This window comes from Pyrus communis, chromosome 13 (genome assembly GCF_041283825.1).
Source record: "Pyrus communis isolate YQ-2024b chromosome 13, ASM4128382v1, whole genome shotgun sequence".
Taxonomy (NCBI): domain Eukaryota; kingdom Viridiplantae; phylum Streptophyta; class Magnoliopsida; order Rosales; family Rosaceae; genus Pyrus; species Pyrus communis.
Genome location: NC_142577.1, coordinates 18,312,054 through 18,382,662, shown reverse-complemented (window position 1 = coordinate 18,382,662; position 70,609 = coordinate 18,312,054). Strand labels below are relative to the sequence as shown.

Below are 70,609 nucleotides of genomic sequence, written 5' to 3'. Positions count from 1 at the left end.
GCCGAACTCTAAGTGGTATGGTATCACCCCAACTCACCAAGAGGCTAATGGGATGACCTCTTCCAACAAAGACTCTTAAATTCCTTGTTGACAGAGACTTGGATAGGTAATCAACCAAACCCAAAACAGAGCTAGTGTTATTTATCCAAATTGAAGATGTTGCCGGTTGCCTCTACCAATGCTGTTTATTCTAACTGAAGGTGTGTTGGCGAAGTTCGGATGTCAGTTTTTTTCTCAAAGTTTTGAGAGTATTTCACATAGAATGAGAATTTCGTAGGACATATTTGTGTGGTGCGTTGAAGATCTCTTTGTGTTGGAGGAGCACTTGTATTTATAATGTTAACTTACTTTGATAAACACACTGTGAAGTTGTTACCTTGACCTGTGAGTACCCAATCTGTCATTAAATAATAGGAGTAGGATTATCTCCCCTTCTATGCTCATCCCCTTCTCTCCCCTCCTCTCACACACTCATTTTTGTCTTATTGTCTCTATATAAAAACCAATATAAGATGTTGACATAGCTTAATCGTGACTGTTCAAATAGGAGGAGAAAGAAGAGAAAGGAGATTAGAAGGGGAAAAAATTCTAAATAATATTCCTATGAATATTATTTCAAAGCAAGCAGAGCCTTATCATCCCACTGCCGACTGATGGATGTAGACTTCACGCGCATGTCCTAGAAGTTAAGTACATGCACACATCTTCCGATAAAGAACACACGTTGACTTGACGAATAATAGGGAACCATGTATTGGGACTTTTCATATAATGCTTTGGTGCTCCAGTCCACACGCCTAAACGCTAAGAGCAACTCCAGCGTTGCAAAGGTCCCCTAGGGTAAGTCACTATTGAATAGCCTCCAGTGAACAGTGATGCCTTTAATGAATAGTGTTGATGCACAAAATCGGCGAGAACTTTGGTACAACAGAAAGTGTCAAGTTTATGACCTTCGCTAGATTGCTCTGGTCATTAGTGTGGATAAGTATGTGAATGGATAGAGACAGGGAAGCAAACAACACAAGATGTATCGTGGTTCACCCAAGTTGGGCTACGTCCACACTGGTGTCGATTTCGTTTCACTATGTAAATGTGTGGATTACAATGGACAAGCAAGGGAGCTCTCTGTGTGCTGCCCTCTATGCTTCCCTTTACTATCTGTTCTCCTCCTCTAGTGAGTGCAAGGGAGCCCTTTTATAGAATAAGGGTTTCCTCCCCTCTTACATGAATCATGGGCTAAGTAATGAAGCCCAAATATTGAGGCCCAATATATGGTACAACAGGAGTCCCCCAGGTCTTCAGTCAAGAGAGTCTTTTGGCTAGAGACTTCAAATTCAATCCATGTGCTGGCCGAAGTGACTAGATGTCGTCTAGAACTAGTACTCGACATAAGACGGTGCTTAACGTGAAGCAATACTCAGCTAGAGGTAGCACACGTTGCGAGGCTGCTCGGCTAGAGGCAATACTCGCGGCAAGGCGGTTGCTCGGCTGGAGGCGATGCTCGTTGCAAGGCGGCTCGGCTTGTGGCGGTCTTCATTGCGAGTATGCATTCGACGTCAGTGTGAGCTCATTATGAGTTAACTCTTGACATGACTCGGGTCTGCTTGTCGGGTTCACATATTGGGTCTATGTGTCGGATCCACCGATCGGGTCCACAAGTCGAGTCTTTGAGTCGAGGCCATACGTAGGGTCTTTGAGTTGGGTCCGTGAGTCGGGGTTCAAGCTCAAGGGTGTCCAAGTTTGACGGTGTCTAATCTCGTAAGTGCCTGAATGAATGGGTGTCCAAGCACATAAGTGTCCAAATGAGCGAGTGTCCAAGGAAGTGGGTGTCCAGTCAGACAAGAGATTACTGTTCAGACTAAATCTTTGTCACCGTAAGAATGTGGCTCATCGATCTATAAGTTGGTAGGCTTCTTTAATCAATGACAATGTTGATCAATAGAGCTAGTTGCTCAATAATTCCTGACAATAAATGACAGTATAAGTATGAACGCATAATGAATAAATCAAATTGACAAAGTTTGTCAAGGCAAAATATTGTACTATGTGCCTACTATAAGTAAATAATTTATTCAGTTGTGTGGTAAATCACATATTGCATAAGTGACATAGTTAAAGGCAATCACATGACACTAGGCAGCACTTTAAGGTTGCATAAATAAATGCCTATTTAAACATGTGTGATGCGACTAGGATTAGTGAAATCCGAGTTATGGATTTGGGAAGCATTCTTAGCATAATAATCTTAACATGATGGATGTAGGGATAATACACACACACACACACACACACACACACACACATATATATATATATGCATGCATAACTATACATATATACACGTGCATAACCCTGTATTGTGTACCGTGTCCTAACATTCAAATAATGAAAATATATGGTTTGATCAGAAGATGGCATGTGTTGTAGTATAATCATGTGATAAAATCATTAAATAATGTAAATGGTGTAGTTTGGGTGTAAAGAATAATGAGGGTTCTAGGTGGATGTGATCAATAGTCATGTATGAAAATAATAATAATAAAATATTTAAATAATGAATATAGTGTTCATGAATGATTAAAGCTGGCAAGACTAAGGGCTGGTTTGGTATTGATGTGCTTTGAAAAAAAGCTGCTTCTGCTGTGCTGTGAGAATAAGCAGCTGTAAAATAAAGCAGTAGAGTGTTTGGTAAACTTTTTTGTAAAAGTGCTTTTGAAAACAAAAAAGCAGTATTATAGTGTTTGGTAAACTTTTATGTAAAACAGATGTGAAAAAAAACCTGTTTTTCAAAGCTGGGTTTTGCAGCTTCTTGTTTTTGACTTTTTTTTCACCCAAAACTGTGAAAAAGGGCTGAAGCTAAATGTTTACCAAACACAAAAACAGCTCCCAGCTTTTTTTTATACCAGCTTTTTTCAGAATCACCTCAGTACCAAACCAGGCCTAAGTCGTGTGTCAGACAAGTGGTCTTGTAATAAACATTAAATAATAATATAAAATATTAATAGACAATGATTGGAAAACATAATGATAGGTTTCTCTCAGGCATGGCTGAAAATATCAAAGGGGAATAATAATAAAATTATTATAAGAAAGCTTATCTTCTTCCTAGTTTTCCCGTGGGTTTTTTTCAGAAAGTGGAAAGGTACGACCGACAATTTCAGAGGGATGCCTCCGGCAGGTTTGTAACGGCGGCGTCTCTAGGTTGAGTGGTGATGACAGTTCGAGTCCCCCGATTCCACTCATGGTAGCGGCGTTTCGAGTAGACAAAGGGAACTGCTCGTCGATGACGCCGACATTGAAGTAAATGAGGCCGGAGCTTGGTACAACGACTCTGATCCCCTTCACAGGAAACCAGAGGAAGAGCTCCTAGTTCTCGAACTTGCCTTGGCCTGCTCGACGACGGAGATCGGCCTCGTGCTGTGATCCCGGGTGAGACCATGAAAGAAAAAAGAAAGTGAGTTTCTGTTGTGTTTACATCGCTGCTGCCATGACCAGGAGCTGGAGCGGAAGACATGGGTTTTGCAGTGATTGTGCAGGTGTTTGGTTCTTATGTTTCTGCAGATTCACGGTGGAGTTTGTGAGGGTTTCAAGGTGGTGAGATGAAAAATTGAGAGAAAACCGATATAGATTTTCGTGTCGATTTCCCACAGACGGCGCCAAATGTTGATGCACAAAATCGACAAAGACTTTGGTACAACAGAAAGTGTCAAATTTGTGACCTTCGCTAGATTGCTCTGGTCATTAATGTGGATAAGTATGTGAATGGATAGAGATAAGGAATCAAACAACACAAGATGTATCGTGGTTCACCCAAGCTGGGTTACATCCACACTGATGTCGATTTCGTTTCACTACGTAAATGTGTGGAGTTTGTGAGGGTTTCACGGTGGTGAGATGAAAAATTGAGAGAAAACCGATTTAGATTTTCGTGTCGATTTCCCACAGACGGCGCCAAATGTTGATACACAAAATCGGCAAGGACTTTGGTACAACAGAAAGTGTCAAATTTGTGACCTTCGCTATATTGCTCTGGTCATTAGTGTGGATAAGTATGTGAATGGATAGAGACAAGGAAGCAAACAACACAAGATGTATCGTGGTTCACCCAAGTTAAGTTACGTCCACACTGATGTCAATTTCGTTTCATTATGTAAATGTGTGGATTACAATAGACAAGCAAGGGAGCTCTTTGTGTGCTGCCCTCTGTGCTTTCCTTTGCTATCTGTCCTCCTCTAGTGAGTGCGAGGGAGCCCTTTTATAGAATAAGGGTTTCCTCCCCTCTTACATGAATCATGGGCTAAGTAATGAAGCCTAAATACTGAGGCCCAATACATGGTACAACAAATAGTAACTGCATTTTGCATCTCTACCCCTAACTGAATAGCCATGGCAATAGGGCAATAGGTAATAAAATATTAGTATTTTTTATTTTATAAAATAATAAAAAATAATTTTATTTGTAATTTCAGATAGGATTTTTAATCGGTCTCGTTGTATCACGTGTCATTTAGTTATGCAATTTTTTTAGACGTATGATTTAGTTATGCAATTTTTTTTTTATAGAGGAATTTGAAGGACAGATTAACGAATGGTTATGAAATTCAATAAAGGGAAACAATATAGGAGTTGAGATTGACTTTGTACCCTAAAGATTGAGCTTATATCACTTATCATTTTTGTGACATCCCACATTGCCCAGGGGAGTGATCCTTAAATGTATATTCCCAACTCTACCTAGCACGAGGCCTTTTGGGAGCTCACTGGCTTCGGGTTCTGTTGGAACTCCGAAGTTAAGCAAGTAGCGCGCGAGAGCATTCCCAGGATGGGTGACCCATCGGGAAGTTCTCGTGTGAGTTCCCAAAAACACTACCGTGAGGGCGTGGTCGGGGCCCAAAGCGGACAATATCGTGCTACGGTGGTGGAGCGGGCACGGGAAGTGGTCCTGCCCGGGCTGGGATGTGACAATATTCCTTGGGTGAACTCGTTGGAAAGAAAACATATATAAATATATATATATATATGTATGTATATGTGTGTGTGTGTGTGTGTGTGTGTGTGTGTGTGTCATTAGATTTCCAAGTTCCATCTGTCATACATGCAAGACGGCTACACTTGTGAACAAGCCACCTAACATGCATTGGTTCCAGAGAGTTCCCTCACTTCCACAAACTCTCTTTCTCTCTCTAGCACAGTGACAAACTAGCCACCATCACCACCATTTGCTTTAGTAATTCAACCTCAAAACCTTATTTCTCGAATCTATGGAGCATGTGGAACGCGACTGTGGTCTTGCATGCACCATCGATGCACTGTCAGACATAGTGTCGTCGTTACAGTAGAGCTGAGGCGGCGGCATGTGGGTTTTTCAGTGACAGAGGAGTCGGAGAGAAAGAAGAAGAAGGCGCGTGAGAGGTGGAGTGGTCGAAGGTCGGGGATCGAGTGTGGCGAGGTGGCAGTGGAGACAAAGCTGGGGAATGAAACGCCCGAATTGATTTTTTTTTTTTTAATTTTATAATTTTTTTATTAGTTCTTTTTATTTATATTTATTTTTTTCCAAATTTTTTACATTTTTTATTAATTTTTTACTTTTTGATATTTTTTATTAATTTTATAATGTGAATGATGTCATCATGACATTAGCCTTGCATCACTTGCCCCTCAGGCTCTCGGGCCACCGATTCGAGCTAGGTTTCTCACTTGCGCCCCCCCCCACCCCCCCCCCCCCCGGCGGCCTGCCCAATCACCCTCTAGGCTGGAGCCTGCAGCTCTGGCTATTGGGTTGGTGAAGTCATTGGTCCATTGGGCTAATTGTCCTGGTGGAGTTGCTCTAAGAATCCCAATTCACACTGAACCATACTACTTTTGAATTGAAGATCTAGTTTGCATTTCATTTATCTCGTATAAAAAAATGTCAAAATGATTCATTTTTTAAGCATAATTAGTACGATTAAAAATCATAATATTATTCCTCAACAATAACAAAATTATCTTAACAACTTTCCATTCAACCTTTTTGCTCACTCAACAATTTTGATTACTTGGACCCATGACACAAAATCAGATCCAAACAGCGTTATAACATGAGACCATTACAAGTAGCACCACATATTCGATGTTGAATATTTCTCTACTTCTACTAAGCTTAGAAACATTGCGCTAAGCTTTAGTAGCGTACAGATGGATGCATCCAAATATCACCATCATTTGAGTTCCACCACATCCTTGTGTGAGGTTTGAGTTTGGAATTTGGTGGTAGACGCTATAAAAATTAGGTGGTCGGTAAAGCCATTGAGGATTGATATAGCTATAAGTAACATAGCTTCTTTAATAGTGGGCGTATATTTCAAAGACGAACGTGCATTTCTTTTTCGTTTTTTTTTTTTAAAGATGACAACTGGTGGTAAACTACGGTTATCTACTCATTCCGTAGCCAAATAGGTTATGGGTCACCTTGCCCGTAGCCACAGTCAAGCAGACTCACCAGCTCGAAGCATCGAATCCGAAACCTCTCATATTTTTCTATTTATTAGGAAGCATACTCACCAGATAAACGTGCATTTCCAACTGTTTGAAATTTTCATTCCATATGCCAATCAAATATAAGACATGCCAAAAACAATAAAAAACCAAAATCGAACCAACATGTAACAATGACATGTTAATTTACTATTTATGAGATTTAGAATGAATGAATCACATATTCATTCATTCATATGACCACAGTCAAGCAAACTCAACAGCTCGGAGCATCGAACCCGAAAGCTCCCACATTTTTCTGTTTATTGGGAAGCAAACTCACTAGATAAACATGCATTTCCAGCGGTTTGAAATTTTCATTCCATATGCCAATCAAATATAAGACAAGCCAAAAACAATATAAAACCAAAATCAAACCAACATGTAACAATGACTTGTTAATTTACTATGTATGAGATTTAGAATGAATGATTATGATTCTCAATTTTGCATTTACTCACACTTAAAAAATGCATAAATATGTGAGTCTCATCAATTTTGAGTATGAGATACTTGAAAAATAAAGGTTTTCTACTAACATCAGGATGTTGTTTTATACCTTTACCCAATCTTTCACATCTTTATTCATTCATATGGCTATACCATGTAATGTAAGTTAACATGTCCTCAATACAATTAAGGAGGAAGAATGTGTTGAAAGGTTGTTAAGTTCCGAGATGCCATGTAATGTAAGTTAACATGTCCTCAATACAATTAAGGAGGAAGAATCTGTTGAAAGATTGTAAAGTTCCGATATGTTGGAAACTTGACAATAAAAATACAACGGATAGTGAATGGTTCCATATCAGTATAATTAACACTGAACGAAATTTAGACAAAAGTACTGCAGAGGATCCAAACCCCAACTGCAAAGTACCCAAGATGCCCATGTAAAGTGTGAACCTTTTTATCGGCTCAGCCAGTTAACGCGGCCTGCAATTATCTACAGGAGCCTAACCTGCCAATTTGAAAAGTCCATGACAAAGTCAATTCGATCACGGAGCTTTTACCTCACCGTCGCTCCACTTGTCTCTCCTTCCATACCATCTCATCAGCTTAATCAGTTCTGTCTCTGACACTGTGTGTAAGCACTTTTCAGATATGGTTTCTTCTTCCACCTCTGTCTTTGCATTGCTTGTCATATTTTCCATCCTTGTTCTTCAACCAGTCACTGCTAATCCATTAGGTAATCTACTGCCTCCTATCTCGTCTCCAATCTGGGGTTTGTTTCATTTCGCTTCACTCTATAAATTCTGTCAGTTTTCAGTAATTTTGGGTTTTTCTTTCTGGGTTTCTTTGATTTTTTATGTTTATTGTAAAACGGTGACTTTCTTGTGATGGCAGATGATGTGTGTAAAGAAGTGGAATGTGGAAAAGGAACTTGCAAGCCTTCGAGTAATAGCACTTTCTTTTTTGAATGTGAATGTGATCCTGGGTGGAAGCAGACTTCTTCTAACCACACTGATCACTTCAAATTCCTCCCTTGCGTCATTCCCAATTGCAAGTCCTCTCTCTCTCTCTCTCTCTCTCTCTCTCTCTCTCTCTCTCTCTCTCTTCTAAAATTATTTAAGTGGGTTATGGATTTTGTGTAGTAATATCTTTCAAATTTTGTTGTTGAATTCAAATACTTTGAATAGCTCTTACTTCCTAGAGATGGAGAAAATCTTGATACAGAAAATTATTGTTTTTTTAATAGAATTAGACTGTTAGTTTGGTTGGTGATTATAGTCTTAGAGATGTTTGGTCATAGGATATAGTTTGGTGGTAACTGATTAGCCTTTATTTTATAAAAAGTAATATTAGGTGGTTGAAGGATCCTATCAATTTGGCTTGGAAAATGTTTGTGCTAGTTGATCACTGCTACTTAATGTGAATGTGACGGGAAGGAAATACTTGCTTTTTGTAGATGGCATGGCAGGATAAAGTAGTTTAGAGGTCACCCAGCTAGCTTTTAGTATAGTGGTACTTCTGTTGTCAATGTTGAAAATTGGAATAGATTCCAAGTTCGAATTTCCCTCTCCGTTGATTAAAAAAAAAGTAGCGTAGAGGTCTATAACTGGAAGAAAAAAAATGTTTAGAGATGAATACAGATATCACCTTCCAATGGTAGGGAAAAAAAACAGAGCAAGATACCTAGTTAGAGATTTACACACCAGAACAGAAAAATGACGTCAAAGTGTATGTAGCCATCTAGCCATGACAGGCAGTGCAGGCCGAAAGGCGAAAACTGTTAAATCAAATGCGCATTTAATTTAATTTGGTAGGACTTGTTAATCACATGCTGATCTTTACTTGGAGTACAGTTATGGTGAAATGTTTATGGAGATTAGCTTACAATTTAGGATGTGATTTGGATGTCTTACCTATAAATCAAAGATTGGATCATAATCCTTCCTTTTAATTGGTCGAGATATGTCCTTGCCTTCCGATAATTGTCTCTTTCGTTACCTGGATACTTGCTTATAAAAATCATTGACACGATGAAGCTAATGATATTTTGGTGTTTGTAGGTAATCTGGATTTTTCCTGCACAAAAACTCCAGCCCCTATTTCAGATAATGCGAGCAAAGCCAACGAGTCATCAATCTTTAATCGTACTAACTATTAACTCTCATATTTATATAAGAAATAAACTGTTTAACTCTTACCTATTATACCATCTCCAGCACTAGCACTGCATAATGTTTGAGTTCTTTTCTAGCATGCCTTCACACATTTTGTGATTTTGGTGTTATAGCTTGCTTTTGGTCGTATTGTGGAGGCGGCTCATGCAACAAGACATCAAGATTCACATACAGCTGCGAATGTGCTGACGGTTATTCTAATCTTCTTAATGTCACTACTTTCCCTTGCTTTGAAGAATGTAAGCACTACCTAGAAATTTTTTAATATTGATGATGATGAAGAACCACGCACCAATTTCGTTTCAGAATACGGTATCTGATTAAGTTTCATTTCATGTGTTAAGGTGCAATTGGACTGAACTGTGCAAACCTTGGGATTTCAATGTCGAATAAGTCTACTGCTTCACCACCAGCATTATCTGGCAGTGGTAAGAATCAAGGTGAGACTAGAAACTCAATTTCGACATCAGCACTTATTTTTTGACTGAATGGTGGTAATTGCCTCAAGGTATTTGTATTAGAACTATGATTCAGTGCAATGAATCTCAATTTAGGACATACCAAAACCTTAGAACGACATTCTCTTAAAGAAAGCAACATGTCCGGATCCTGTTTTTCTGCTGATGTATTTACAAACCGGCGTTCTAAAAAGATCATTTTGATTAAAAACATTGACAAACAGCATATTCTTACTTGAATTCGACATTTGTATAGGTTAATCCACTTAAATATCCGTTGAATGCAGACCTCCAAGTTACACTAATTCAATTAAAATAGCTGTTTGATTTCATATTGATGATCACATGTTTAATCCATCTGTTCTGCCTTTTGTCTTGTTTGCAGCCAGCTCGATGGTCCAAGTGAACTCTGCTGCATTTGTGATTCTGATGATGTTTGCTGCTATGATTCATTGGAAATAAAAGGAGTTGTTCCAGCCTATTTTTTGCACATCTTTGAATACGTGGTTGATCACTGCAGTATTTATTTGATATCACGCTCCCACCTTTCGTTAACTCTCACATTTGCACATCTATTTTCCAATGCGATCAGCAAGCTGCCGCATATATTCACGGAGGTGCTCATCGCATTCCTATACTTGTTTTTCACCAATAGAAAGAGTGAAGAGGATTTTTGGTTGATTTGTACATAATAATGCTCTAGTAATCTTGTTCACCATGTTTTTGTTCTCTCCCTACTTTTCTTTCTCTGGGTCTGCTTCTCTCGTCATTCCAGGCATGAAGACTAAGGCCCAAGTAATGGTTGTATCTTTTTGTCGACAGTAAGCCCATCTTCAACATTACAAAAGTACTGACATGACATCATAGGTCAAAAGTGTGTATGTTCAAAAAATCACTTGGGAGTGTTTTTTGAAAGAATCCCTTGTAGATAGCACTTCAGTTGTCCTTCCAAGAAGGATTTGCACGTCTGTTAAAAATTCTGTAGTGCTTCCAACAGAAGTGTTGTTACTGAAAGCACTTTTGAGCGTAAGTGTTTTTTAGAAAGAACTTTAGTTGGGAATTTGAAAATGATATGACCTTTTGCAAATCATTAGATGGAGGCCCAAGATTCGTTGGTCTGTAATATTCACCCCAAACCACAAGCACAAATCCTCGGCACACAATATAATCCCAGGGTAATCCAAGGACTCAATTATTGTAAATCAAGAAGGATAGAAGAAGCACTCTGAGAGGGAAGGATGTGTCCGGTGGACAAGTACCTTAAGTGACAGTTCAAACAAAATCTTAATAAGGATAAGTAAAGGAAATAGTTTTACGTCCATCTACAGAGGAAGGCTCGTCTTGTATCCTAGATGAAGATGTGGTAGAAGGAAGGGCTTAAGATGGATACGGAATGGTAAAGAGTTTATAGACTGCCTCAGTAATGATAAGGAAGTTTGGGAGGTAAAATTTCAAGTATTCCCTCTTCACAATTAGTCATTGACTCGCTGAGAAATGGGATCTAAAACTTAGGTACTTTTTGATGCAACTAGATTTACTTTTCCTTGTTACAAGGCAAACAAGGGGAAAGGAAAGAAAAGTAATGATCCCCTATCCTTTACTTTTTCCCAACCCGTAGTCCATACCAAACCTATAAGACTATAGACTAAAAGAAATTAAGAAGTCCAAGTTGCATAGAGGATCAAAGAATGATTCGTTCGGATGTGCTTTTAAAATGACTGAAAGCGTTTTTAAAATAATTTTTTTTTTTAATTCCAAAAGCACTTAAAGTGCTGGGGCTTCTTACAGGAAGCACTTTAAATGTTTTTCCAGAATTTACTTACATTTTTACTAAGGATTGGTTCCAAAAATATTTTCATCAAAAGCGCTTTCAATCATTTTAAAAGCATATCCAAACGAGCTCGAAGTCTTTTTCCTAAGATTTTCCTTCTTGAAGTTTCGTTCCGTTATCACCTTTTTAGTATAATCCATTTTGATTTATTTTTGTTAATTCTCAAATTTTTTTACGCAACTCGAAAACTACACGTAAGTTACAAGCTTGAAATCCCTATTCTTACAAATCAAAACTTGAAATTAAATCATGAATTTGGCATGAAAACCCCCAATTTTGTACAACCGAAAAGGTATTGCCCGCCTGACAAATTGGACTAATAGTGTTAGCGGAATAATACAAAATGCAACATGTAAATGAAAATTCAGATAAATCATAAGAACCATCGGTGCAATTTAAACATCCTAAACTTTTGTTTTATAGGCATTGGTCATATTTCTTGCTTTACTGCATACTTTATATTAGATATGACCACCACAGCTCAATTCACACTTGCTCAAAGTTGAGCAATCAATCCCTCATCAAATCCCTTGAAAAAGTGAGTAGACTTACAAGCCGATACAAAAACAACATATAAAAAACCTAAAATCTAAGCCATCCCATCCCATTATATCTTTTACAATCTCCAGCCGCATCACCTCAATCCTCAAATGTACAAAAACCTCTCTCAAACGGCGGCGTACGGCCCACCATTTCAGCCACCACCATCATCAAATAGCCCTTTACAGTGTAGGGTTTCGAGCCAGAGCAACCACAAAAATCCTATAATATTAAACACTTCACTTCCATCTGAACTAGCAGTCAGCTTACCTAGCTACTGAGTCGTAGTGACAGTCCTCTCTCTCTCATTTTTATTTTCCTTGGCATGTCGTGTGAATTATTGGTGGTTTTACTTCAACCTTGACATGTTGGCATCCCCCTTGATGGATTTGGATCCTCTCTCCTGAGCTAATGGAGCGGATCCTCTTCATCAATTATCGTGGATCGTTAGATTTTTATCCAACGATTACAAATAGAGAGATCCCTTTAAAGTTATAATAATTATAATCGTTGGATAAAAATCCAACGGTCCACAATGATTGATGAGGAGGATCCTCTTCATTAACTCAAAAAGAGAATCCAAATCCTCCGACCCTTGATATCTTGGCCTCTGCTTTTTCAATATTTCTCGGCTTTTGGTCCTCTTCTCTGCCCTTTCCCGACTCACAAAACTTTCCTTTCTTGTTTTTACATTATTTTCATGGCCTTCATGTATCGGCATTTCTGCTCTTTTCTGGCAAACTCTTTGGTATTCCCCTAAAGTGAGTGTTAGTATTAACCCCTCCCCCTCCCCCTTGTCCTTGTATCAGTGAAAACTGTGAGATTCATATCTTTGGATTCTGCTGTGGGTGGTGGTGACCTTTGGAAATTGGATCTAAAAGACTGGTGGTTTATGTCATGTCCAACAGTCTATTTCTCTGCTGCAAACGTTGTCAATCATGTCTGTCGTCAAATGGGAAATTTTGTAGCTTGCTCTTCCTCTTTTTATTTAAGATTCACAACTAAATTCTCACCCCACAGCAATTGAAAATTAAACGTTTTTATCGTAAATAGTTATTGAAATTGACTTTTAACATCAAAATTATCCTTGAAATTGAAATTAATCAATATAATCTTTGAAAATAGGTATAGCAAATTAATAAGATCATTCCATCATATCTGTTAAAAATTTTGTTAAGTGCTAATGTGGTACATAAATATGTCATATAAGTCTTTTTTTTCTCCCAAATTGTCCTTGAAATTGACTCCCGACATCAAAATTGTCTTTGAAATTGACTTGCGACATCAAAATGGTCATTCAAATTGAAAATCGATCAATATAGTCTCACGAGTAAGTGTCTTAAACCGATGTAGTCATTTTATCACAATTTTGTCAAAAAATTATGTTATGTGCTGATATGATACATAAATAATAGATCACACAAGTCTAATTAAATTTAAAAAATTACAAATAGGTTTAATAATTTAATAGTTAATAAAATATTGTGAGTCCAAAAACCTAGTCCTGAAATCCCATTCCACATTCCTCTACCTTTTTTAGTGTTTGTTCTCTAAAAAAAATATCAATACACTCATCTTTAAACACTTCGACATCCTTCACTGAATTAAACCTAGATCGAGATCACCTGTGGTGACAGCTTGACTCATTGGCAACGACTTCTGGAACATCACCGTTAACATTTAGGCAATCAACATCCTCACAACCTTAATCTTGGAAAGCTTGTTCGGCGCTTCCCGGGTGGTCTGGTGACTCAAAGAACAGTAAGGTATGGCTTGAAATAATGAGGTTATAATCGAAGTGAGTCTATTGTTGGTTGAAAACTTTTTCCAAACCCCCTCTTAGGCCTTGGTTAAGTCTTATGCATTTGAGAATTTATAGAAGGAATCTCTTTTTGAAGTAGGTCCTACTATAAGAAAAAAAACTATAAGAAAAAAAATTCTATTGTGTGAAAAGGTATTTAGACAACTACTTTTTTAATTAATTATTAAACTTATATCAGCACATAACAATTTTTTTTACATAATTATGACGGAATGATTATATTGATTTGCGACACCTATTTTCAAATACTACATTCATTGATTTTCAATTTTAAAGACCATCTTGATGGTGTGGATTAATTTCAGGGACCATCTTAATGGTAAGGACTTTGTAATAAAAACCTGTAAATCTTATGGGGTCCATTTATGTGTCATGTCAGTACTTAACAGAATTTTTAACAGAATTATAACGGAATGACCACATTGATTTGCGACACCTATTTTCAGGGACTACATTGATTAATTTTCAATTTTAAGAACTATCTTGATGATCAGGATCAATTTCAGGAATCATTTGTGATAAAAACCTTTGAAAAAATAAACTATGGGATTTATTGTAAGATTATTGATTTCACACTTTCAATTTTTTTTTTTTTTTTTTTTACTCATCTTTATGTTTTTTATTTTGATTTAATATATTTTAATATTAGAAAAAGTGGTGACAAAAGAAAAAAAAAATTCGAAATTCACTTGTAGTCTTACCGATGCGGCATATATCATGATTGGAAAATTAGGCTAATAGTTACATAAGAAGAAAAGAATCATTGTGAACCTTGAAAGTGCACAGAGCTTGATCCCCCAAGGGCGTAAACTTCATCATTAGCAAATTGAATTGGTTTTGTGGGGGGCGGAAGGCTCCCACTAGCCAACTAAGTTCTACTTGAGGAAAAAGAGGGAATGGAATAATTAGCAAATGGCGTGGAGCCTCTTATTTAATCACAATTCCTTTCGTTTCTGGGCCAAGATGCCATGATTACATAATATCATGTACCAATTTTCTGCTAAGCAGATTCAACATATAAACGATATGACAATTGACAACTTAGCACTTCATATGTCAATCTATTGATAACCATGGTTCTAATGCGGGGAGTGCTGACTTTAACTTTACATCTTTCCATGACTTCTCGCATGTGGCAATATTATGATCGTTGGATTTCATATGTATGTTGATTTATTTTGATAATATGGAGAAAGTTACATTTTAAAACTAATTGGCTAAAATGAGTAACTCAACTTCTGATTTTTTTTTAAATAACCCGAACTACTTAGTAGCACTAAAAATAAATTGTCATAATTAAATTGAAGAACTAATATTCTTGCTTACTCGACAATCTAATAAATAATAAGCAAGAGTATCCAACTTACCCAACTCCACATAAATAGTTACAAAGTATATTAATTTTCTAAAACTACTTTAACTTCACGTCCTCGCAATTGTGCTGCCTTACAAATCAGTGAAATCAGAATATTATTAGTGAGAAAGTTTGTTGACTAGTATTACTATCAAGAGGTGGTTGGTGGTGATAACCAATGAATTTGAAGTTGAAAGCGTTTAGGGATGTTCGTGTCGAGTGACAATCAACGATATAGATATTGGGGGTTTCACTAACTTATACGAGACATTGTCATCCGCTCATAGAGCACTCTCTTGTAAGTTGGTGGTGGGTTTTAATGTTTCCATAAAATCATATCCTTCCATGGAATCATATTCATGTCCCATCACACCATGCCATAACGTTGAATATTTAAAGCATATCTTAATCTTGTATAAATGTAAGAAAAAACTAATAATTCGTTTGAAAATACTTTTAAAATGATTGAAAATATTTTTAGAAATCAATTTTTAGTAAAAATACAAGTAAATTCTGAAAAACACTTGAAGTGCTTTCTAGAAGAACCACGTTACTAGCGCTTCTTATAGGAAGCACTTAAGTGTTTTTGAAACTCAAAAATGTTTTCTAAAAATGGTTTTAATAATCTTAAAAGCATTTCCAAACCAATTCTAAAATTCTATCAAAATGTTTACAAATTTATTTCCGAGCATCAAGATTGCATTTCAATAATCATCATCGACAAACAACAAAAGAGTTAGTGAGGCTATTTATGAGGCGGGGCGGAAGGTAGAACAAACCTTTCATATGAATACATTTTTCACCCAACAAAAATTAGAACAAAACCAAAGAAAGAACTTTACAGCTGCTTAAGAATGGCTAAAAATATTTTCTTACGAGACATATATATATTGTTACATTATAAATGAAAATTACATAGTCAGATAAAAAATAATATTTTACATTGCTGAATAGTGTACTAAAATAAAACATTATTGATAAGCCATAGCATCATAAGACTTCGGAAGGCACATGCATCCACAATTTACCATCACTAACACAAGAAGTGCGCGACTAAACCTAGCACTAACCACGTATAAAGGGGCTGCTAATGCTTTCGTCCTTACCTTATACAACAACTTCAAGTTTGAAGTGGAAGTTCATGAAAAGGAGTAATCTGAAGCTACCTGTGAATTGTGATATCGTACTAATGAAATAGACCTAGCTAGCTAGCTAGGTTCTTTCACCCAAATATAGGGTCATGGGATGGACACGTAGTATAATATATGAATTTAATGATGAAAATGAGATCCCGTATGTCCCCGACAATCCAACTCACCTCTTTTAGACCTGGTTTGTACTGATTCTGAAAAAAGTTGCTATCAAAAAAAGCTGGAAGTTATTTTTGTGTTTGGTAAACACTCAGCTTCAGCTTTTTTTCACAGTTTTGGATGAAAAAAAGCCAAAAACAAGAAGCTACAAAACCTAGCTTTGAAAAACCAGCTTTTTTTTCACATCTGTTTTACATAAAAGTTTACCAAACACTCTAATACTGCTTTTTTTTTTTCAAAAGCACTTTTACAAAAAAGTTTACCAAACACTCTGCTGCTTTATTTCACAGCTGTTTATTCTCACAGCACAGTAGAAGCAGTTTTTTTTCAAAGCACAGCAATACCAAACCAGCCCTTAATCTCTTCAACTAAGGAGAAAGGCTTAGACTTCTCAAAGATTGAGCAAAAAAATCTTCTAAATTTCTTATGACTTATTTATAAATTTTCGTGTTTATAATTGTAACTTGTATATATTATAAATTATTATGTGAATGTATATTTTACATTAAAAAATAATTAAAATCAATTTCGTTCCGTTTTTTTTTTTGGATATATTGTTTGGTCATTGAACTATTTAAAAATAGATTGACGGATTTAGTAAAAACATTATGAACCGTTTATATATTTTCTACAATTGATTTACTAAATGATCTTAGTTTTAATTAATTTTTGAAGAAATGATCTTTGCAGAGTTATTTATAATATAACGTTTCCATTATAAACACTAAATTATGTGAATATGCCACGAAGTATTATGAAGAGGAACTCCTCATCAACCTTAAGGAGCCAAACTCTTCTCTTAACTAAATAACTAATTATGTTTTAATTAATTAAATTAAGAGAATATGCGTAATGCAAGATCTGTGTGGCTATTTCTGCAAACATGGCTCCTAAATACCAAACAAGGATTCCATTATTCCTTGATGACTTGAATTAGAAAGATTCAACACAAAACAGTGAAAAACTCCCTCTCTCCATGTACCAGTCTCGGTTCCCCTGCGTGTCCTCCAAGTGTAGGAGAATGGTACTGTTATCTAAACCAGCCAAATATGTATGGTTTAGGCAAGCCTGCCCAACTCTTTCAACTATCAATTTTTGTTGTAATTTTCTTTGACTATTAAGTCTCACATAATTAAGTGCACACGTGATACAATATTGGAGCTGTATCGATCAATGGCGAACATTTATTATAACTAATAGCCGAGCATACAGTGAGATGGATAAAATAACACCCTAAGATAACGACTGTTGTTTGCCAAGACTTCATGGATAGCGTTTGGATTAATATTTGAACTTTGGACTTAAAAGAATGGAAGCCCAAAAGAGCTAAAATGAAGAAACTCGCCCAAGGCCCAGCACCAAGCCCAACCATCAATCTCAAGACAATATGACGACTCCTCGTTAATGAAAATGTTATGTGCTTACAAGAGAAGTGACAACGGATGGAAATCAACCTACTCTCAGCCAAAAAGCACTTTCTAATGGCAGAACATGTAAAAAAGATAATGACCCACTAAAGTACTTTTGAGCAAAGCTTGCAACAGCCAAGATAAAATGTCTATAAAAGGAGGAAGAGGCCTCAGAGACAAAGACACTCAACCAATCAAACAAACAAACATACAAATTCTGCTCTCAAGCCAGATTTGCATCTAAAAGCTGTAATCAGCCTAGATCTCAATCCTTTTCAGGATAACTCCCTACAAAAGCTATCTTTTGTCTAGTTTAAAGCTCTGCTATCACTCTTAGTGGCGTAGTATTGATTCTCTCGTGCAAACTTGTTTACCATCCATCCCTTTTAAACACAACCCTTTGTAATCACAAAGAGAAGAGACTGCAAGACGTTCAACCTTACCCGACAAGGTGAAATCTTGCCCGATTCTCTTTGTTTCGTCTTTCAATTAGTAGATCTGGTATTATGATGTACTCTCCAATATATATTCAAGTTATTTCCAGTCATTTGGTGATTAAAAGTTCCATTGATCCTTAGATCTAGTTCACTTAGTGGTTTTACTATCATAAAAGCCAAAATGGGGATCGAACTAATGACTTAGTCAGATCTGGATTTCCACCCTTTAAAGCATACAAGATAATGAACTAAAGTCCTTGATCTCAAGGCACAGAAAAGAACTTAATGTAGACTTAACTCATCTACAACAATATTTGATAACAAGAAGTCATAATAACTTGAGGTTCAAGTAATTGACTTAAACACACTTGTTCTACATCTACCATACTGAGATGGCAGTGGCACACCTAAGCACTTAGTTAATTTTGATTGCGAGTCTCAAGGCCTACACCTAAGGTCTCACAAAGGCACATTTCAGAACTAACTCTGTTATCTTCTTACAGTCTTTCAACAAGCAGGAGCCCGACAACCAACCAAAGTGTTAACTCCTCAGGGAGCTGTGTGCTCGAGTTAGGGATCCTTCCCAGCGAAATTCATGTCTTAATAGATAGCTTATTTATAAAGAAAATAGGAGGTTAGTTTCCCATCAATTTTTTTTGTTATTCAACAAATATGGAAAGGGGGAGACTCATATTGTTGTCCACATTTACTATTGGAGCTATGAGTCGTATAATCTACTACCGATGTGCTAGAACTTTCTTATTGATTACATAACACGAAAAACAAATACAAAATCGGTGAAACGTCCAACCTCGTGCATGCATCAGTTACACAGCTAAGATTTTCAAATAATCAGGTCATTTTCGACCAAAAAACAACTTCATTAGACCATTTTGTTGAGAATATGGTACAAAAGCGTCAATTCTTGCCAATGTTTGATAAGGGTTTATGCAAACATATGTCAACTCACCTTTTTTAATCTCTTCAACTTAGGAGAAAGACTTGGCTCCTTAAAGAATGAGCAAAAAATCCTCTAAACATCTTATGGCTTATTTATAAATTTTGTGTTTATGATTGTAACTCGTTTATATTATAAATGATTGTGTAAATATAAATTTTATATACAAATAATAATTAAAATCAATATCGTTTAGTCATTTTTTTTCGATAATATCGTTTAGTCATAGAACTATATAAACACAGATTGACGGATTTGCTAAAAACATTATGAATTGTTTATCTATTTGCTACAATTGATTGACTAAATGATTACACTTTCATACCTCAGATTTGGGATCTATTTCAATTCCTTACAACATCTTTAAAACATTTCACTTTCATTCCTTATGTACTATTTTATTTCAAAATAATACCTCCGTTACATTTATCATCCATTGATCCATTAAGCGCTGACGTGGCAGCCACATTTGTGCCACGTGGCTGCCAAATGTGTGCCACGTGGCAAAAAATTTTAATTTTTTTTTAAAAACCTGAATCTTCTAAAAGAAAAGAAAAAAAAAAACCCAAAAACAAACGCAACCCTTACTTCGTCTTCCCTCCCTATCCCCCATCTAACCTGCAACCCAGAAGAAGAAGTAGGAGAAAAATTAAAAAAAAACCCATCTTCATCTTCCCCGACCCCTTTTCCTAGAAACCCACCCCTTTCTTCCCCCTCCCGTCTTCCCCAAACCCACCGCACCCATCCTCCACATCCTCCTCCGCACCCACCCGTGCCCACCTTTCCCGCAACCACACAGAATTGCAAACAGTAGTTGTTCCTCAGCTCCCTCTCTCTCCTCTCTCTCTAAAATTTTTATGTACATTTTCTAATCTGCTCTTCCATAACACAATATAACAGGATTCAATAACACCAACATCTCCCTCTTTTTCTTTCTAATGTTTGTTCCTAAACTATACCCTTCTAATTTTCCACAATTTGACATTTTTGCCCAAATAGGTTTTACTCCTGCTCCTGCTAAAACTGCTTCTGTTGTGCTTTGATAACACTGTTGAGCGTCGCCGTTTTCCAAACCACCACATCAGATCTGAGCGACGAGGCATGCCTAACCCACATGAGCGAATCCCTCCAAGACCCAACAAAATCCCTCAAGAACTGGACCAAATCCACCTTCGCCAATCCCTGCAATAGCTTGAACTCCTACCTCCAGGTCGCCACCTGCAATAATAGCCGCATCAACAAGCTCTCCCTCACCAATCTCTCCCTTCGTGGCTCCATCTCCCCCTTCATAGACAACTGCACCAACCTCCAGGCCCTTGACTTCTTCCTTCCTTTACACACCCCACTTCTTAAATCCACACCCATTGGGGAAGACGAGATCTAGGTTGCAAGGAAAGGGAGATGGGTTTTTTTTTTTTGTTCCCCTTCTTTTGCAGATGGGAAGATGAATTTTCTGGGTTGCAGATGGGATGGTTATTTTTTTTTTTGTTTGCTTTCTTTTCTGGGTTGCAAATGGGAAACGTGAATTTGGGGGGGGGGGGGGTGGGTAGTGGTGGGATCTGGGTTCTGTAAGTTTTTTTTTTCGTTGAAGATTCAAATGGGGTTTCGGGCGGGGAGGGGGGGTGATGGGATTTGGGTTTCCTATGTTTTTTTGTTTTTTGTGTTGAAGATTCAGGTTTTTTTATAAAAAATAAAAAAAAAAATTGCCACGTGGCACACATATGGCAGCCACATGGCACAAATGTGGCAGTCACATCCGTTTAACAGATCAATGGATGAAAAATGTAACGAAGGTATTATTTTGAAATAAAATAGTACTTAAGGTATGAAAGTGAAATGTTTGGAACATGTTGTAAGAAATTGAAATAGACTCAAAACCTGATATATGAAAGTGTAATTTATCTTAATTTTAATTAATTTTTGAAGAGATGATCTTTACATGGTTATTTATAATGTGACAATTCCATCATAAACACTGAATTATGTGAATATGCCTCGAAGTATTATGAGGAGGAACTCCTTATCAACCTTAAGGAGCCAAACTCTTATTTTAACTAAATAACTAATTATGTTTTAATTAATTAAATAAAGAGAATATGCGTAATGCAAGATCTGTGTGGCTATTTTCTGCAAACATGGCTCCTAAATACCAATCAAGGATTCCATTATTCCTTGATGACTTGAATTAGATAGATTCAATTGAAAGCAACACAAAAGAGTGAAAAACTCCCTCTCTCTCCATATACCTGTCTCGGTTCCCCTGCATGTCCTCCAAGTGTAGGAGAATGGTACTGTTATCTAAGCCAGCCAAACGTGTATGGTTTAGGGAAGCCTGCCCAACTCTTTCAACTATCAATTTTTGTTGTAATTTTCTTTGACTATTAAGTCTCAGATAATTAAGTATAGACGTGATCAATGTTGTAGTTGTATCGATCAATGGCGAACATTTATTATAACTAATAGCCGAGCATATAGTGAGATAGATAAAATAAAACCCTAAGATAACGACTGCTGTTTGCCAAGACTTCATGGATAGCTTATTTATAAAGAAAATAGGAGGTTAGTTTCCCATCAATTTTTTTTGTTATCCAACAAATATGGAAAGGGGGAGACTCATATTATTGTCCACATTTACTATTGGAGCTATGAGTCGCAAAATCTACTTAGATCTGGCAATTTTTACACGATATGTAAACGACACGAAAATAACGGATTTTAGGCCGACAAGATAACTAATCAAGTCGTTATCCGGTCTCACGATAAGAATCAATTAATAATGGGTCTTTAACAGGTTTACACGAGAGTGACACGTGGGTATCAGTTTCGACACGTTAAGAAAAAAGTTGTTTTTATGATTTTAATTTTTTAAACTAATAAAAAGCTTACTATAAAATACAATAGTATATGTATATATTGTACATTAAATTATGTATTGTATTACTATTCTATACAAATTTAAAAAATTTAAGTTTTATTTATTTATATAGTATACTATAGGAAAAGAGTGAGATTAAAAAAAATTATAAAACACATGAAAAATAAAAATATCAAGTAACTTAAAAATACCAAATACATTTAAAAAATATAATAATTAATTACAAATGCGAAAAATGTGAAAAAAAATAAAATATGCAAACGCTCGTGATCGCGTCCTCTACGCTTAGAGGATGAGTACATCGTTGTTTGAATTTTTAAAACCAACAAACCCTCGTGAATAGTATTTTTAAAGGAGTTCAAAATAAACCAATATCATTTCCCTTGGTTTGATGAAAATTAAAGGGTTTTATTGTAAAAAACATGCAAGGTTTCCTTAACCTTGAAACGCAACTCCTTTCATTTTGTATATCCTTGAACATTTGGTATTTAATTTGTAGTAATGTACTAATGTTTTTTCATTAGACTTTTATTTTAGGGTGTGACATCTCACATCGCCCAGGGGAGTGATCCTTAATTGTATATTCCCATCCCTACTTAGCACGAGGCCTTTTGGGAGCTCACTGGCTTCAGGTTCCGTAGGAACTCCGAAGTTAAGCAAGAAGGGGGCTAGAGCAATCCCATGATGGGTGACCCACTGGGAAGTTACTCGTGAGTTCCCAAAAACAAAACCGTGAGGGAATGGTAAGCACAAAGCGGACAATATCGTGCTACGGTGGTGGAGCGGGTCCGGGAAGTGATCCGCCCCGGGCCGGGATGTGACAAATTGGTATCAGAGCCTAACCCTGGCCGCGTGTGTGCCGACAAGGACGTCGGGCCCCTAAGGGGGGTGGATTGTGACATCTCACATCGCCCAGGGGAGTGATCCTTAATTGTATATTCCCATCCCTACTTAGCACGAGACCTTTTGGGAGCTCACTGGCTTCGGGTTCTGTAGGAACTCCGAAGTTAAGCGAGAAGGGGGCTAGAGCAATCCCATGATGGGTGACCCACTGGGAAGTTGCTCGTGAGTTCCCAAAAACAAAACCGTGAGGGAATGGTAAGCCCAAAGCGGACAATATCGTGCTACAGTGGTGGAGCGAGCCCGGGAAGTGATCCGCCCCGGGCCGGGATGTGACATAGGGTATGTAATACTTAAAAGGAAAATGTGGCTTTTATGTTTTAAAGTAATATTTATGTGACAATGTGATATACATTTACAAATTTAGTATTATATTTTCCTTAACAGGTAACGAGTCGGGTCATATTACCTGATAATATTAACGAATAATATTAACGAGTCAATTTCGGGTCAAGTCATATTACCTGTTTACTTTAACGGGTGTTACATGACACAACCCATGTGTATGTCATGAAAACGACACGAACACAGAAAACACGACACCAATGTCAAGTTATCTACTATCGATGTGCTAGAACTTTCTTATTGATTACATAACACGAAAAACAAACATAAAATTGATGAAACGTCCAACCTCATGCATGCATTAAGTTACAGAGCCAGGAATTTCAAATAATGAGACCATTTCTAACAAAAAAAAATCTTCATTAGACCATCTTGTTGAGCATTAGGTACAAAAATATCAATTCTTACCAGCGTTTGATGAAGGTTTATGTAAACATATGTCAACAAGACATGGATGATAAAAAAAAAAAAATAGAAGAAGAAGTAGAAGGAGGTTGTAATTTAGGTTGTCCTAGATGTTTATTGGGTCAAATACACTGCGCACACAAGTATACATAGGGTTTTTCAAATTGTTTAGTGTCATGGACAATTAATGACCCATGCTAGCTCCAACACTGCATACAATGTATATTAACCAAGGGTATTCAATATATAAATAGGCAAAATGTTGTATGTATACAAAAGATTCTTCAATGTCACAAGTTGTATATATAATTATGTGTATATCTCTCGCATCACATAATTACTCATGTCATAAGAATAATACATAATCATAAGATAAAGGGTGATTTTCTGAAGAAAAAAAATCAATAAAAAGTTACAATATTAACAATAGATCAATAATATTTATGTTAATTATAAATAGGTCAAGCATGTATTATGATACTTAAATGCATTTAAAATAAACAAAAATTACAAAATATGCCATTAAAGCTGGCATCCACTTCAACTAACACTCCATTTTCCATAGGTTTATATTTGGAATAAGGCAATACGGATCAGACATTGCAATGCAGTGTCTATTTCCTGATTCTGTTTTTTACATTTGGATTTAGACACTGCATTGCAGTGTCCATTTACTGGTTTCGTTTCTTCCATAACTCAATGCAGTGTCCATTTCCTATTATGTTTTTCACTTTTGGATTCAGACGCTGCGTTGCAGTATCCGTTTCCTAGTTCTATTTTTCCATCACTCACACGTCTCCGACACTTCACACCTCACACCACTCCTGATTTTTACATTTACTATAATGTAGTGTTCGTTTTATAATGTAGTGTCCGTTTTTGTAGGTTTTTTTTTTTTTTTTTTTTTTTTTTTTTTTTACATTTGGATTTGGGCACTGCAATGTTGTGTATGTTTCTTGGTTCCTTTTTTTATTTTTTATTTTTATGTTTAGTAGACCCTTCCATGTAAACGAAGGGCTAGAGAGAGAGAGAGAGAGAGAGAGAGAGAGAGAGAGAGAATGATAGAATATACATGTTCTAACTATTTATAGGATTAAGATCCCTTTAAGATCAATTCCATATATAAGAATAGAAATCCAATGGCCAAAGCCTCTTCATCCGCCTTTCTTCCCCCTTAACTCCTATTTCTCCTTTGCACCCCCACATCCGACCGTTGTCAACAAACCCCAAATTCAATTACAGGTTATCTGCACTCTAGGTCTGATTTATTTTTTCGTTATCCCTTAATGTTTTAGCTTTTTATTTGTCATCTCTTTCTTCTTCTTCATCTTTGAGATTTCTCTCTCTATAATTCTTCCATAGCTAAGAAAAAGATCTCTGCAACGAAAAGACATTGGTTTGCACGACCCCAAACATCGGTTGAGATTTTAAGGTTAAAGGACTTGCAATTGAGGGATGTGGCAGTGATGGGGCTGATTTTTGAGAGGATAAGGTGAGGGACCTGCAATTGGTGGTTGTGGGTTGGGTCGGTTATAGCGGTGTTGGGGCTGATTTTGAGGTGGGGTTGAATTTAATTTGGAATTTGGAGAGTTGGTGGTTCGAGGTTCTAAGCTTCAAAGTGAGGGAGAAAGAGAAGAGTTAAGGGGAAAAGAGGAAAGATAAGAGATTCTGGCCATTGGGTTTGTATCAATGGATGAGACCCATCGGTCTGGAGGATCTCCACAAAATTGATCCATAAAGGATCTAAATCCGTATTTATAATAGCTTAAACTCATATGACATTTATAGAGAGAGAAAGAGAGAATGATAGAATAGTCAAATTATAACTAGTTATAATGACTTAAAGCCTATGTGGCATTCATCATTGACCTATGCCTAATTAATAAAAATATATCATTGATTAAGTTAAAAACAAAAATATATCATTGATATATGACTTAAGAGTAAATTTTTTATTGACTTTTGACTAAATTACCTTAAGATAAATTGTATACAACCGGCAAAACGTTATATTAATTTTCCCATACATACTCATAAGATCCCTCTTCTTTTTGCATCTCAAACACATCCATATCATATAATCTTAAAGACATATTTAAATAAAGCAAATTTTAGAGATCGAGCAGAGGTGTTTAGTAAAGTTTGAGCATGTTTAAGGGGGTAATTATGACTTAATTGAGGAATAATGTACATTTAGGGTTTTGGTTGTTTACCATCTGTGCACAAAGCCACACACGCTCTCACGAAATTGCTTGGATGGAAATTGGATGGTGTCTTATGTTTCTGTATTATAAATCTTAATTACCGAAGTCATCATTAGAATATAAGCCTTCTCTATACCGTCTCATCAAGGTGTTATTATAATAGTAGCTAATAATTACCACGCTAATTAATTACTAGGGTTTCCATTACCAAACATACTACTGAATACTGATGACTCACTGTTAAAGTTATCCATGGCACAACTTCTTTTTCCAGCATATAGAAATGAATTGGTAATCAATATAATTTAATTATTTACCAACCAAGGAAAACACATAATGCCAGAAGAGCTGAGATCAAGCAATTATTTCACTCACCTGTTTGGTTTGATTATATATATCTGTTGTATTATACTCTGTTGGTGGCTATGCACCCAATACGATCGATCGCTACTGTAATGAGCTATATAAATTAATATAATATAAGGAAAACTAATGAAAAAAGTTTGAAAATTTTGAATTTTAACGATAAGGATAAAATAAAGGGTAAAGTGAATAGTATCAGGATTTATATGATTTTTCATTAAAGTGAACAGTATCATAAGCTTTTCGTTAAAATTCCCTATAATATATATATATATATATATATGTATGTATGTATATGTATATGTAGTTGCATTCAGCTGTCCAGACTTTCTTAGTTTTTTGCAAGGAAAACTTTATGTAAACACCAAAAGCAGTGGGAAAAAAAACCCCAAACTTATCTGGCGTTAACTCTCACTTCTGAACTTTGGTGTGGTAAAAGAAAATCTTCTCTTATTCAACGGTTTGTCAATCTCAACAATTAATTAGATAGATTATGGATAGCGATTTTTACATTTTCATTTTCTTCTTTTATGTTCATCTTTTGTTTTTGAATGAAAAAATAGTCATTTTATTGAATTTCAAATGATATTTCTTCGAAAAGAACATCACATAATATAATCAAATATAAATCTAATTTAGCCAATATAACTATATCTAATTGATTACCATTGTAACATACTAGAATTTACCTTAAAAGGAAAACTAATAAAAAATACTTGAAAATTTTGAGTTTTAACGATAAGAACAAAATAAAGGGTAAAATGAATAATATTAAGATTAACTTTTTAATGTAAAAATATGATTTTTCATTAAAATGAACAGTACCGAAATTTTTTTTGTTAATGTTCCTTACTTTAAAAGTATCAAAAGTATCACGAACAGATATGTACATTGATCTAGAGACAAATTATCTTTAGGCGCTATTGCTCTCGGGATTTCTAAAGATACTAAACCTCATATTGCGCACATGATGATTATTTGGCCCCTGCACAAACATCCAGAAACTTGTTTGAATCTGAACACTTTGTCTTTCTCATTAGTCTTTAAAAGAACATACTTAGCAGTAAAGTGTTGGCATTCAGATAAACAAAGCACGAACATTCCGAGCATTTCAAAACACAGCCCATATATTTGACCATACAGTAGTACCCTTTTCCACAGTTTCCACATTATAGTGTATGATAGCACTACAAGGAGAAGATCACAAGTGTGACAAAAAATAAAGTTCACAACCACAAAAAGGGTAATATTGGAAAACGAAAAAGCACAATTAAGATATGAATACATAAAATGAAATCAACTTTATCATAATATCTCAGTTAAATAATGTAATGTTATATATAAAAACGTTAATCATATAAATATATTATTGAATTAAAATATTATGCAACAATGAAACGTTTCATATCCTTTTTCACAAAATCGAGCAACTGAGTAATGAAACATTCAAAGATACAAAAATATAGAACAGAAAAAGGCAAAAGCCTGCAAACCCTGCTTTTTTTGCTTTATATTTTTAAGCTTTTGGTCTGTGAGAGAAAGAAGATGAAATCAAAAGAGGGAGATGATGACGTTAGCCAGGCACGCCAACACGCCCCGTTTTAGCACAAGGAGTAACAAAATCCCAGAGAGAAGCTGCCAATAAAGATTAAACTAATAGAATCAATCTCTCTTCCGTTTTGTCAGAGACTGGCGATCTCTTACATATTTGTCTCTTAAGTGAGCCAAGGCCTGAGGGCTTTGCTGGTTGGGGATGAACAGAACTATTTTTCAAACCATTTTTCTGATCCCACGTGGCATCATCTGTGTTGGGGTGGGATGGTCCCCCGTGAGGTGGATGGATCATGTATGTAAATATGTATGTATGTATGTATGATGTGGAAATATTTACGTGACCGACAAATATTAAGGAATATTACTATAGACAATAGAAAGTCATGCTATGGAACACCGTTCACCAAAAGGAAGGAGGAGGAAACGTGTTAATCTATTGAGAAACAAGGATAGAGAATTCATGGGTTTTGGTCAACTCATGAGTACAAAAATCAAGTTCCACGCGAATGCATGAATACATGAATTGAGTTTATTTTGAACGGAACATAGGTATTTGTCATCGAACAAGTGTTAGTAAATCAATCCATCAATGAATGCTATTTTTACCGAGCATCAGTGATAATCAGTCTTTGACGCATTGTGAATTCATTACAATAATATTGATTTCACAACGAAATTAACGGATGACAATCACTTACACGCGTGTGGATAATTGTCCATATCTCACTCTATAAGCACTTAACACGTAGTTTTGAATTAAATATAATGGTTTGTGTTTATGTAGTAGAATTATGAAGTTGACTAATGTTGTGTTACATCTCTAACCATTTTTTACACATTTGGTTTCATTAGGATAACTTTATTAAAGTTTAACTTACCTCCCTAACCCCAAATCTGTTGTAAAACACCATTAACTTCCATACAAACATAGAAAAATTATTAAACAAAATGAAATATAATGCAGATGATGAGACGAAACATGAAGTATACATATGAAGCATGGGTGCGAAGGTAACCTAAAGCGCTTCATTGTTCTACCTTTCTCAGCTTTTGGCTGAGATCAAAGTATTTCGATTTTAGGGTAAACTAATGGAATGATATTAAAGAAATTTGGTGGAAGATTGTAAAAAAAAAAAAAAAAGAGAGCCAAAGAAAAAAGGACGTACGTTCAAGGAGGTCCTACTTTTTAGCACGTATACGAGGGACCCAACATTTACTGGAAGAGTATCATTCTTTGCCGTTGAAGGCTGAGGCAAGCCAAATCCCTCAAGTCAGTACCATATATATATATATGCATAATTGCATATATCTCTCATCAGTTGTTTGACTCCATAGTACAATTCAGATACGGGTCAGTTCAATAACTCTAGCTCTACAGTTCAATTTTTGTTTTACTTGGAATGAGCTGATTGAATTGAATCATGGATTATGAAAGTACAGAAATTAACGTGATTAATCTTTCATGCATAAATAAATTATAAAATTTTTGTGGAAAAGCTGATGCAAACTTTTCAATGACCAGGAATCGTTTTTCATAGCTCTCTCGTCCATAAAGTTTAAACTCAAATCTGAATCTCTCGATGTGTGGAAGTGTATAGTTGAATAATTACCTACACGTTCAGGGGCATTTGTTTGCCCTCATTGAAGTGTACTGGATTGGACTGGACGAAGGGTTAGTCCAGTCCCATGTTTGTTCCCAATAAAAAGTAGGTTTAATGAGACTAAGTCTCACTCGCCTACACTAAATCAGGGACTAGCTGGTCTTAGTGAGACCCCTCGAAAATCATGGGACTAGCTAAGACTATCCCCTCTCTCCCCCTCTCTCCCTACTCCTCGACCACTCACCCTCGAAAACCATTGGACTATAACAACCAATTTTCATATAAAATACCAAATTGAAGATGGGAGTGAGGGGATTAAGATTCTACCTGAATCAAAGCCAAAAGGTGGTCAGAGTTGGCCGAAAAATGGCCTGGAAGTCTCGGCCGATTTGGGTTTTTTCGAATCCATGACAGATTCGAGCATGCAAAGCTCGGATCTGGGACCAGAGTTGGGGAAGAGTTTGTTAGTGGTGCAAACCTCATCCAATCCGACGAGGTTTAGTCGGAAAACTTGTCGAGAAACTTGCAACTCATCGAAAAAAAAATGGAGCTGTGAGGGTTCCATTCAACTAGCGTAGAGCTAGAGAGAGAGAGAGAGAGAGAGAGAGAGAGAGAGAGAGAGAGAGAGAGAGAGAGAGAGAGAGAGAGAGGGAGGAGAGATAGAGAGATACAGACTGAAATCGAGGAGGAGGGAGGAGAGAGGTTGGAATCGAGAGGTTTAATATGGGGAGGAAAAGATTGGAATGGAAAAGGGAAGTCTAGTCTAAGTTAGTCCATCTTAGTCTAGTCTAAATTAGTCCAACTTAGTTCCTGAAGCTAGTTTAGTCCGAAATAATCCTATATAACAAACACACCCTCAAGGTTTTATGATGCTGAACAGTCATTGATTTGAACCCATGCAAATATGCATGGATTGGTACAGGTGCGTATGAGCATGAATATGGAATTGGATACTTCCAGTGCTGTAAAATGGTTAAATAATAATAGTACAAACTGAATCTGAAACTTGAACTGATCTTTAAAGAATATACCAAAATTAAAGCCAATGGAGACAAATTTGGTGAATTCCATTTCAAAAGTTTTATGATGCTCCCCAGGATTTTAAACTCTATCCTATATTCCTAAATTTTTAGCCGCTAAATCTTAATTTTTGTATTTTAGAAAAAATTTTAACAGTTAAAAAGTCTCAAATATCTGATGCTCTGAAGTACTATAGAAACCCCGAATTCAATGAGTTCATAGTCCTTGCATGGATGTGGAACGTGCGACTGCCAAGGATTGATCACCTTCACCAATTGAATGGGCGATAACTTAGCCTTCCCCATATCCCAGGTTCCATCTCATCAACTCTCCATCTCTGCAACTGCATGTTTATAGCTCCCATTTCATTTATTTCTCCAGATGGATACAGTTCGCTGGGTCTACCTTGGGGTCCCTCAAGGGCTCCAATTGCCGACCCCTCTTTGTTCTAATGTCTCTCATCATACATGTTTTTTAAATGAGAAATTAGGTTCTCATCCATCTTTCTTTTATTTTATTGATTAAAACCTTATTTCTTTATAATTTTTATCAAGGTTCTTAGGTTTTAAAGAATGTCATTATTTTAATAATAAAATATGAGAAGTGTTATTGGCACTCTAAAAATCTCATTCTACACTCCTCACAAATGTATTTTTTTTTTCCAAATATAGAAAGTTTAGAGTGTAGAATGAGATTTTTGGAGTATCAATAACAATTCCCTAAAATATTTACATATTAGCATAATTAAATTAAATTTCTAAAATATATTAATTTAGTATTAGAAACATTGCATTTGGTATATTTATATTTACGGCTATACTTTGTATCATATATTTTTTGACACACCCCGACCGAGATCAGGGCATGCTGGCCGTCACGCGAAGGTGACGTAGCCATGTGCGCGTGCGGAAGCTAAAGGTATAGTAATATAAAAGTACGAATAATTAAAAACCTAATAGCATACAAAGTACTAGTGTATGTGAGACACAATTCAGAGCAAGTCTACAGCAGTCGAAAAAGGAAAGTTACGACATATGTACACCCGAAGGTGACCCTACAATGGTGAGTGTCTGTCAGAAATGCCGGGACGCCCTCTGGGATGGACCACCGAACTTGCTAGACCACTAGAACCTGGAGGGGCGCAAAAACAAAAGCGTGAGTGGGCAAAAACAAAGTTCTTTGAAAACTCTTTAGCAAAACACATTCTAACCCCTCGCCGTAAAACCTGTATACTTCCCAGAAAATGAACATATATACGTATGTATAGGTATGTCAATAATGCTCCACATATGCCATTCATGCTCACAATATGCCATTCATGCTTGAGAATATGCCACAACAGAATCTCATAATCAAATGTAATTGTTCAAGCATAATTCACATCAATAACATATAATCTGGCAGCCGGGAGTCACCTAACGTGACCTGTACGGCTGCATATAGAGCTTCAATCTCAACTCAATATCTGAATCTGCACACGAGTCGGAACCACCTAACGTGGTCTGTACGACAAGACTGGGTGTAATATATACGCTCTAGTGCTACGATCACGTGAAGACTGTGCGAATAATCGCGGGTCACCTACGAGTCGGAACCACCTAATGTGGTCTGTACGACAAGGCTTGCACCTAACTTGGATCCAAGGCGAGCGTGTGGTGCTGGTGAACATCACGTGAAGGACTGTGCCCTGGCCCTGGGCGGGAGCACTAACACCGGGGGTGCAGATTATGAGCTCTCTAAGCATTTCAAACTACTATTGCATAATAAACAGGAATGCATAACCACATGAATACCGCTTACCTGGCACTTACCTGTGCGTCCACAGCACCAAATACACATTTATATATGTATGCCAACTACCAACGCACGTGATGATGCGTAAACAATATTCAAATGATGCATGGCATAAAACATATAACCTTTTCTATTTAATTTCTGGGAATTAATATGTATATAGGTATATACGGAAAACAAAAGCCCACTCACTGATAATTAGAAGGGTCGTAGCCCCCCTGCCTCGAGTGCGTACGCTCGTCCTCGGAAAACGAATCACCTATACGCGACAAAGTTACGAAAACATTAATTTAAAAGCACCTAAGCAACTTCTCGTAATAACTTCTCATACATTGCTCAAAATGGACAAATGAATATACCAACGTGACCTACACAACCTCAGGATCACGCCCATATTTTTAGAAAAATTTTTGGACCACGCACGCGCCCCCACGCGCCTGAACACGCACGGACCTACGCGCCCCCACGCGCGGCCCACGTGCACTGCACACTGACGGCGTCAGTTGACGCCGTCAGGAATATTCCGTTAACTGACGGAATATTCCGTCAAATCTAACCGGATTCTGTCACTGCCGTTAGGAATATTCCGTTAGACTTAACGGAATATTCTCCTTTCTTCTCCGGCGAGACGCCGGCGCCGGCGACGGCGCCGGAAAACTGGGTAATTTTCAAACTAAGTTTTCTCCTTCGTTTTTCAACCATTTTTCACGTTCTTTATACCAAAATGAAGCTTAGGACTAGTAGAATCACGTTAGACTAGTTTTAAGGCCTAAAAATTGCTAGATCATACCTGTCTTCAACTTCAAGAATCGGCCAACTTCGTACAGGACGATCCCGACGTCCAAATTCACCCAACGAACTACTCCGAGGCTCCTTGGGACCTCACAAGCACAACTACAAGCTTAGAAATTCCAAAAACAAGCTAGTTTAGGTTTGCATGAACAGTGTAAAATTCGGCCATTGTTGAAACGACGTGAAAACGTTCGAATTCTTACCTGGAATTGGTATGGTTGTGCTCCTCACAACCTCACGAGCACGAGGGTGGTCTTGGTTTCTTAATTGGTGCAGGTTTGAGTATGTTTGTATGTGTGGCCGTGTGTGTTGAAGGAAGAAGAAGAAGATGGATTCGGGGAGAGAGAGAGAGAGAGACTGAGACAGAGACAGAGAGACAAAGAGTGAGGGAATGAGGGAGGGAATCCCGGGAAAGTGAGGGTGAGGTGTGAGTGTGTGTGTGGTCCTACACACCACACTACACAACACTTAACGTACACAAACAAATTAGGGTAAAATTGTCATTTTAAATGTACGTCTCGTTAGTTTCGGGACGGGATGTTACAACCTACCCTCCTTAATAGAATTTCGTCCCGAAATTCAAAACAACCTCAATACACCCCTAATAGTCAAAGAATAATCTAGGATACAAATCCCTCATTCGTTCTTCTGTCTCCCATGTAGCTTCTTCAACCGAGTGACTCCTCCACAAAACTTTCACCAAATTCACCGTCTTGTTCCTCAGAACCTTTTCTTTCCAATCTAAGATCGTTAACGGTTCCTCGTCGTACGTCAAATCTGGATTTATCTCTAACGGTTGAGGAGGTATCACATGCAATGGATCAGCAACGTAATGTCGGAGCATAGACACGTGAAAAACGTTATGCACTTTAGCCAACTCCGGAGGCAACTCCAACCTATAAGCTACCTCACCAACTTTTTCTGTGACTATGTACGGTCCGATATACCTGGGACTCAACTTCCCTTTCTTTCCAAACCGCACAACACCTCTCCACGGTGAAAGCTTTAGAAATACCCAATCTCCGACCTCATACGTTCTGTCCGTAGCATGTCGATCTGCTAAACTTTTCTGCCTGTCCTGAGCTGCTTTCAGGTTAGACCTAATTACCTGAACATTTTGAGTAGTCTCCTCGACAATCTCCGGACCTACCAAGACTCTTTCGCCAACCTCCGACCAACATAACGGAGTGCGACAAGATCTACCATACAAAGCTTCAAATGGCGCCATGCCAATGCTCGAATGGAAACTGTTGTTGTAAGCAAATTCCATTAAATCTAATCGCTGGTGCCAAGCATCACTGAACTGTAACACTGATGCTCGCAGCATATCTTCCAAGGTCTGAATAGTTCTCTCAGACTGTCCGTCCGTTTGTGGATGATATGCCGTACTGTAAAGTAGTCTCGTACCCAAAGCTTCCTGAAAGGCTACCCAAAACTTTGATGTGAATCGTGGATCACGATCCGAGACAATACTTACAGGGACACCATGGTACTTCACAACCTTTGAGATAAACAATTCCGCTAACCGGCTCAAAGAATACTTCTCTCTTACTGGAATGAAATGTGCCGACTTAGTGAGCCGATCAACGATCACCCAAATGCCATCAAAGCCATTATGTGTACGCGGCAACTTGTACACAAAATCCATAGTGATATTTTCCCACTTCCACTCTGGAACGGGAAGCGGCTGTAACAATCCAAACGGCTTCTTTCTTTCTGCTTTAACCTGCTGACAAACAGCACAACTGCTCACATACTCAGCTATCTCCCTTTTCATACCCGGCCAATAGTAAAATGGTCGAATGGTATGATACATTTTGGTTGCCCCTGGGTGCATGGCATAAGCCGAGATATGTGCTTCATCAAGAATTTCCTTCTTCAAGTCCACATTACTAGGCACGAACATTCTACCCTCTAACATCAACATGCCATCAGAATCACGAACTCTGAGATCTCGCCACCTTCCTTGACCTCGAGCTTGAATTAGTTCTTGAATCTGTTCATCAGCTACCTGAGCTTCAAGCACCCGATCAACTAAGATTGGCCTAACTTGAAAATTAGCAAGTAATGCCACTTCTCGATCTTCTGCTTCTAACCTTACTCCCGTAGCACGCAAGTCCACCAAAAGAGGAATACGACTAGCGTACAACGCATTGATACGGCCATGTGACTTCCTGCTAAGTGCATCGGCTACTACGTTCGCACGACCAGGGTGATAATCAATCGTGCAATCGTAATCGCTGAGCAACTCCAACCACCTCCGTTGACGAAGATTAAGTTCCTTCTGGGTAAAGAGATACTGAAGACTCTTATGATCTGTGAAGATCCTACACTTTTCTCCATAAAGATAGTGTCTCCACAACTTCAACGCAAAGATAATAGCAGCCAACTCCAAATCATGTGTAGGGTAATTCATTTCATGGGTTTTCAACTGCCGCGAAGCATAAGCAATCACCCTACCATGCTGCATCAATACACATCCCAGACCATTCAAGGAAGCATCGCTATAAACCTCGAAATCACCACTATCGTCTGGAAGTGCCAAAACAGGTGCATTAGTAAGACAATGCTTCAACTGCTGGAAACTTTGCTCACACTTATCATTCCACTCAAACTTAACATCTTTCCTTGTTAACCTCGTCAGTGGCAAAGCAATTACCGAAAAATCCTTAACGAATCTCCGATAATATCCCGCCAAACCAATGAAACTTCTCACCTCAGTGACGGTTCGTGGTTGCTCCCAACTCTCCACAGCTGCAACCTTCTGAGTATCAACCAGAATACCTTGAGCAGAAATGATGTGCCCCAAAAACGCGACTTGATCTAACCAGAACTGGCACTTACTAAACTTAGCATACAATTGGTGTTCTCTCAACCTTTTCAACACCAAAGTAAGATGTCGGACATGTTCCGCTTTGGACTTAGAATACACCAGAATATCGTCAATGAAGACAATGACAAATCTATCCAGGTAAGGCTGAAATACCCGGTTCATTAAATCCATAAAAGCTGCTGGTGCATTCGTCAACCCAAATGGCATAACCAGAAACTCGTAATGACCGTAACGAGTCCTGAACGCCGTCTTAGGAACATCATCCCTACTAATCTTCAGCTGATAGTACCCAGACCTCAAGTCTATCTTAGAAAATACACAAGCACCTCTCAGCTGATCAAACAAATCGTCGATACGAGGCAATGGATAACGGTTTTTAATCGTCACCCGATTCAATTGTCTGTAGTCGATACACAGCCTCAAAGTCCCATCTTTCTTTTTCACAAACAACACTGGAGCGCCCCAAGGTGAAATACTAGGCTGAATGAATCCCTTATCCACTAATTCCTGTAATTGCACTTTCAATTCCCTTAACTCAGCGGGAGCCATACGATAAGGAGTTAATGAAATAGGATTGGTACCTGGAAGCAACTCAACAGTGAAATCCACATCTCGATCTGGGGGTAAACCAGGTAAATCTTCAGGAAAAACATCAGGGAAGTGTCTAACCACTCTCACATCCTCAATTCTGCTTGGAACGGCCTCCTCTAGTACCACATGAGCTAGATACCCCTGACAACCTTTAGTCAACAACTTCTTCGCTCGTAAAGCCGAAATAACACCATGTCTTACCCCACTCTGCTCACCCACAAAAGTAACCTCAGGTAATCCAGGACGGTGAAAAGTAACTACTTTCCCGTAACAATCAATTTTGGCACGATAGAAGTGCAACCAATCATTGCCCAAAATCACATCAAAATCGACAATATCTAACGGAATAAGATCCGCGGGCATAACTACACCCTCTACTATCACTGGACATCCTGGGTACACACAATCTACAACACATCTCTCTCCTCTAGGCATAGCGAACTCTAAATCGTACCCTAGAGGTGTGGGGCGAGGTTGCGTTACTTGAGCAAATGTATGAGAAATAACGGAATGTGTAGCTCCACAATCAATTAAGACTCTAGCAAAATAACCAAGAATGTTTAACGTACCCATTATCAAGTCCGGGTTGTTCTGAGCATCCTGCAGGGAAATATTGTGAATACGCCCCTGGCCCTGCTGTCGTCCTCCACGACCTCTGCTCGCTTGAACACCGCGACCTTGAGCTCCACGCCCCTGACTGGGCTGACCCATCTGCCTCGAAGACCCTGCACTACTAGTGGCATTCTCACCCTGCTGATACTGTCCTCCTTGGTACCACTGAGAACCACTTGTTGGAGCTGGAGGATACGGCATGTAGTTGCTGGGATACGGGGGATAACCACCTTGTGAATACGGGTCCTGGGGGTACTGATACGGTCCCGGGGCATAGGGAACAGCATCACCCTGATAGTGATAGGCACCACCTCTACCTGTTTGACCATAATTACTCGGACCTTGGATTTGCCGAATCGGTGCAGGTGGCGGCATAAAGGTCTGCTGCGGCTTCTGTTGCTGACCCTGGGGACAATTCACCGCTCTATGTCCCATCTGCCCACACGTGAAACAAGCACCGTTGCCACGCCTACACTCGCCGAAATGTCGATTATTACATCTACGGCAAAATGGGAGTCGGTTTCGGCCACCATCATCTTGTCTCTGGCCTCGAGCACCTCCATAAAACCTACCTCCACGTCCTTGTCCAGAGGCACTGAAACCACCACTAGACGAACTTGAACTTGCACCACCCCTTTTAAAGTTCTGAGTTTGGCGAGGCCCCAACGATGTTTGACCTTTTCCTTTGTCGTCTTTCTTCTGATTGCCGTTTTTCTCTTCGTCACTATCACTTGACATATTCTCAGAGTCCTCTACCCTCAACAATATCTCATAGAACTCCTGATATGACTCACAGTGAGTAGTAGTTACCATAGAACGCCATTTCTTCTTAGTGCCCAAGCGAAAACGACGAAGCATCTCCGCCGGATTACCAGCGACATCAGGATAGTAACGAGACAAATCAGTGAACTTACGATAGTACTCGTTAGCCGTCATCTTTCGCTGTTTCAATTCAGTGAATTCCTGTTTCTTACGGTCGATATACTCAGGGGGTACAAATCTCCTTTGAAACACGTCTTTGAAAACATTCCAATCGGTCCTCTGAGCTGGAGTCAACCTACGAAGTTCTTGCTCCCACCAAGCTGCAGACTCCATCTCCAGAAACCAAGAGGTTGTCTCAACCCACCTTTCCATAGGAAGGTTCCCCTGGTTATGTAACACACGGAAAGTCTTCTCTATGTGTTCCAACCAACGTTCTGCGCCTTCATGACCCTCGTTACCTTTAAACTTATCCAACTTCAAGTTATACATAGTCTCCAGAGGAGTCCTCTGGGGAGGGCGCATCACTGTTTGAAGGGCTGTAGCAATCACTTCCCCCAACTGAGTAAGATCAGGAAAACTAGACTCATCTGAGCGACGTGGTTCCCGACGAGGCGGCATGATTCTGACAGAAGACACCAACTATTAGAATACTCACAAAGACACAGGACTGCCAAACCTAGGCTCTGATACCAAGCTGACACACCCCGACCGAGATCAGGGCATGCTGGCCGTCACGCGAAGGTGACGTAGCCATGTGCGCGTGCGGAAGCTAAAGGTATAGTAATATAAAAGTACGAATAATTAAAAACCTAATAGCATACAAAGTACTAGTGTATGTGAGACACAATTCAGAGCAAGTCTACAGCAGTCGAAAAAGGAAAGTTACGACATATGTACACCCGAAGGTGACCCTACAATGGTGAGTGTCTGTCAGAAATGCCGGGACGCCCTCTGGGATGGACCACCGAACTTGCTAGACCACTAGAACCTGGAGGGGCGCAAAAACAAAAGCGTGAGTGGGCAAAAACAAAGTTCTTTGAAAACTCTTTAGCAAAACACATTCTAACCCCTCGCCGTAAAACCTGTATACTTCCCAGAAAATGAACATATATACGTATGTATAGGTATGTCAATAATGCTCCACATATGCCATTCATGCTCACAATATGCCATTCATGCTTGAGAATATGCCACAACAGAATCTCATAATCAAATGTAATTGTTCAAGCATAATTCACATCAATAACATATAATCTGGCAGCCGGGAGTCACCTAACGTGACCTGTACGGCTGCATATAGAGCTTCAATCTCAACTCAATATCTGAATCTGCACACGAGTCGGAACCACCTAACGTGGTCTGTACGACAAGACTGGGTGTAATATATACGCTCTAGTGCTACGATCACGTGAAGACTGTGCGAATAATCGCGGGTCACCTACGAGTCGGAACCACCTAATGTGGTCTGTACGACAAGGCTTGCACCTAACTTGGATCCAAGGCGAGCGTGTGGTGCTGGTGAACATCACGTGAAGGACTGTGCCCTGGCCCTGGGCGGGAGCACTAACACCGGGGGTGCAGATTATGAGCTCTCTAAGCATTTCAAACTACTATTGCATAATAAACAGGAATGCATAACCACATGAATACCGCTTACCTGGCACTTACCTGTGCGTCCACAGCACCAAATACACATTTATATATGTATGCCAACTACCAACGCACGTGATGATGCGTAAACAATATTCAAATGATGCATGGCATAAAACATATAACCTTTTCTATTTAATTTCTGGGAATTAATATGTATATAGGTATATACGGAAAACAAAAGCCCACTCACTGATAATTAGAAGGGTCGTAGCCCCCCTGCCTCGAGTGCGTACGCTCGTCCTCGGAAAACGAATCACCTATACGCGACAAAGTTACGAAAACATTAATTTAAAAGCACCTAAGCAACTTCTCGTAATAACTTCTCATACATTGCTCAAAATGGACAAATGAATATACCAACGTGACCTACACAACCTCAGGATCACGCCCATATTTTTAGAAAAATTTTTGGACCACGCACGCGCCCCCACGCGCCTGAACACGCACGGACCTACGCGCCCCCACGCGCGGCCCACGTGCACTGCACACTGACGGCGTCAGTTGACGCCGTCAGGAATATTCCGTTAACTGACGGAATATTCCGTCAAATCTAACCGGATTCTGTCACTGCCGTTAGGAATATTCCGTTAGACTTAACGGAATATTCTCCTTTCTTCTCCGGCGAGACGCCGGCGCCGGCGACGGCGCCGGAAAACTGGGTAATTTTCAAACTAAGTTTTCTCCTTCGTTTTTCAACCATTTTTCACGTTCTTTATACCAAAATGAAGCTTAGGACTAGTAGAATCACGTTAGACTAGTTTTAAGGCCTAAAAATTGCTAGATCATACCTGTCTTCAACTTCAAGAATCGGCCAACTTCGTACAGGACGATCCCGACGTCCAAATTCACCCAACGAACTACTCCGAGGCTCCTTGGGACCTCACAAGCACAACTACAAGCTTAGAAATTCCAAAAACAAGCTAGTTTAGGTTTGCATGAACAGTGTAAAATTCGGCCATTGTTGAAACGACGTGAAAACGTTCGAATTCTTACCTGGAATTGGTATGGTTGTGCTCCTCACAACCTCACGAGCACGAGGGTGGTCTTGGTTTCTTAATTGGTGCAGGTTTGAGTATGTTTGTATGTGTGGCCGTGTGTGTTGAAGGAAGAAGAAGAAGATGGATTCGGGGAGAGAGAGAGAGAGAGACTGAGACAGAGACAGAGAGACAAAGAGTGAGGGAATGAGGGAGGGAATCCCGGGAAAGTGAGGGTGAGGTGTGAGTGTGTGTGTGGTCCTACACACCACACTACACAACACTTAACGTACACAAACAAATTAGGGTAAAATTGTCATTTTAAATGTACGTCTCGTTAGTTTCGGGACGGGATGTTACATTTTTATTTTTAGTTTGTACCCAATTTTAATTTACAACTCTTTTTTAAATTTGTACTAAATTTCTTTTTAGTTTTAAGTTGTACCCATATATTAATTTCTTTTTGTGCCCTTTTCTTTAAAAGATTTATTTGTAGTCTAGTTTTTATTTTATTTTATTTTAGTACCCATAATTCATCCATAATGTACCAATTCTACTTTATAAATTTACCACTTCTTTATGTGCAAAATGTACCCTTTTTTATTTTTTTTTTGTAAATGTACCCTTTTTTATGTAAAATGAACCCAATTTTTTAATGTAAAATCTATAAATGTACCTCTTTTTCAATTTCAAATGTACCCTTATTTAAAAATATAAAATAAAACATTTTATTTTGTGAAAAACTAAAAAATCTGATAAGTGTAAGACGAATTATCAAGCTTTGTAATATTATAGAGAGAAATTAATACTAAAATTTAATATTTTTTTTTTCAATTAAAGTATTCAAATTAATAAAATTTTATTTTAAGATTTTGGTATAATAAAATTTCAATCAAAATAATGTATCCATATGAATTTTGGGGTAAATTACTAAATAGCTTATTTACAATTTTTTTAACACTATGGATACATTCTTTTGCTATTTATGATTTCATATTATTCATTGTTTTTATTCATTTATTCAATAAAAATTTTTGAAAACTTTTTACTGTAGCCGTTCATATTATTACATTGTAACATAATGAGGGACTTTAAATCTAGGATTTATATGCCACATATACACACACACACACACACACATTAAGGGAGAATGGAGAATTTGAAGAGTAAGACCCTAACTATCGGGACAATAGCATAGTTAAGATAAATCAAATTACTTACTGTTTCAAAATAGTAATAAGAAATGGATAATGATAGGCTAACCAAATTGTTAAAACAAATTTGCAAACTAAATGGACCTCCAAATCTTTTCTACCTGCATCTCAAATTTTCAAGATACGAATCTAAGATCTCTCAGTAAAGAGGAAAAGTGGTGAAAATTTCCAAAATTCTTCAACGTTAACTTTCTATTTATTTATTTATTTATAACGAGACATAAATTTTTTTTATTAGATAGAGAATGTTTAATTCTTTAAGAGTGTATTATCCATACACTCATTTTTACTTCTCACAAACCTCTAGTTAATTTTTTGTCTTTTGATTTTCTTGAATTCATTCACTTTGGTAGCCGAAAATTGAGAGAAATATGTAAAAAATAAAAAAAAATGCGTACCCCCAAAATTAGGACATTTTCTCGGACAGTGTTTGATGATCAACTTGTCATTAATTTAGTATCAGGATCCTCTCCTGATCTTAAAAAACTAAGCCTACTGAGCAAGCAATCGTGACCGTTGAAATTTGATCAAACGGCTACAAACAGAGAAGGCCCTCTAAAAGTTATAATAATTGTAGCCGTTAGATCAAATTTCAATGGTCACAATTGTCTGCTTAGCAGACTCAGTTTTTAAGGGTCAGGAGAGGATCCTGATCCATTAATTTAATCCCAAATTAAGAAAATGAACTCTCACACCACACATGTTCCCTTGGAGTGAGAAATGCAGAGCATAACTGCTAAAGCAATACCACTGGATCGACCCATAGAAATTCATACACGTTTCAACCTCAAGCCGTATGATCGTACCGAAAGACCTTCACTGCGATGTTTTCTAACATTTTTTCGCAATATTTGTTCATTTACCGTTTTCAACATCAGTAACTAATTCTAACTAATCTTTTGAATATTCCACTATTATTTTCAACATATGAGGTAAGGAAGAGTGGGACTAAATCCTAAACCCTAAACTTGTGGAGTCATTTTTTAAACGGGTATTGTAGTTCAATATTCTCATATGCAACATGAACTTTTAAAATTGTCTCGATTTATGTCTTCTAAATATATGATTCTTCTTTATTAAATTGATGAGTATTGAACTCGTGTATGTGCTAACAAGTTATAAAATAGCACTCATCATGGAATATTAGACGTTTTCAAATTGACAGAATGTACAAATTAATTGATATTATTTTAAAACCTCATGGTGCTATGTGAGTGGATTGAAACCTCATAGGCAATTTTGAAAACCACTTCAAACTTTAAAACGTAAAATGTTGTAAGCTCAAAGAAAAAAAGAGTGAAACGTGATTGACCTTCCTCTATAATGTCACTGGATCAGTAAATTTAAACAAAATGTATTTTTCCATTGGTAAATTTTAGGCCAATCCAAACCTCAATATTGTGCCGACTACACATATATTCTAAATACTTATTATCTTATTTTTTAGCTCATATTATATTACATAAATAGATAAATTACACAAAACTATCTCAATTTTAGGTCAAAACACAATCTCATATTTCATATTTTAAAAATTACAATATTTTACCTCATCTTACGAATTTGTTACAATGTCATACATTAGTCAATTTCTCTGTTAAATACTGATGTGGTTTGAGACGCAACCCACTTCCTAATAAAAAAAAAAATAAATTAATTATTAAAAAAATAAAAATGCAATTATTTAAATATTTTTTTTAAATGGGGGACCCACCCCTACAAACCCTCACCTCCTACCTATCCCACTTGTCTCTCCCCATCCCTTCCTCCTCCAAAACCAGAACCCATATTCACCTCTCTCCCAATGGCGCTCCTTCTCTTCTCCAGCAACCTTAGAATAGGTGCTGCTCCACCAAGACATGGGCCTTTTATAGGCATCTCAATTCCCAAAGTTATCTGCTTTTAAAATGATAGCTTTGAAATTGGTTTCTGATTTTGAAAAAAAAAAAAGATTGTTTTTTTTTTTTTTATTAAATGGGGTTTACCATTGATTGCAATAACATGCATTTCAATTTGGTGAATTTCAAATGTGGATTTTTGCCCATATTTTCTTGAACGGAATCAGTTTTTCGGGTCCGAGATGCCAACTTGAATTTTGTCTCTTCTTGCCGTCATCGGATTTTATATTCTTCCTCTGCCCGTCCTCACCTTCCACAAGCCTTGAGAAGGTCCTTGAAATACCCAAACCCTACAAACGGTTTCAGAATGCAGGCGAGGGTTTTTGGGGTGGTGCTCACGAAGGTCCTTGACGGAATTAACATGTGTGGTTGCTTGCTTGAGAAGAAGGACGTGCCCCTTTTTAATATTTTCACTTGGGTGGGTTGATGATAACTCGGTGGCGGAGATGGAGGAGGAGCGGATGGCGGTGGGGGAGTGGTTCTGGTTTTGGTGGTGAAGGAGGGAGGTGGGGGGATGGGTAGGCTAGGGAAGAAGGTGAGAGGGATGGGTTTGTAAGGACAAGTCCCACTTTTTTTATTTATATAAAAATGTCTACATTATTTTTTTTTAATTTTAATATTTAATTAAATTTTTAATCCAATTGGATTAGGGAGTGAGCTCTGCATCAAGTTACGTCAACATTTAACAAATAAATTGACAGAAAATTTGGCAGGTATGACATTGTAATGAATTCGTAAGATGAGGTATGACATTGTAATTTTTAAAACATGAGATATGAGATTGTGGTTCGATCCATAATTGAGGTAGTTTTGGAGTGAATTTTCATTCTAATCCTAATTCATTATCTTACACTTGTTCCAACACTTATTTATCCCTAAGGTATTGTGCGTTGATATACTTTACTAGCCCTATTATGTATTTACGATGTTAACAAAAAAGAATCGACACCTCATCTACTAAATTCCATTTTAGTCAAAGATTGTGACATTGTTAGCAACGCATACAAGTTTCGTGTTACTAGTACTCTTACCACAGAAGTTTTAAATAAATTTGTCACAAATGTACAAGTTGCATACAAGTCACAACATATTTCTTGTTGGAATATTATTTGGATCCTCGCTCGTAATTCTTCCAAATCTATATTTTCACATCAAATAATCAATTTTTTATTTTTTTTATTTTTTTTATTTTTTTTATTTTTTACCAACAAAACTTCTCTTGTCCATTATTTTAATTTTATTTTACTAAAATCCAATCCTCTATACGACCGCATGCTTTGTGCATTTCTCTCTCTATAAAGCTGGCGACCTTCCCTTTCTGTCAAAGAACCTCTCACTCTTTAACATTCCACTCCCTTTCCTCCGAGCCGGTTCATTTAGTACCACCGACATCACGCTAAACATCCCCAACTCAAATGGACCCGGTACAGGCCGCCGTGTTCCGGCCACCGGAGACTCCCCGCGAGCCCATGGAGTTCCTCTCCCGCTCTTGGAGCGTCTCAGCTCTCGAAGTCTCCAAAGCCTTGGCCCCACCCCCTGGCCAGACCCAACTCACAAACCTCAACCTCAGCTCTGCCGTCAATGGCGGTGGCGGTGGTCCCATACCAGAGGACCTTGCCGGGGAGATAGACGAGAGCGCCACTTTTTCTGGCAACCCATTTTCTTTTGCTTCTTCCGAGACCTCTCAGCTCGTCATGGAGCGTATCATGTCACAGTCGGTAAGCTTAGCAAAGATTTTAGCTTTGCAATGTGTAGACAAATTGTGGGATTTTTAAAATATTTGGGTTGACCATGTTTGATTCTCTAGAAATTTGTTTGGAGAAGTTTTAGTCTTAGTTTCTCGTTTTATTTTTGTTTTTGTATTGCTTTATGGTCTTGTTTTTTAGCTCTCTCATTTCTCAGTTTTTGTTTGGTTCTTTCCCTTGTATTTGGGTTAGGTCGGTTTATTGCCACGTTCTTGTTTTGGTCTCAAAATTTGACCATTTTCTTTGAAGTTTCAAGTTTCCATTTCTGGGCTTCTACTTGGTTCTTCATCATGTAAATAGAAACTGCTCCAAGTCATTTATTTATTTAATTAATTTTTATTTGTATTATTTTTTTAATTTATATTTATGCAGCAAGAGGTATCTCCACGAACATCCGGCCGGCTGTCGCACAGCAGTGGTCCTCTCAACGGTTCCTTAACCGACAGCCCACCTGTCTCCCCCTCCGAAATCGACGATGTTAAGGTCGGTAAACTCTGTTTTGTATTTATTTGAATTTTTGTAGTCTTTGCCGGCGACCACCGTTCGCGGTTGCCGGAATATATACCAACCGCATGGGTAGTGTACTAAGTCTGTCTGGGGTACAGAGCACGAGTATTACTGAGTCTGACTCACTCCGACCAGGTCGAACAAAGTCCCCAGCTTTCCCGCTATCCAAGGGCCCTTTAATTATCCGACCCAGTAGATTACCGAATCCTTGTTCTCTCGCTCTTTCCAATGCAAAAAGCTAATGACTTGGTGCTCGGTTTCGTCTAATCCAGAAAACCCGTCTCGTAAATCTGCATATTTTCGATGTTCTTCACTAAAATTAATTAGATTGGTGGTAATTTCGATATTCGCAGAGAGTCCCGGATTTCTGTCTATATGCAGAACTAACCACACGGTGGGTGTGACCCAAAAATCCGTTTCTGTAAAAAGTAATGAACCGACAGTGGCACTACTTGCAGAGCAAGTGGGTGTGCGATTAGTTTTTTACTATTTACTCACCGCACCCATCTGTTCTTGGGTGGTTTCACATTTCAGTGAATTTATACACAACTAAGGCCTTTTCCATAAAAAACCCAAATCACAATTGACATTGGATTTTGATATGATGCAGTATGGACGCTCTAACAACCACCACAATACCCAATTCAGAGCCGCCACTCCTAGCGGCGCCCCCGTGTCTGGTGGTGGTAAGACGGTGGGCAGGTGGCTTAAGGATAGGAGGGAGAAGAAGAAAGAGGAGGCTAGAGCCCTGAATGCTCAGCTTCATGCTGCTGTTTCTGTTGCTGGGGTGGCTTCTGCCATCGCCGCCATTGCTGCCGCCACTGCCGCCTCATCCGGGTCGGGGAAACATGAGCATATGGCGAAGACTGACATGGCTGTGGCCTCTGCTGCCACTTTGGTTGCTGCCCAGTGTGTGGAGGCGGCTGAGGCCATGGGGGCTGAGCGGGAACACCTTGCTACGGTTGTCAGCTCTGCCGTGAACGTCCGGTCTGCTGGCGATATCACGACCTTAACTGCTGCAGCAGCAACAGGTAGAGAACCTTAATTTGGTCCTGCTAGCGGTATGATTGCAATTAAAGTGTGTACTTTTATATCTTATGGACCATAATGCCCTTGAGGTTTGTGGTGTGGGATTGCAGCCTTACGCGGTGCAGCGACATTGAAGGCTAGGGCGTTGAAGGAAGTGTGGAATATAGCTGCAGTTATTCCTGTTGAGAAAGGCTCAGGAGTAGCTGGTAATGGAAGCAACGGTAATTCCAACAGTAGTTTCAGTGGTGAACTTGCCCCTGAAGAGAATTTTCTCGGCATCTGCAGTAGAGAATTGCTTGCAAAGGGTTGTGAGCTCCTCAAGCGCACCCGCGGAGGTGAATTTCAGTTTGTTTCATTCGTTACTATTTATTGTTTTTAAAATGTTTGCAATCATATAGTGCCATGACCAAACTTGAGTTATAACTTGTAAGAATGTTTACATGGGAGGAACTTGGAAGATGGTAAAGTTTCTTTGATCTCGAGTGAATGGATGGACTCTCGAATAATTATGTCTTAGCAGGAAATATCTATTTCGACATTACTTTTCACTTCCTAGTTGTGCTTAAATTACTGGTTGCCACGTTGCGAGCGAAAATTTGAATTTCCTTGGTACATCTGTCTGATGATTTCTTGAGATGGAATCTAATTCTGAGTTTCTTTTATCTTTTGCTGTGCTGAATGCCAGGCGATCTTCATTGGAAAATCGTCTCTGTTTATATCCATCGAACGGGTCAGGTAAAATTTCGTGCACAACGTCTATCGATTAGTTTCCTATTTCTTATAGGGTAGGGCCAATAATTAGGGCATCAATAGAACTTTTGGTTATGAATGTAAACTTGATGGGATAAAAGTTTAAACAGCAAAGTAGAGAAGAATGACGAAAGAAGTGGATCCAACCCTTTCCTCTTTTCTCTTTTTGTCTCTTTAATTTTCAGGAGCTTCTTTTTGTGCAGGTTATGCTGAAGATGAAGAGCAGGCATGTTGCTGGGACCATCACAAAAAAGAAAAAGAGTGAGTGACTGCTTTTGTCTTTGGCTAATTATTTGAGCAGAATGGAGGTGGAGGAGGGGCCGCCTTTGTTCGTCCCATCTGGGGATTCGCAAAAGCTATAAACACTTAAGTGGCAAAGGATCAAAAGTGCCGGCTTTAATTTTTTTTTTCTTTCTCTTTTCTGCCTTTGAATTTTACAGATGTGGTGCTGGAAGTGATCAAGGACATGCCGGCTTGGCCCGGCCGCCACTTGCTCGAGGGGGGCGAGCACCGGCGTTACTTTGGGCTCAAGACTGTTATGCGCGGAGTTGTGGAGTTTGAGTGCCGGAACCAGAGGGAGTACGACATTTGGACTCTGGGCGTGTCGAGGCTCCTCAGCATTGTTGCAGAGAGGCACAATAGACATAGGATCTAGATGGGGTTTTCACCTACATGTTGTGAGGGTAAAATTTGGGAGTTTGGGAGCTTGGGAGTAGGATATTTTGGTGAACTTCTGGCTGTGGTATTTACTGTGAGTTTAGTCTGTTGTAAAAAGGTTTATTTAAGGGTAAAAGTTAATCCCAATTGGTCTTTTAGAATTCTGGAATACTTATATATATAAAATTATATGTAATTTGGATCTTTTTCTTGAATTTTTAATGGAAAAGAAAGAGAAGGGCACAAGAGCATGTGATTTTCTAGTGCCATGTTAATAAGGAAAGAAAAGGAGGATCTTGGACTGGGGCAGTCAAAAAAGAAGGGAAGGAATCTCAGTTTGAGTAAAGAACAAGATAACATAGAAGACAGAAACATTGTCCTGATTTGTCAATTTGTTTATTAATGTGGGTTTTGTGCTTTGTTGACCCTTGTTGGGGGTTTTTGGGATTTAGATTAAGGTTTTATTCTTCTAGGTTGTGCAATCCATGATTGTCTTTGGTGTTGTAATCTTCCACTTGATAAAGTGGTGTTTGGATTAAATGAACGGCGGGAGGGATTAAGAAATATTTAATTAGCTAGAAGGAGAATAAGAGGCTGTGTTGTCAGAGAATGTTCCAACTAAATTAGTGTTGAAGATGATTTGCTTACTCGCAAGTTGTAGTCATCACGAGCATTAGCACCATTTTAAGTATTTTGAACGAGCTTAAATTTTGAAATTTTTGTATTAAATATTATTATATTATAATAATTAAATGATAACTATTGTGACGATGATGCTTAGTACCATTCAATTATTGTAAAAAAATGCACTCTACAAATTTGAGTAGAAGCAACAATTTAAGATGATTGCATATATAGACTATGTCAGTTGGCCTGAGTAAAATGCTGGTGAAGAGGTATAAATGTCAAATTCATTTGAGAGAGTTCCTATGATGGAATTCAGACAATAAATTTAATAAGCAAGAAAAAGCATGTGATTTTCTTCGAAACCAACAATTTAGCTGAAGAAAAAAAAAAATTCTCAACAACAAAACCATTTTTTATTATTTAAGTTTAATTTAATGGATTATGCCTAAACTGAACTGGATTGAATGTGACAAAAGAGAAAACAAACGTTATGAACAAGGCAAATGGCGGCCTACAAAGAAAGAGATTTATATGTAGTATGGAGTAATGAATGAGAGAGAGCTTTCATTATATTTATTTATATCCATGGACAATTTGAACGTGAATGGACTCTGTTGATTGTTACAGGAAAAGAGATGTGAAAGGATCATGCAAATAGAAATTATGCATTGACAATTCGGATATCTCTAACGTCAATTTTCAAGCTCAAACTGTTCCTCTCTAGATATCAATATTTATAGAGAAATGTCACATTCGATTTTATTGATACATTTATTATATCGAATTTCATGTCACCAAACAAAGCCTTGTTTCTTGCAACAATTTGGGAAGGAACAACTTGGAGGGTTGGATGCACTCCAAACCCAGCCCAATTTGTTTTAGCCCTTACCCCAAACTGCTTTTATCGTCCAAGACTCTTAAGTCAATAGCCCACCCCATCCTACTTTGCCATCCTTGTACCGCCATTGTTCTCAATGGTGGAAGAGATCCGAGTTAAAAAAATAAATGTGTAAATATCCTTCTGTGATTAGTTCGAAACATATACATTTAACCAAGTTGATCCTGTTGTAGACCAAGCTATTGTAGCAAAAATGGGTGAATACAGTTGTTATAGACGAAACCATCATAGAAAAACTTCATCTTCGCACGATGAGATAAGTAAATGAGGCCTCTCTGCACTGATTACGCTCTAGTTGCTGGTCGTCAATATTTATTTACCACCGCTGATCAAAGAGAGCAGAAACAAGAAGAGTTGGACGATATCAATGTATATGGAAAGTGCACCGAATATGTATTCATCGTAGCTGAGCCTCTTTATCAGATTGTCAGTGTCGTACACAATATAAGCACAGCACAGGAGAGCTCCAATTGCAGAATACACCATCCTTGAAAACGGCCCCAGAGGCAACAATATCTGCATGTTCATTCCAAAAACAGACCAAAAAGATAGGATCATAACTAAGGGTTTGGATAACAAGAGATCTTAATAACAAACGTCATATATGATTGCTGATAGCATGGTGTCGGTTTTCCAATGCAATAACGTAGTTCAGGTGGGACATGGGTTTGGGAAACAAAAGTTGAGCTATTAAGCATTTTCGCCAATCTATTTCTGTATGTACATTCCGGAAGATAAAGTTAAGATCATGATTTGGCTAAGAGCAAGTTCTTAATTACAACTGTCCTGTACAATTGCAGATAGCATTGTCGGTTTTTCAATGCAAAAATGTGGTGTACAGATCAAGTGAAAGCATTTTCCAATTTTTCCAGACCAAATTTGTCCCGTATTGACAAGCGACATGTTTTTTTTGCGAGAGAGTGATTGTATACAACAGTTGTAAGCAAGAGTATTTATCGAGTGAAATATGAGAAGCAAAGCAAAGCAATCCAATTAAAGAAGGTGAAATTAAGACATGCATGCATACAGTAAGTTTTAAGAAGGCTTTGGTTACCTGGATGAGACCAAACATCAAAAGCATGAGGGTTGCAGCGAACAAAAATGGCCCAAGGAAGCTGAAGTCCGCGCCTCTCTTCACTGCCCAGAATGTGTATAGAGTTAAGGCCACCACAACCGTAGCAGTCAGAATCACAGCTAGAAGAACGCTCTTCCCTGTTGGCACCAAAGTTATACATACTTCAGATTACCATATGAGGAATCAAAACTAAAAGAGATGCAACTTGACAGCAATGTGCAGTTAAATAAAATTAAAGACTATCAGTCGAATACACAACCCAAACCGGCGACACAAAATAAATTAGTAATGAACAGAGATTGTTTAAATGGGATATTTAATTGTTTGATGTGTTATCAATTCAAACAAATTTCATGTGCTTGATAATCCTACATTAATCATTTGGCAAGAGGATTGTTATGTGATAATCCTAGATTAACCGTTTGGCAAGAGGATTGTTATGGGAAAGTTTTCTTATCAAACAGCTTCGCATGTTTTTGCATGTTATGTTGGAATCAATCAATTTAACATGTCAAGTAAATTGTTCAATATGTCAATTGACAATCTAACAACGTAACATATCACCCAAAAGTGAAGAAATATAGTTACGTAAATGATTTGAAAAAGGTGGTTACAAAGACAATCATAGATTGAAAACGAAATGCATGATAACAGAAATGTTAGGGACGATCCCTGTCGTAACATTTGACACGATATGTTATTAGAAATTCGTTAATTTGGACAACCCATTCAAACAAAATTCCAAAGACGAATAGTTGAAATGAACCGTTTGGACGATCAATCTAAATTTAATCTATCAAGTGCCAAATTCATTGATATTCCAAGAGCATAATATGTTACGAATACAATTAACAGAAACGCAGATAAATAGTTTAATACCTGCTTTGAAGGAACAAGTGAATCCCACCGTAACCGCAAGTAAAATCGTAAAGAGAGTAAGAAGCACATAATTCCACGGATGCTTCTTGTGGTAAAAGTACAACCCAATCGCAACTGCACCAATTAAAACACAATTAGCAACATCCACAAAACTAAAGAAAATTAAAAATGCACAAATTATCATCAACTTTCACGATCATGGGAGTTGATTAATTTAATTAATTACCTCCAATGGTGGACACCATAATGAAAACGAACGTGACGGTGCCGGACACGGATCTTACGAAGCCGGGAATGGAGGGGATGGACACAACGGCAGAGGCGACACCGACGGTGAGAAGCAGCTGAAAAGCGACGATCATGTAAACCTTCCGAATGAAGGCCCATCGGAGCTGAGGGGTCTCCATCTGATTCGGGTAAAGTTGCCCATTCTGCCCCGACTCCACGTCACCACCCTTCCCGAACGGTAGAGCCATTGACGATGTCACGAGTTCACAGACGATGGTGGAATGGAATCGCTAGGGTTTCGTCGAAGGCGAAGAGAGAGAGGAAGATGAAGGTATTTTTTGTGCGTTGTTTGAAAGGAGAGAAAGCGTGGGAACGTGAGGGAAAATAGGGGAGATTTTGGAGGTATATATATGGGTAAAATTAGGGCCGGTAAATTGTTATTAGTGGTAAAAAGAATGTGGGGTAAGAAGAATACGTGTTCATTGCGAGTGTTGTATGAACAAAGGATAAGGTGTGAATTGCTTTTAAGGCTTTGCATACTTTAACTAAATGGTAATTTTCTTAATGTGAAATTAATAAATGAAGGTTCCGAGTGATATTATTAAACACGCGTATTACATATATTTATTGCAATTTCACACATAGAAGTAATTATTGTTATTTGCCATACGAAAATTTAGTTGCTTATCCAATTTAGTGGTTGAAAACATAAGGACTGGCTTTACCCAATTTAGTTGCTTCTCGTGTTTGTTGAAAGGGTAATATTAGGGATATTAAATTTAGAGACTAAATTTTGGAAACTAAAGGTTATGATTGGTTTATTACTTAAACGTTGATAAACGCGCTCATTTCTATTGATGACACATCAATTAGTTTGTAAATTTAGTCTCGCTAGCATTACCCTTGTTGAAACCCCAAAATAATGGCACATAGATCGGCCAAGTTGGCCTTATTTTCATATTTTGATTCTTGTTGGTTCGAGGAGCCTTCTGTTATTATTCAAGACGCTCTCTTAGACATTATATGCCCTCTTGATTTTCTAATAAAATTATACACATTTTTTTTTCTACAAATGTGGATAAGAGCTTTGTCACACCTCAAATTCGAAAATAAGGATGATAATCGAATTAGGGCATGAATAGTATCTTAAAAAAATTTAAAATTTACAACAAACGTATGATGGAACCAGAGCCATCTAAAAGTTCACTTGAACCTGTTTATTTAATACATCAGGAGTTTAAAGAGTTCAACTCTTACAACATACTCTTAAGATGCTAAAACACTTTATTCTAAGTACAACTAGGAAACAAGCTCATACGCATGATATGGCTATCCATTTAGAGACAAATCATCATCAAGTTCCTCCATACTGGTACCTACAATAGCTAATAGGGTATGAGCATTTCGTGCCCAGTAGGAACCATGCACGCTTTAAGTTCATATATCACAGTAAATCAAAGTGCCACGCATCAAACAAAACGGTAAAATACAAATGATATGACCAATAAGTACACAAGAACTCACTCCCTTCTAATCCCGCTAACTTATATTTATGGCTTCCAAACCCACACGTCCCATAGCATGCTTATACCACTTGGTTCCAAACACCATAAAATATAAGTTAACTCCCATTCTTCCCTTAACCCCCAATTTTATTAGTAGTTTCAATTTCATTAATATGGGCCCTTCCCCCGACGCCCAACTACCTGTTCAAGCCCTTTACCCTACGCATTGAACATATATAAGTTTTCAATACTTTGTTTAACCAACTTTACACAACCCAACACTTGACTCTAAAACATGTAAATGTAACCTGAGCATTTAAATTTCACCGACACAATTGTAAACCTCAACATATTCAATCCAGAAATTTTTCCATAGCTTAACCACTCATCAACACATAATAACATTTAACAAAATCAAGATATATAACATACACCAGAGAGGAAACTATCAGTCCATAACACAACAATGACAAACAAATGTTTCCATTCCATCCAAGCATTTCATTACTATTGTAATAGGTATAATTACTAATATCACAAAGATTAAACATGATATAGAATTACAATCGGGAAATAGAGTCCCTACCTCAAGTCCAGCTACTAGAGTACCTCTCTAAGCCTTCAAAGTGTCCGAAGTCACTCCCAGACCTAAAATGACATAAATAATAATAAAAAAAAGTTAACTTAAAACTAGAATAAAGATTCAATTTCAGCCTATCAAAAGTTTATCCAAATATACCCCTGTCACAACCTCTTGATAAACCAAGCTTAAATCCCCATATTGTGATCCCATTTTCATCCCTCAAAACTCAATGGAAAAGGATGAAATTACTTGGGTTTTAAAGCTTAACAACCCTAGTTTCTAATCTAGTAAGAGTTCCCCAAAACGGATATAAGAGAAGAAAATAATCAAGCTCCAAAGTTGAGTTCACAAACAGTTTAATCTGCAGATTTCCAGATTTTTTTTTTCACATTTTCACATCATATTTTCCATAGAAGATCTCAACCAAAATCAATGAAATAAATTGGGCTTTATTCCTTGTCATGTCTAATTTCAAATATATAAGAAGAATTTTTAAAAACATGTAATGGATTGAGAGAAAACAAGAGCCAAAATGAGGCTCACGAAACTGCAGTTTTTCTAGAACTCAAAGTTGCAATGGTAAGAAAATAGAAAATTAACAAATTTAAGCTAACCTTTTGTACCAATCGAAGAATACACCAGCACCCTCTCAGCTCCCTTTTTCCGATTTCCCACTTTTCCCTCTCTGAAACCTCTCACTCTCCTCTAGTTCTTCAAAGAGAGTTAGAAATACTCCCTTTAATCCCATCATTGCATCTCTGTTTAGGATGCTTACTCACTCCCCCTAGACTACCCACATCACCCCGAACATTTATGGACAGAATCTGGATATCTTGGTTCCCCACCGTGTGATGGTTGGGAAGAAGAAGAAGAGTTGGGATGTCTACCACGTATAGAGCATCATTTGTCTGTTTCTTTGTTTTATTTTTTATTTTTTATTTTTAAACTAAATAATCTTACTCCTATAATATATATATATATATATATAAAATATATTTTCCAAGTGTTACAAGCTCGGTCAATCTTACTGAATTCTGTGAGAGATTTTGTAGTGGTCATTGTTTCACTTTCTAGGTTTGCATTCATACTTCTACGAATTAGATGTTATTGCTTATTTCATACTTCTACAAATTAGATGTTATTGCTTATTTCATACTTTTACAAATTAGATGTCATCGCTTAGTACGAATGTAAGATGAAGGAAAAATTAAAGAAATAAGCATGCAAGAGCATTCAAAGAGGCTTAAAAGGACTTTAGTTGATCCCATAGGCGCAGAGACTAAAATTTGTATAGAGAGATATAAGTTTGAATAAAATTTTCCTTTATGAATTCTTTTGACGTCATTAAATTTTAATTATCATTTGGATCACATTTTTTTATTTTCATCATTAGATTGTATAAATTAAATAGAAACAACCTACATTCTTAAGAAAATTGTACAAGAAATTAAAAATGACATGTGTTTATCGTTTTCTTAATTAAAATAAGTTTGTTATGGCGTTGAATTGAAAATAAAAGCCCAACATTACCCCTCATAAATTTGAGCCCAATACAAAATTCCTTAGAGCCTTGTCCGAGTGCATCCATATATGAAATGTACAAGAGTCCAACTTCAGTGTCAAAATATCTGGGTCACAAAACTGAACCCCTTTTCCCACTCGCATTTGCCCTTCAGTTTGTCACAGATGAGGTTATAAATTGATGCCATTATCCTCAGCTTCTGCACACAAAAAGTTAGATGCTCTCTCAATGACAGCCATGTCCTCCTCCACTTCTTCTTCTTCGTTTGCCATCTCTGGTACAAATGTTTTTGAGATGGGAAAATACAATGTTGTCCTCCAGAGAGTTGAAGCAGCAGAGAGGAGTGGATGCAGCAGCAAAACCAAGTCGTCGTCGTCAACTTCTCCTCCTACTAACTCACCGCCTCCAAAACCACTATTGATTGGCATGCCTTGTGAAGCTGCTGGAGAGTTCCCAGTGTTGCTGCTCCTCCATGGTTATCTTCTCTCCAACTCTTTCTACTCTCAGCTTATCAACCACATCGCTTCTCATGGCTTCATTGTCATTGCCCCTCAGGTCTCTCTCTCTCTCTCTCTCACATCAAACAGTAGGAATTACACAAAGCGATGTTTGTTTATGGTCAATTCAATGCTACTCAATTTTAGTCTTGCAGGATTAGCTTTATTAGCATACTAATTAATTCCCATTATTTCCGATTATCTTTTTGGGATTTGCAGGTTGATACTTGATAGATCTTTTTTTTCCTTTTTTTTTTTTGGGTATTAAGACGACAAGATTAGTGGTTAGTTGATAGATTAGGAAGTAGGCGGATTTGAACCCATACCAAAATGCAAAGACACAATTTAGTTCCATCACTGTGGTAAATGACACTTGCTAATAGACTTGTTTTAGTGATACAATCGATATTGGTTGGGTAATGATTTTTACACCTTTTTTACTTTTGCTGCACTCCTCTCTTTATTTCTATCTAACAGACAGGATATGGATCATTTTGATGAGAATCTTGAAAATTTGTGAATTATATATGTTCATTTTACATCATATGATTAGTTTTTGTCAAGTACTGTTTGTGTTTAATTTTAAATAAAAATATTTAAAATAATTTTTGATTACACAATGTACGATAAACGGCCAAATTAACGGATTCTTAGATCCTCACAAAGAAGATCCGGCGAGGATCCATGATCTATTTCTATCGCTTTGGTTCTCTCCTTTGACTTTTGACTTTAATCCAAATGCTACGGAATAATCACTTTCTTATCATTAGAGTGTAATGAAAAATATACATGATCTTGGAGTCGTTTCTGATATTTTAGAAGCCTTATGCGAATTTGATAAAGAGACACTACTTATTTTAAGAAAAATTATAATTTTTAGACTATATATTCAAACAGAGTTCGACAATTAATATTCAAACTTAATTGAAATTAGCATCTCACTTTTACTAAGTGAATAATCTTCAATTGCCATGAAATCATGATTTAGGGTCTATTCATGAAAAAATAGAGCACGAATGAAAGAGAGTTATTGAAATACACCTATGTTTTTGTGGAAGAAAATAAAACACAAGTTAGTTTTTTATTACTAAAGAAAAGTGAAAGAAAGTAATGCACAAATTTTTTAATTACATGACAAAATTATATTAAGTATAAATTCTACATAATTAATTATTATAGATAAAATCATATGATGATAATTTTTTATTAGCAAATTTATTATGTAATGTATTGGAGGATTAAAAAGTTCGGGACCTTGTGAGAAAAGTATATTAAGTAATGAATATTGTTAGCCACTCGGCGCCGTTCACTGTCAATAGTTGCCTTAGTCTGCAAGATAAAAAGGGCATGTCACTGTCAATGTTGTTAGCCACTTGTGCCACCCACTGTCAGTAGCTGCCTTAGTCTGCATGACAAATGATGTATGTCACACACACTAGCGGCTTTGGCTGTCTTGTTAGGAGAGAATGACTTACATTCGTCAAGTTATCGTTAGTTGATATTTTTTAGTCTAATAATGCGTTGGTTTGTGCAAATTTTCTTCACAAAGTAATGTATTATTTAGATTGAGATATTACTTAGCGGTAAATTTATTCTAATGTAAATTACTCTTATCGTGAGAACCAAGATTTCAAGGAACCAAAGCAAAAAATATCAAAGCTTTTATTTTCAGTACTAGACAAGTTATGGAATTAAAGGGGTTTGGCGTCTTTCATGTGGCATGTTTTGATTGGCACATTTGTATGAACTAAATACACCCAAGAGGCTCAATCCTTTGTTAGACATGCTAGGGTCTCAAATAAGAATTAGGATTCTCTCCTCTTATTTTTCTATCCCCTTCCATTCCCTCCTCTCATATTCTTTATTTTGTCTCTCTTTCTATAAAAAATTAATATAAGATGTTAACGTGGCTTAACCGTGACTGTTCAAATAAGAGGGGAGGGAAGTGGAGGGGAAAAAAAAGGAGAGAGAATCCTACTCCCTCAAATGCTGGCTTTTTCTCATTCACATTTTTGTTCACATTAAGATGAACTAGCCTTCATGTATGCGTGTACTTCATGCATGCGGTTATACGCATGCAAAATGTATTTTTTTTGAATTATGGCATGCTACGCGCGATTTATACATTTTAAATGAATTTATATGCGTAAATTGACAAAAGGAAAGTCAAACATTTGAAGTAAATGAATAATTTTAGATCATGCTAGAAGAAACCCCTCATAAACCAATTAAAATATTTGAATTTACATAATAAAATCGGTCTCTATAGAATTTACGTTAAGAATAGAGAAAATAATATTTAATAAACAATTGATTGAATCACATTATTGTTAGCTCATTGTGAGACTAAGCCCATCCACATCTCCATTAGTGTAGATAATATTGTTTGTTAAAAAAAAAACAATCATTTGACAATTAATTTAATCATATTATTATTTACGTGCGAAAGATTTTTTTTATAATCGGCATTACACACCTCTTAAGATATTTTGAAAATGTTTAAAAATAGAGAAAATAATATTTAATAAACAACTGACTGAATCACATTATTGCTAGCCTATTGTGAGGCTAAGCCCACCCTCCTCCCCTTAGTGTAGATAATATCGTTTGTTAAAAAGAAAAACAATCATTTGACAACTTATTTAATTACATTATTATTCGCGTGCGAAATACTTTTTTTTATAACCGGCATTACACGCCTCTTAAGATATTTTAAACGTGTTTAAAAATAGGGAAATTGAATCACATTATTGCTAGCCTATTGTGAGGTACTAATTATTTTAAAAAAAAAAAATTGTACTAACTATTAAAAAAAGTACTGTTAAAATGATGAAAATACCCTTACCTTATTTGATGCATTATTTTGAGATGCCTTTGAAGTTTTTTGTCTTGGGGTCATTTTTGTCCAACTACTTTTGTTGAAGTTTGGTGACACCAAAATCACTGTTCACCTTTTGTGTTTGCTTTTATGTATAGATGCATAGAAAAGTTGTTGGGCATTTTTTATGACAAAATTATTTAAAAATAAATTTACAAAATTACCCTTGCATTATTTTATGCATTCTTTTTTGCTGCTTTTGAATTTTTTTTTGGCCGAGGGGCATTTTCATCATATTATTTTTTGTCGAAGCTGTGACCCTGAATTGGGGTGCTGGCTTTATATATAAGAGATTAGAGATAACTTATACTTTCACGATAAACTTCTGAGCGTGATTGTCACGCTATTAAGATGTTATAATTTTTTAGCATGCATTTAATTCTATTTTATTGACAATTAATTGTTCTCTGTGTTTGACAGTTATATACCATAGCTGGACCAGACACAACTGATGAGATCAAGTCCACAGCTGCAATAACAAACTGGTTATCTAATGGACTTCAACCCTTGCTTCCACCCAATGTTCATGCAAATTTAAGCAAGCTAGCACTCGCCGGCCATAGCCGTGGAGGCAAGGTTTCATTTGCACTAGCTTTAGGGAAAGAAGAAACTGGCACCAGCTTAAAGTTTTCAGCCTTGATAGGCATTGACCCAGTTGACGGAATGGACAAGGGGAAACAAACTCCTCCGCCAGTGCTAACCTATGTTCCTCATTCATTTGATCTTGACATGGCAGTGATGGTGATTGGTTCAGGTTTGGGTGAAGTGAAAAAGAACCCTCTATTCCCTCCTTGTGCTCCAAAGGGTGTTAACCATGAGGACTTCTTCAACGAATGCCGGAAATCGGCATGTTATTTTGTGGCAAAGGATTATGGCCATCTTGACATGCTAGATGATGAGACGAAAGGGATTAGAGGGAAAGCTACGTATTGTTTGTGCAAAAATGGGAAGTCTAGGGAGCCCATGAGGAGGTTTGTTGGAGGGGTTGTGGTTGCTTTCATAAAAGCTTATTTAGAAGGTGATAGTAGCCACCTATTGGCTATAAGAGAAGGGGTTGAGACTTTGCCAATAGAGCTTCAATGTGTTAAATTTCTTTTGTGAATTTTAGATGCATTGTAGATATGTTACTTGCTTCACTACAAATGTGAGAAGGATGCTTCAATTAATTGCATTTAGCTTTTTGAGTTTCAAGGTGATGCATAGACTTGAGCAGACGTAGTCATGTTAGTTGGAGCGGACGTGATGCAGAGACTTGAGCAGACGTAGTCATGTTAGTTGGAGCGGACATACTCCCTTATATGCACTCAAGTTTGAATTTTTCTTCCTGCAATTTAGATTAGTTTAAAGTAGGATATTACTTATATTAAGTAAAAGTGATAATGCATATAGATACACCAAATAATTATGGTTATGCAATTGAGCTTAATTTTATTTTTTGTCAAATAATTGTGGTCCATGAGATTCAAATTTTTTATTTAGATAAAGCAATATTGTGGGAGATGGAGAATTGAACTTGAAATCTCAAATGGAAAGTTAAATGCTCAAAACCAACAAATTTATAAATCCCTACATGAAATTCGAACTCAAAACCTCATTGAGTAAAATCATGACTTGATGGAGACTAGGTGTCACAAAACGAGTGTGTGCCGATTGAGTTAAAATTTGTTAGATGGATCTCTAAGAATAACTTAATGAATTTATATTTCTTAAGGCCCGACCCATTAGGGGTGGGTTGAAAAAACTGGAAATCGGAAAAATGGGTCTGAAAACTGAACTAAGGTGAAAAAATTGAACCAAATCGAATCTGGTTGGGTCAGTTTCAGTTTCTAAGGTTTGGAAACCGAACCAAACTGAACTGAAGTTCTTCAAAACGATGTCGTTTTGTAATTATTTTATTAATTAATAAACCTATTCTAAACGGCGTCGTTCTACACAGACCACACTTCTACTTCTACCGTGCAGTCCAACCCAAGTCCCTAACCCTGTCCGCGTATTCCTCTCTGCTCTCTCCCGTTTTCCCAGTTCGCATCGCGCAGCAGCCTCCTCTCGCTCTCTCTCTCTCTCTCTCTCTCGGTCTTCAATCACTCTCTCAAACTCTGTCTCTCATTCCCAGCGGCGACCCGCGACTCTCTCGGCCGTCAGCTTCTTCTTGCCGTTTCGAGTCTCGACAGCACAAGGTTAGTCTCACACTCTCACTTCTCTGTGTTTAATTTTCTGGTCTATTTATCTGTTGAAATTGGTTCTGATTGGACAAATATACTATATGTATAGTGTGGTCATGAGAATTTGGAGATATTTCAATTTTCAATAGATTGTAATTTTAGATTTTTCTGGGAGGGTAAACCTTTTGGCGTTACTGGGTTTTGGTTTTTATAGATTGTAGAGAGAGAGAGGGGGTGGAGAGAGAGAGAGAGAGATAGATTGTCACTGTGAACTGGCCCGTCATTCAGCAACCTTCATGCCAGCGAGATAAACCCGACTCTGAATCATTAAACAATTAGTAATGCAAAATGACAAGCTTGCCAATTAGTCATGCAATACTTTGTTCATTAAACAATTAGTAATGCAATACTTTGCTCTTTTTGATACAAAACATTCGCACGCACCGAACCCACGGAAACATAAAAGATCATCTCTTTATCTACTACTCTGAAGACTAACGATGTTGTTTACCATTTTTTGTCGCAGTAATCTGTTTGGTTCATTTGATACAGCTAAGCAAGGCAGAGTGACTCTGGATCTCGACCGGTTTGTCTACTGCAGTGAGTGCCTTACTAAATATGACTTTGAACCCCATCAATGTTTTGATAATTAACTATAAAAGGTTTAGGTTGGTTGATCGGGGAAATATCAAAATAGAATGCCCAATCTGTCAGACTGTACCCCTTATTTTGCAGTTCTTGGTTGCTTAACGAGTATCTTTTCTTCAGGCCAATGGCAAAAAAAATTCCTGTTTGGTTCGGTTTGGTTTTATAAGGCCCAAAAATGGGTTGCATCTTGAAACCGATATAGCCTGTCAGGCTATCAGCATTTATTCTTCACAACCTCTGACAGCAGCCATCACCAATTCTCCTCCGACTCGACAGCCCTCGACTCTGTCTTCGTCTCCCTCTCTCTGGCAACTTGCGAGTTGCGACCACCATCACCAAACCAACACACCACCGTCTCCTCGCAAACATTCCAACCACGACCTCCCCATCACCGCCGTCGAGAGCTCCACCACCAGCATCTCATGTCCTCCCAAATTAAGGTAATACAAGCTGCTTTCCATGCTTACTTAGGTGCAATCATGAAATCTCTGCATCATCTTCATGTTTGACTTAGAGCTATCCAGCAGTTGAGAACATCTAATACGTATCTTCCCAGTTACGTTGAAAGAAATTTGTTGTTTGTTGGTATCAAGAGTCATATATGTTCCCAAAACGAATAAAATGGAAATCATGCTACAAGTTGATAATGTTTGTGATATAGTTGGTGACATTTGTCAGTCGTCAGTTGTTGGCATTTGCAATGTGGTATATATGCTTCTGTTGGGTTTTAGTAATACTTGTACCATTTGAAGCCGTGATTACAATTACAATGTTTCTGGATTTTGTAGTAGGAGAAGTCGTAGGGAACAGAAATGGTTGCGGCAAACCACGTGGGAGTGGCAGCCACTTCTCTCAATTTCTGGTCTCTCTCACAAACTCTAATCGTTCAGTTGGTCCCGTTCTTGTTATGTTCTGATTCTTTTTTTGTTGGTTGAAATAAATTCATATATTAGTAAATTCTTCTTTTTTCCGTTTGAATTTCTCTAGTTTTTGTTTGAGCATTGAAATTTATGCTTCAATTGGTTTATTAATTTCTGTTTCAACTTGTTATGTTGTGTTCACTGTGGAGCTGTTGAACTTCTCTTGGTCAAAATTTTTATGGGTTTTTACACTTCTTTTCTTTATGCTTAATTAAAGATCTTCACACACACACACACACACGTGTGTGTGTGTGTGTATTTTTTCGGAATGTATGTGTTTACTTGATTGCAAGTTCCCTTTACCCCAGTACAACATCAAATCTGACGTGCATTGTTTGCTTTTAGGAACATTGAAAACCCGAAAGTATCTAAGGATCGAACTTTGCACTACGGAATGTTAGGAATTCATAGGGTATATTAAAACCTTCATACTTGATACTTGTATTTACATTCGGAAGCGCTCAATAATCTACACCCGTAGGACCACATGTTACTTTCATATGTATTACAAAAGTTGATAGTGGGTTACAACACTATAGCCAAGATATCAAATAGGCATTTGTGTTTTCCTTAGTCGATCAAGTGCAATTTGTGAGTCGTATTCTTTATGATAACTAACAAATGTGCTTAATCCAACTTCTCGATATGAAACTTTTTTTTTTCCCGTTAGTTATAGAGCTGCTGGTTGTTCAATCCCTCTTCTCTTCATTTATATTCAAAAACCGCGTTGACGATACCGAATGTACGATAATACTAAGGACAATTTTGTACAATCCAATCCACTATGACATGCCAAGAAAACTTTGGTGCTTTATATATAGCTAAGGCTGATGATATAGTCATTTTTAGGCTTTAGTTTGTCTTTCTGCCTTTAATATTCATCTTTGAGTATTTATTTATGTGTACTTATATACTTCATGTTATAGGTCTTTTGCTGAAATAGATTAACACCGGCTGGCTTGTTGTGGGTATCGGAGCGCTCTGTTATTACAATTTTTTGTCAGCCTCAAGCTCTGATTTTAGGGGGGATGAAGATGTATGTCTTTAACTTTTTACTTATTTCTAATTAGGTTAGTTTATATGAAAGTCTGTTTTTAAGGCTTTTGCAGAAGTTTCATATTATTTTTTTGTTAATGCTGGTGGTGTTATAAATTCCACATTTAAACAATTTTTTGCAGTTTACAGGCCAATTCCGGTGTGCTTACCAATTTTGATGTGCTCAACTTTCTAAAGTCCAAAGGGGCTTCAAAAGATCTAGCACGGGTTCTTGCTAATGTAGCGCCATCCGAGTATAAGGTAGTAATGATATTTATATTTCCACCATCCATTCCTTTTTTATCAGTATTGTTGTCAGAATTTGATGTGTTGTTTATTTCCCTTGTTTAGGTTTTTGATTACTTGGTTGCGACTCCTGCTTGGTCTCAGACAAGAGAGAGTATTGATGAGTTCAAGGAGAAGTGTAGGGAATATGACCTTGCAGAAGCTGAGGTGCTCAATATCATCAACGCTAGGCCATATAACGTCGTTGGAATCTTCCCGGTGTGTTATACTACTTTGATTGATAATCTGTTTCTCTTACGTATCTCATTGATTCTAGTAATGACTGTGATGCTTCTTTCTTGATGGTTTCTGTTTCATTTATATTATGATTTGTGTATATTATCATGATGCCTGTTGTTTCGTGTATCGGGTTTATGTGATCACACCGTATCTGCAGCTAATTGCATTTGTCTTTGTACCCTGCATTGTGGGTGGAATAGGAACCGCATATAAGTGGGCTAGGGAAAAAAAAATTAGGAACACTATATCTTGCGCAGAGAAAAATTATTAGCAGAATGCTATGCTTTCTATTGCTTGACATGAATTTACTGATTCACATTATGTAAGTACGGTAAATCATTGGCTGGGTACCGCGTATTTTATTTCTCCATTCTGTAGTCTGTCAACCTGAAATAATTATTTGTGACCATTGATATCAGAAAATTATCAACTCTGTGTACAACTGAGTTAACAATGTTACCATGGCGTTGTCATTAAGGTTGAACTTTTCAGGACTTGGGATCAAAACAAAGCTGCCTTATTCGCTAACGTGATAATTGAGAATTCATGGATTTATTCAGTGTCTACTGTTTATGATGAATTAGTGTCTTCCCAAATTGTGGAATGGTCTAGTGCGTTTTCTCTTCTTGTCGTCTGTGCTTAGAGAATCTATGAACACCTTGTTGGATTAACATGTTCTTGGTGCATACACATTATCTTTTGTTTTCTCATATATCATTTTGGTTCACAACACGTAGTAAATATTATTGCAGTTAAGCATGAGCCCGCACGAATGCATTTTGTCTTGATGTTCCTTTGTGCAATGACCTCAAAAGAGAGCCACCATTTTCGAATAACGAAGCCTTTTCAGGCTTAACAATGCCACGTGCAAATTTTGAAAATCAAACCCACACCATGACAGTAAGGCTGAGCAGAACAGCTACAAAGTCGTACACCACCGCCCTTTTCTCTCAATAAATCCACCAATTTACTAAAGACACCAGTCACCCATGAAAACATAGTAAATGTAGGCTCCTTCTTTGTGTAATGACATAAGATCGCCATTGCCTCTGTGCCATATAGGCTCCTAGTATAATTTTCCTACTTGTAAACTAAGAGAAACTAGTGTAACGTTCCTGCTTTATTGTAATTTATGGAACTTGTCAACTTACTTGCAAATTTGCTTTGTTAATTTCTTTATGGTGTCTCACAGATGATAGAGGATATCGATAACCGTCTAGGAGATAAAATTCAAGATCTAGTAGATATGGTGGTAGAAGTGTTACCATCTCTACCCGTTCCAGCAGCAACTTACGAAAGTGAGGCAAAAACCACGGATGCAGAAAAAATTGAAGATGAGAACGATAATGATGAAGAGGAACCAATTGAGACCGAATGATCAGAAGGATTCCAGCATCATGATCGAAGTTTAACTCTCGTAATTTTCTTAACTTGTAGGTTTATGGTCGCAAATCAAGTTTATCATGAGCAACTACTTACTGTCCATCTTGTATACTTGGATTGCATTTGTGGTTTCGCAAGCGACTGTCGAATGTTGTCATGATAGCAGGAATGAAGAAACTTATAGGTCGTGGTTTCTTCTATTTTGGTTGTGGTTCAAGTAAACTTCTCTGGTTGCATGTCATTCACTATTTTGCCCATAAGAAACTGAAGTTGTTTGAAGGAGGATTTGCATGGATTTGTCTTCCCTAATTGTTTGAAGGAGAATTTACATGGCATGGGTACACCTCCACGATGGTGTTTCGTGCCCATGAAATAAAAGACGTGTAAATTTTTATCCACTTCTTTGATTGATTGAAGTTACTCTTTGTTTGGAGAGGTTCCAAGGTTCGACATCTTCCTCATTGTCAAATATAATAATTAAAACGGACAGGGTTACATGAGAAAATACAACTTGTATTATCCTTCCTGCAATTTAATTTCTTTTAAACGAAAAACTTGGGTTACAGTTACAGAGTGTTATTTTCACATGTGATTATATCATCAGCGCGAGGCGACATCGTAATTGAAAAAAATTGTCTTCCGTTGAATTAATTAAAGTTTGGTATATAGATATATAGCGTAGAACAAAAGTGTTGGACTTACAATGGTACCCTTTTTATATGACTGAAAATGAAAGATCCCACTTCTAAATAATTGACTTCCATTTGTAAAAGTGACGTTAGCTAGGGAGGTTCAACATAATACGACCTCGATTATTTTGGTTGGCGTACGAGTAAATGCTCTTAATCACTAAAGCTACAATTATACTGCAACGAGGTATACTTTTATCGAATGTCTCTGAAGGAACATTGCAGCTGCCAGGTAGGGATAAAACTTAGGGCTCAAGCAAGAGTAAACTGTCAAATTTCCTATGCATACAGAAGGGAAAACACACTTGTTAAGTGAATGGGTTCTCACACGGTTTTATCACCTATCCTGTGCCTCCGACTGCAGATACTATGTCCGTGGTGATATGCGTCTCGGAGCATTTGTCAAGTTTGAAGTCGGACAGCGTATTTTTGTCTTGTTCAAAAACACTAAACCTGCCTCTGGTGAGCAAAGCTGCAATTTCTTTTCTTGTTTATTAAGCAATATGTTGTTCCCAAATTATTGATGGTTGTGTTTTCCTTGATTCTTGCACCATTGCAGAGACCTTGATGTTTGAAAATGATGCGGAGATTAAGGATGAAGATAAATTTCTTCACAGGACCTACACCGGAAAACAGAAACACGTGGTCGGTGCTGCAAGGAGTGGCATAATTCCTCGCAGGGTCAGGAGGAAGACTAACGCTAATAGAGCTGCTGCAAGGAGTGACATAGCTCCTGGCAGGGACAAAGACGGGTTTGTTCGAACCACATACAGTGGAAAAGGGAGAGGAGGCTGGACCAGCTGAAGAGCTCTGAGCCAATGATCTGAGCTGCTTAGATGGTATGTAGTTTTAAGACTCGAAACTGATCTTTGAGAATCAATGGCATTGCGACTTCAATGTGAAATGTTCTGTTGCCAACTCTTATTAGGTATTTTCTATATATAGTTTAAGACTTAAAAACTGATCGGGAGATGAATGACATCATTTGAAATTAAATGCATGGGGAATTCGATATTACAGTATGGTGGTATTCCTCTTTATTTGGAAGTGAGATATCTTAGATTCAAATCTCGTGGATGGCGAATTCAATACCAAATTAGGTTGCCCATTGTGTGGCTTTACTGAACTCCCTCTCCCCTTAGTATAAAAATATCGATGTACTAAAAAAAATATGCATGGCATTGAAAATTTAGTTAGTTGTTTTGGCAGTCGGTTTATGTCTAATTCTTGGGTACCTTATTCACTTAATTTCGGGTTTAAAAACATGAAACATTTTAAAATCTCTGTATTTATGTCTTAAGAAATGCTAAGGAGACTCTCAAAGCGGGACTTTTCGCTACCTTATATGTTTGGTACATTGTTTTATGATGTTGGCACGAGAACTGTGCCACAAAGATGAGCCGGCAGAGAGTTCATATGGAAAGTCCCACTTTTAAGAGTCTCCTTGGCATTTCTCATATGTTTTTGTTGATGTTTAGGTTATGGGTAGACCCATGATGGATGAATTTAAGTGACGCGATTATTCTCTATTGCGCCTTGTAGCTAATATTGTAAGAGCATGTATATTTTTTTTCTTAGCTGGAAAGCTCTCCAATTTCAGATTGTAAATTATTGATCTTTAATGGAAGATGTAAATAGAAACGTATATTGGCATCTTTCTTTTACGTTTTTGGAAATTGGGTTACATCTTTTTCATTGGAGCAAAATCCTTCATGTTTACATTCTCAAAAATATAAAATTAGATGTAAATGTGGTTTTGCATCACAAATTTGCAACTCTCCATTAGAAATGCCCTAATTAGTCTAATACGAAGAGGGCACTCGAACTTGGTCGCTTAAAGAGGAATACAACATTAGTTACTTCTTACTCTTGCGAATAAAGTGGTATGCAACTACAGAAAAAAAAAAAAAAATAATAATAAAAAAACAAACCATCAGGAAGCATCGGCAGCAAACTATCTTCTGCCGTCATATTCTATGCATGGTCAACGCATCTGTTTTGGGTACAGAGGGCCACAGGTTCACATCCTGTCACCTTGATGTGGCGATAGAAAATAATATTGGAGAAATTGCATGGTTAAGGTATTGGGTCGAACTTTGCTCGTTGAATTCTTATAGAGAAGAAGGATCCATAAATGTTTGGTTTTTAGATCTTCCTTTCTCGAGTCATCTGAAATAGCAAACCAATAATCCATGACGTAGTAAGAACCTCTGGTCCTATTTTTAAGTACGAGTCTTCTTGACCATGTCTACAGCTTAAAACATTTCATCCAAAAACGAAAAGACATTAACATAAAAAATATAAGTGCCACGGAAAAGAACCTTTTGCAGCCATTAGCATTGCAATTTCTATACCATCACAGTAGAGCAACAAAATATCAACAGATTTTGACCTTGCCAGGAATTACATCGCTCCTTTTCTTCCTTCCGATGAGTTAATTTGCTTGCTAGCTTTTCAGTACTCTTGCAGCAGCTCCTATTGACCCTGCCAAGAATTACATCACTCCTTGTAGCAGCTCTGTTCACAGTCCTCTGCATGGAGGCACAAATTAAGAACAGACGTATGTCCACCAACCGACTACGAAGTAATAATCTGACTGGTAACACATCAGATTATTCGTAGACTTCTTTCTCTTTTCCAGTGCACGCTATGTAAAGAAATCCATCATCCCCCGTATTATCCGCATCAAATGCAGACATCAAGGCCTCTTTAACAGTGCAAGAGTTAAGAGCTATTGACGACCACAAGGTCGACAACTAATTTGGGAACAAGATATCATGCTCAAAAGAAAACAAAAAATAAAGAAAAAAAGAGAAATGCAGCTCTGCTCACCATTGGGAGGTTCAGTATTCTTGAAATATAATCAGATAGAGAAGTTGTGGAGATGAGTCCGAATAAGAAGTAACTAATGTTGTATTCCTCTTTAAGCGACCAAGTTCGAGTGCCCTCTTCATATTAGACTAATAATTAGGCATTTCTAATGAAGAGTTCCAAATTTGTGATGTAAAAACCACATTTACATCTAATTTTACATCTCCGAGAATGTAATGTGAAGGAGATCAATAATTTACAATTCGTAACTGGAGAGACCCTGCATGATCATCATTGCCGTTGATCCTGACCCAGGCTCCTGCCCATACCATCGCCTGATTGCGTCTCAAACAATTTCCCATTCCAGCTACGTACAGGTAGCTTATTAAGCCGACGAACCTTAAGAATTAAGGTTCTTGAGAAATAGGGCCTCATAAGTGAGTTGAAAGAATAGAGAGTTTAACGATGGGGGAAGTTTGTGTTATGTATAGGAGGGGAGCCCTAGCAAAGCTGAGAAAGGTTGGGGGGGGGGGGGGGGGGGGGGGGGAGGATTGGGTCGAGACCTTGACATAATTGTTGTTATAATATTTACACTTGCAGCCTCGAGGAAAATGCATGCACGACAGTATTATATTCGAGGTCGATTTTTTGTTCGTTCAATTTAGAAGTGTAGTGACGAGGACAAAAGGCAGCGGCTCAGCGTAATTTAGAAGCTCAATTTACAGCTTGAAGTAACGTTTGATCGTCCTCCTTGTTAATATACTCTAAAAATGCGACATTAACTTTTAATTTATTTTTTATTAATATGTTTTCAAAGTGAAACATATTAACCTTTGAACAATTGGTGGTCAACTTTTAATATAACGTATTAACCTTTGATCAATCTCTCTAAATTGGTTAGTAATTAGTGTGTAGTCCTAAAAAAAGGAAAAGACGAAGGGGATGAAGCTAATTTCAAATTGTGCATTCTTTGTATCCTTCTAGACGTACGTAGAATTTGTTATTAGCATCATTCGTTGGTTATATGAAATTTGTTTATTACTGATTATTTTTGTTGTATCTTTTTCAGAAAATGACTAGGTTTGGTGCTGTATTGAATTCCAATGGTAGATGGGTTGACACCAAATACATTGATGGTCAAGTGAAATCAAAGGTTGTGTCCGATCGAGAACGTTACTTATGAAGAGTTGGTGCATATAATACCTCAACGATTAGGTTTTAATGCGAGAAACTGTGAGATCAAGTATTTTATGAGTACAAGACAAACTTGGGGTTGTGCAATATGATGGAGATATGTGACAATGACGATGTGACTACTTGGGTTTGTGCAAGGCTCTCCATACGACCCAACAAAATTCCACTGTACATAAATATCGATAGAAAGTTTTCAAGCTGTGAAATTGCAGG

The 70,609-nt window shown here is 37.5% G+C and overlaps 6 protein-coding genes, 1 long non-coding RNA gene and 1 other non-coding gene across 15 annotated transcripts; 5 read left to right on the top strand and 3 right to left on the bottom strand.

Annotated features, from left to right (window-relative positions):
- Positions 1-7,359: 7,359 nt before the first annotated feature.
- Positions 7,360-10,316, top strand: LOC137737983 (uncharacterized). The gene is made up of 6 exons (XM_068477576.2): positions 7,360-7,702; positions 7,861-8,016; positions 9,027-9,110; positions 9,254-9,379; positions 9,485-9,580; positions 9,984-10,316. Exons 1-6 carry the CDS (start codon positions 7,618-7,620, stop codon positions 10,058-10,060), a joined length of 624 nt encoding a protein of 207 aa, XP_068333677.2. The 5' UTR covers positions 7,360-7,617; the 3' UTR covers positions 10,061-10,316.
- Positions 10,317-13,719: 3,403 nt separating this feature from the next.
- Positions 13,720-13,863, top strand: LOC148691889 (U4 spliceosomal RNA). Its single transcript, XR_015955365.1, has one exon. It is a non-coding gene; the product is annotated as a U4 spliceosomal RNA (small nuclear RNA).
- A 17,572-nt stretch (positions 13,864-31,435) lies between these two features.
- On the bottom strand, positions 31,436-40,793 carry LOC148691888 (uncharacterized). Of its 3 annotated transcripts, XM_088682187.1 has the most exons (7): positions 40,557-40,793; positions 40,352-40,462; positions 39,754-39,820; positions 38,826-38,898; positions 37,106-38,532; positions 32,513-32,579; positions 31,436-31,657 (listed from the first exon to the last, which is right to left on the bottom strand). In XM_088682187.1, the coding sequence occupies exons 5-7, from the start codon at positions 38,526-38,528 to the stop codon at positions 31,651-31,653; spliced, it is 1,497 nt and encodes a 498-aa protein (XP_088538313.1). In that variant the 5' UTR covers positions 38,529-38,532; positions 38,826-38,898; positions 39,754-39,820; positions 40,352-40,462; positions 40,557-40,793; the 3' UTR covers positions 31,436-31,650. The 3 variants fall into 3 exon arrangements, with proteins under 3 accessions (XP_088538313.1, XP_088538311.1, XP_088538312.1); XM_088682185.1 differs by lacking the exon at positions 32,513-32,579; XM_088682186.1 differs by lacking the exon at positions 32,513-32,579 and having other exon boundaries at positions 40,352-40,455.
- Positions 40,794-44,720: 3,927 nt separating this feature from the next.
- On the top strand, positions 44,721-48,541 carry LOC137736951 (VAN3-binding protein). Its single transcript, XM_068476276.2, has 7 exons — positions 44,721-45,367; positions 45,767-45,877; positions 46,512-46,932; positions 47,041-47,265; positions 47,616-47,665; positions 47,884-47,941; positions 48,121-48,541. Exons 1-7 carry the CDS (start codon positions 45,065-45,067, stop codon positions 48,333-48,335), a joined length of 1,383 nt encoding a protein of 460 aa, XP_068332377.2. The 5' UTR covers positions 44,721-45,064; the 3' UTR covers positions 48,336-48,541.
- Positions 48,542-49,697: 1,156 nt separating this feature from the next.
- On the bottom strand, positions 49,698-52,422 carry LOC137735914 (protein LIFEGUARD 4). The gene is made up of 4 exons (XM_068475266.2): positions 52,043-52,422; positions 51,817-51,930; positions 50,917-51,074; positions 49,698-50,378 (listed from the first exon to the last, which is right to left on the bottom strand). The coding sequence occupies exons 1-4, from the start codon at positions 52,290-52,292 to the stop codon at positions 50,175-50,177; spliced, it is 726 nt and encodes a 241-aa protein (XP_068331367.1). The 5' UTR covers positions 52,293-52,422; the 3' UTR covers positions 49,698-50,174.
- Positions 52,423-53,146: 724 nt separating this feature from the next.
- On the bottom strand, positions 53,147-55,051 carry LOC137736467 (uncharacterized). 2 transcript variants are annotated; one of them, XR_015954620.1, is made up of 3 exons: positions 54,747-55,051; positions 54,136-54,197; positions 53,147-53,429 (listed from the first exon to the last, which is right to left on the bottom strand). It is a non-coding gene; the product is annotated as an uncharacterized LOC137736467 (long non-coding RNA). The 2 variants fall into 2 exon arrangements; XR_011068752.2 differs by having other exon boundaries at positions 53,147-53,420.
- A 721-nt stretch (positions 55,052-55,772) lies between these two features.
- Positions 55,773-60,225, top strand: LOC137738237 (chlorophyllase-2). The gene is made up of 2 exons (XM_068477869.2): positions 55,773-56,209; positions 59,450-60,225. Exons 1-2 carry the CDS (start codon positions 55,835-55,837, stop codon positions 60,128-60,130), a joined length of 1,056 nt encoding a protein of 351 aa, XP_068333970.2. The 5' UTR covers positions 55,773-55,834; the 3' UTR covers positions 60,131-60,225.
- A 738-nt stretch (positions 60,226-60,963) lies between these two features.
- On the top strand, positions 60,964-66,118 carry LOC137737461 (RNA polymerase II, Rpb4, core protein). 5 transcript variants are annotated; one of them, XM_068476946.2, is made up of 9 exons: positions 61,008-61,206; positions 61,718-61,791; positions 61,960-62,279; positions 62,628-62,701; positions 63,105-63,171; positions 63,686-63,795; positions 63,938-64,055; positions 64,146-64,298; positions 65,512-66,118. In XM_068476946.2, exons 6-9 carry the CDS (start codon positions 63,788-63,790, stop codon positions 65,695-65,697), a joined length of 465 nt encoding a protein of 154 aa, XP_068333047.2. In that variant the 5' UTR covers positions 61,008-61,206; positions 61,718-61,791; positions 61,960-62,279; positions 62,628-62,701; positions 63,105-63,171; positions 63,686-63,787; the 3' UTR covers positions 65,698-66,118. The 5 variants fall into 5 exon arrangements, with proteins under 5 accessions (XP_068333048.2, XP_068333047.2, XP_068333045.2 ...); XM_068476944.2 differs by lacking the exon at positions 63,105-63,171; XM_068476947.2 differs by lacking the exons at positions 62,628-62,701; positions 63,105-63,171 and having other exon boundaries at positions 60,964-61,206.
- The last annotated feature ends 4,491 nt before the right edge of the window (positions 66,119-70,609 follow it).

Bases quoted from the DNA above. Each gene is read 5' to 3' on its own strand.
- LOC137735914 (XM_068475266.2), bottom strand. From the start codon at position 52,292: ATGGCTCTACCGTTCGGGAAGGGTGGTGACGTGGAGTCGGGGCAGAAT. The intron at 51,931-52,042 runs GTAATTAATTAA...TAATTGGTGCAG, and splicing joins TATGGTGTCCACCATTGGAG to TTGCGATTGGGTTGTACTTT. The intron at 50,379-50,916 runs GTAACCAAAGCC...ATGAACATGCAG, and splicing joins TGATGTTTGGTCTCATCCAG to ATATTGTTGCCTCTGGGGCC.
- LOC137737983 (XM_068477576.2), top strand. From the start codon at position 7,618: ATGGTTTCTTCTTCCACCTCTGTCTTTGCATTGCTTGTCATATTTTCC. The intron at 7,703-7,860 runs GTAATCTACTGC...TTGTGATGGCAG, and splicing joins AGTCACTGCTAATCCATTAG to ATGATGTGTGTAAAGAAGTG. The intron at 9,380-9,484 runs GTAAGCACTACC...TCATGTGTTAAG, and splicing joins TTTCCCTTGCTTTGAAGAAT to GTGCAATTGGACTGAACTGT.
- LOC137738237 (XM_068477869.2), top strand. From the start codon at position 55,835: ATGCCATTATCCTCAGCTTCTGCACACAAAAAGTTAGATGCTCTCTCA. The intron at 56,210-59,449 runs GTCTCTCTCTCT...TGTGTTTGACAG, and splicing joins TCATTGTCATTGCCCCTCAG to TTATATACCATAGCTGGACC.
- LOC137736951 (XM_068476276.2), top strand. From the start codon at position 45,065: ATGGACCCGGTACAGGCCGCCGTGTTCCGGCCACCGGAGACTCCCCGC. The intron at 46,933-47,040 runs GTAGAGAACCTT...GTGGGATTGCAG, and splicing joins AACTGCTGCAGCAGCAACAG to CCTTACGCGGTGCAGCGACA. The intron at 47,266-47,615 runs GTGAATTTCAGT...GCTGAATGCCAG, and splicing joins CCTCAAGCGCACCCGCGGAG to GCGATCTTCATTGGAAAATC.
- LOC148691888 (XM_088682185.1), bottom strand. From the start codon at position 38,528: ATGCCGCCTCGTCGGGAACCACGTCGCTCAGATGAGTCTAGTTTTCCT. The intron at 31,658-37,105 runs GTACGTTAAACA...GCGCCCCTCCAG, and splicing joins CAACCCGGACTTGATAATGG to GTTCTAGTGGTCTAGCAAGT.
- LOC137737461 (XM_088683183.1), top strand. From the start codon at position 63,798: ATGTCTTTAACTTTTTACTTATTTCTAATTAG. The intron at 63,830-63,937 runs GTTAGTTTATAT...AATTTTTTGCAG, and splicing joins TTTTACTTATTTCTAATTAG to TTTACAGGCCAATTCCGGTG. The intron at 64,299-65,511 runs GTGTGTTATACT...GGTGTCTCACAG, and splicing joins ACGTCGTTGGAATCTTCCCG to ATGATAGAGGATATCGATAA.